Source organism: Raphanus sativus, chromosome 2 (genome assembly GCF_000801105.2).
Source record: "Raphanus sativus cultivar WK10039 chromosome 2, ASM80110v3, whole genome shotgun sequence".
In the NCBI taxonomy this organism is placed as follows: domain Eukaryota; kingdom Viridiplantae; phylum Streptophyta; class Magnoliopsida; order Brassicales; family Brassicaceae; genus Raphanus; species Raphanus sativus.
Window position 1 is genome coordinate 22,742,722 of NC_079512.1, and position 66,728 is coordinate 22,809,449.

Sequence of the window (66,728 nt, forward strand, 5' to 3'; positions counted from 1 at the left end):
TTTATGATTGTGTGGAGCACTCGCAATCATCACCAATCATCTCCATAGTAAAATTAGCCATGGGCGTCCGGGTGTTCGCTTCAGTTTGGGGTAGGAACCATTCGGTTTCGGGTAAAAATCATTCGGTTTCGGGTATATCGGATATATCATTATTTTATCCAGTGGATATTTATGAGATTTCAGTTTCGTCTCGGTTAAGTTCTGCTTAGGTTTCAGATACCTTTTTAATATATAAATCAAATATATATAGATAAGATATTTTAGTTAACATGTTACTGTAAGTGGTCTACTGATTATATACTTGTATAATCTTCAATCCAAATAAAGTTAGAATTACTAAGATGTCAATTTTATAAGTATTTACTCTATTTTAATATAAAAATATCATCTATCTTATTAAAATAGAAGTACAAATAAAAAATACCCCTAAAACTTACAACTTATTTACAAAACAATGCCAAAAATATTAAATAATCTTAACTTTAATTAATTTTTGTCCTTTCCAAATTTAAATCATTTCCTAACGCAATTATAACTAATAAAAAGTTTTTGGCAACAAAAATGAAGTAGTATATTCACTCCGAATCTCTCCTAGCATTTCAGTTACTATACATTTATTATACATAATTAATTTAGTAAGGAGATGAATGTAATTTATAAACTGTTGTTAAACTATAACTTGAATTTTCATTCTATTTAACATCTTGGATCTATCTAAAATTGTGTAATTGATTCTTTTTTTTTATTTGCCTTAGGCCTCTTGGAGGCTAGGCACGGCACTGCTTAAAATATATATTTTTGAATATTTCTAAAATACATTTTAACCTTTTCAGTTACTATTAATTCATTTCAACAATAAAATCTATATATGCTAGGATTTAAATATTTTTGAATTACTTGTACAACAATATGGAATATTTATAACTTAATATTGTTTACATATCTAAATCTCACATTATATATATATATATATATATATCATAAATTCATAAAATATATATTTGACCATTTTTGTTACTATTTACTATTTTTTCTGATGTATCTAAATCTCATCATATCAAATCAAAATATATTCAATATCATTATATTTGAGAAACGATTTTGTGTTAAAAGGAAATATTACTCAAACATATCAATGCGTCAATATTTGTCTAAGGTTTATTATGTGCGCACGGATTAATATTTTTACACAATGTAAAGTATTTAATTATTATGTTTACAATTTTTTTTAAAATATGCTAAATGTTCAAAATATTAACCAATTAACATTAAAATAATAAAATAAAAACAAATACCCGCACAGACGGGTCAAGCTCTAATATATTTATAATATAAAAGAGTAGATGAAAGATTATGCGGTATGTTGGTAAAAATGTTCTCATCCTTCTTATCCAATTCGGGTTTGAATGGTTATATCAGAAGTTTAGACTTAATTTTTTCGGATATTCGGATATCCATTCAGTTCTCGATTCGATTTGATTCGGTTCCGGTTTTTAGATATAAAAATATGGGAACCATTCGGGTATTTCAGGATTTTAGTCCGGTTTCGATTTCAGATACTTTGGTTCGATTTTGGTTCGATTTTTCGGTTCCGGTTTTTTGCCGAGAGCTAAGTAAAATTATTAATTTATTATACTTCGTTTTGAGTCGCGTGAGGCTTGTTACTAAGGAGAATATCTCAGCGCGTGTGGGCGTGCATTTGAATGTGTTTTGTGAATAAGATTTCGTCGACGTACAAAATGATTTTGTTCTTTGTTAAAACTTAAAACTAAAAAGTAAAAACTGTAAAAACATTTAAAAAATTAATAATTTAAAGAGAGTGGAGGAACAACGGCCCCAAGATTTTATTTTATTTTAAGATTGACGTGATTGCGACGTGTCGCTTGCTTGTCTGCTTGCTTGGTGGGTGTAGATCCAAGTTGCTCCTTGTAAAACTCGGATTTTCAATTGATAAATACAGAATATCTGTGGTTCCAGAAAAAAATACAGAATATCTAAACTTTTTATTGGATTTTTATTTATTTGTTGAAGTTGTAGCAAGTTTTCATAGAGTTCCTGCCTTGACGAAATTAAATAATATTCCCTCCGTTTCAAATTATATGTCGTTCTTAGGGGTGTCAAAATGGGTCATGACCCATGAGTTGATCCAACCCAAACTGACCCATTAACCCAAATGAATTGTTTATTTTTGATCCAATGGGTTGATGGGTTAACAAGTTAATGGGTTAACAGGTTAATGGGTTAACAAGTCAATGGGTTAACAAGTTAAATAGGTCTATTGGGTTGGGTCAACTCTAACCCATTTAGTTTTTAATTAAAAAAATAGTCAAAATCACAAAAACACATTTTCCCACAAAAACCGGAAAAAATAATTTCTCGCCAAAACAGAAAATGCAATTTCCCATCAAAATCGTAAAAAACAACAATTTCTCGCTAAAACCGGAAAAACGCAATTTTTAGTCAAATTCGTAAAACGTAATTTCCCGCCAAAACCAGAAAAACGCAATTTCCCGCCAAAATCGGAAAAACGCAATTTCCCGCCAAAACCAGAAAACATAATTTTCCGCAAAAATGGAAAAACAAAATTTTCGCTGAAAACGCAATTTCCCGCCAAAACCGGAAAACGCAATTTCCCGTCAAAATCGGAAAAACGCAATTTCCCGTCAAAACCGTAAAACGCAATTTCCCATCAAAATTGGAAAAACGCAATTTCCCGCCAGAACCGAAAAAACGCAATTTCCCGCCAAAACCGGAAAACGCAATTTGCCGGCAAAACTGGAAAACGCTATTTCCCGCCAAAACCGGAAAATGGAATTTCCCATCAAAATCGGAAAAATGCAATTTCCCGCCAAAACCAAAAAAACGCAATTTTCCCGTCAAAACCGGAAAACGCAATTTCCCATCAAAATCGGGAAAACGCAATTTCCCGCCAAAACCGAAAAAATGCAATTCCCGCCAAAACCGAAAAACCTAATTTTTTTGCCAAAATCGGAAAAAACACAATTTCCCGCCAAAACCAGAAAACGCAATTTCCCGTCAAAATTGAAAAAACGCAATTTCCCGTCAAAAACAGTAAAAACGCAATTTTCCGCCAAAACCGGAAAACGCAATTTCCCGCCAAAACCGGAAAACGCAATTTCCCGGCAAAACCGAAAAACGCAATTTTCCCGTCAAAACCGGAAAACGCAATTTTCCATCAAAATCGGGAAAACGCAATTTCCCGCCAAAACCGGAAAAATGCAATTCCCGCCATAACTGAAAACCTATTTTTTTGCCAAAATCGGAAAAAATGTAATTTTCTGCCGAAATCGGAAAAATGCAATTTTCGCACAAACCGAAAAAATAAAAATTTCATTTCGATCAACTTGGTCTTAATTTAATTTATGTCTCAATTCGATCAACTTGGTCTTAATTTAAAATAATTCATTATAAAGATGTTGGGTTCATGGGTCAACCATTAATCCATCTGACCCAATTAATTTAATGGGTTATGGATCAACCCAACCCATTTAATAAATGGATTGGGTTGACCCATAACCCATTAATAATCAACCCATTTGGGTTATGGGTTGGGTTGACCCATTTGACCCATTTTGACACCCCTAGTCGTTCTAAAGCAAAATTTTTGTTTCAAAATAAGTGTCGTTTTCGGTTTTTCAATACAAAATTTATTGAAAATATTTACTATTCTATTTTTTTATTTTGTTGACTAGGTGTTTTCCTGCACCATGTGCAGTAAAATTATTTTCAAAATTTAATTTATATTTAAAATAAGGTTTATTAAATATTATATATTTTATTATTTTTACCGATATTTAAATATGGATTTTATTTATTTAAATATTAAATTAAGATAAAATGATTTTTTATTTAAAAATATATTGTATAATTATCAAAAATTTGAACTACCAATATTTATAGAATCTGTAGATATATAAGAATCTAATGATTTTACGATTAGAAATCAAAATTTTTAAAAATTGTAGCAATTTTTAAAGATTTAGTAATACAAATTGTATAACTATAGAAAATAAAATATAATATAATTTCGAAATTTTAATGTTATATATGAATATATTTATTTTATAGATGATGTATGTGATATTACCATATTTAAAGAAGTTTACCAGAAATAAATATCAATATTAAATGTAAGGTATGAGTTATTACCTTATTCTAAAAAGTTTACCAAAAATATAAATCAACATTAAATGAAATAATCCATGTCATATTTTTCGGAAACCATGTCATCAATTTTAGTAGCCATGTCATTTTTTTTTGTGAAACTGATTATAGAAGGTTTATTAAATATTATAGATTTTATTATTTTTACCGATATTTAAATATAGATTTTATTTATTTAAATATTAAATTAAGATAAAATGATTTTTTAAAAAAGTATATTGTATAATTATTAAAAGTTTGAACTAAGAATATTTATAAAATCTGTAGTTATATAAGAATCTAATGATTTTACGATTAGAAATCAAATTTTTTTAAAAATTGTAGCAATTTTTTAAAGATTTAGTAATACAAATTGTATAATTATAGAAAATAAATTAAATATAATTTCGAAATTTTAATGTTATATATGAATATATTTATTTTATAGATGATGTATGTGATATTATCATATTTAAAGAAGTTTACCAAAAATAAATATCAATATTAAATGTAAGGTATGAGTTATTACCATATTATAAAAAGTTTACAAAAAATATAAATCAATATTAAATGAAATAATCTATGTCATATTTTTCGGAAGCCAAATCATCAATTTTAGTAGCCATGTCATATTTTTTTTGTGAAACTGATTGTATAGAGGACATGTGGCAAAATCACTTCTCAAATATAGTTTAGAGGATGTGTATTGGTAATAGTATTTTTATTTTGGAAATATGTAAAATTAAATGTTTTTTTAATCTGTGTGCAAAGACTTAGAACGACAAATAATATGAAACGGAAGGAGTATATTATGATATTTAATTTATTTATTAAAAGTCTTAAGACTATCTCTTGAAATTCTACCTCGTTCTAATTTTCGTCAAGTGTAAATTGAAAAAAAATGTTAAAAGCAAAGGAAATAATACATCCCTCTATCAAGATGGCGTAGATTATGCACTACTAAACTATATTATATTTTTCTATCGCACTTTTATTTTCACACAATCACAACCTGTTTTTTTTATCAATCACAACCTGTTTTTTTATCAAACCAATCACAACCTTTGTGATATTTACAATTGATAAGAACTCAATTGTCGAATAAAAATAATAACTCATTTAGCATGGAAAAACCAAATATATCAAAATCTACATTCTGGGGATGAGAGAATGTAGCAATTAAGAGACTTGAAATTTAGCTATACCAAATCTATAGAATAAGAATAATAAAAAATAATAAAACGGAGATGGTGGAGTGTGATAAATAATTGAAGTTAGTATGGACACTTCCGATATTTTCTCCTCTTGCACTCATTTGTTTTTTCTCACTCTTTATTTTATTCACATGTAGTGATAATACATACATATGTGGACTTATATGGAACACTAAACTTCATTAATAGTGTTTGCTTGGTTCATCTCTCTCTCTTTTCCTTTCTTCAGTGCTTTCTTTCTCTCTCTAAGAAACCATTCTCTTTCTCTTGCCAAGAAAACCCATCTAAGGTTTGTCTACTACACTTACTTTCATTCTTGCTTTTCATTTTGGTTTAGAGTTTGTGAATCTTATTTTTTTTTCTTTTTTGATCTTCTATACTTCCATCCGATCGCAAGATCTCAAATCTTGAAATCTTAAAGATGGGTATGTGTGTATAGATTTATAAGTAAATATCACAGTTTCCAAAGTCTTTTCATTTCTTCTTGTATTGACTACCAAATAGTTTAGGTTGGTGGGTTCTGATTTCAAGTTTTCAGATTTTTTTTTCTGTATGTGTATCTAAATCTCATCTTACTGTTGATCTATTTTTTTTTTGTTCTAGTTTCTTTCAGATTAGTTGTCTTACTTCCTTCAAATCCATTTGTAATCACATCCTTTTTATTTAATTAACTGATCAAGAATCTACCCCATGTCTTAAATTTTATTTGGGGTCACATAATTATTGCTCATATAATTTTTCAGTTTGCGAACAACTATATCTTTGTATATAATCCTCTTAACTTTGATCTAACTGATAAAATTTAATTAGTAGCTTCTTCATCTGATGGGAAGACTTAGTTCACTTTTTTTTGTTCCTCATAATTAAGCTCTGAAATCAGATTAACTGGATCTTTTAGGACAATAAAAATCACTGTCTTTTGCATGAGAATAATTGTTTGTCTTTGTGGATTTTCACTTCATCAAATCACACACACATATAGTATCTTCCTATCCTTTCACATGAAATAATGTTACTTTTTCCTCTCTATAAGTTTCATCAAAACTACAAATCTCATGAATATATAGTTTCTAAAATCATGATTACATGTTGTCTTGTTGACAGGAGGAGGAGGAGATCAGATTTGACTTGGTGTTAAATGATAAAGAAGATCTGGTGTTATGTTAAAGTATTTGGGAAGAGAAGAGGCAAATAGTAACAGTGGAAGAATCAAATGTTCTTATCCACTGAGAACCCACCACGTGACCCACTATCATCTTCTTCTTCTTCCTCCGATCTCTTACGTCTCACCACCACTTCTTCTTCCCATGAGTTAGGTCAATCCCATCTCTCCAATTTCTCCATCAGGTAAAAAAGTCTCTGAATTTTCATGATGGGTCAGTCTCAAATGATCTCATCCTCATAAAGTTTTGACCTTTCTTCCTTCTCTGATTGATGGGTTTCATAAAGTTTTCACCTTTTTGAGTTTCTGTATGCATAAAATCTACTTACGGTTTCAATTTATGTTTAGCTTCTTATTGAAAGTAGTTAACTTTGGTTCTTTGTCTGTGTTTGATGCTTTTTGCAGAGATTACGCATACAGTAACAGGAAGAACAACATCAAGAAGAGCTGGCCGTTTTCTACCAAAAGTCTCCATCTTTTCTCATCTCATGGAGTGACTGATCCTTTGCCACCGTTTCAGAAGTTTGAGACCACTTCTAGTAAGCAAATCGTATCGCATGTCCATCATCAGACAATAGCAGAGACTAGTAAAGGAGTTTGCATCAAGAATGGTGTGTTTACTAGCACAAGTGTTTCCAAGTCTAAGTTAGAGATAGTAGTAGCTGCTACAAGTAATTACAAGAGTCATAAAAAGTGTGGACGAGGAGGAATGGTGAAGTCCAAAGAAGAAAGTTGTGGTGTCCTTGTGACGACGGCTTCTGAATCAAAAACATGTCCTATCTGCAAAGCTTTCTCATCAGCTTCCAACACTACTTTGAATGCTCACATCGATCAGTGCCTGTCTGTTGATTCAGAAATGCCACCGGTTAGTAGTAAGGCAAGCAAGACTAGAGTTAAACCTGTTGACTCACCGGTGCCACCGGTTAGTAGTAGTAAGCCAAGCAAGACTAGAGTTAATCAGTGTATGTCTGTTGATTCAGTGGCCCCATTTGCTAGTAGTAAGCTAAGCAGGCCTAGAGCGAAGCCACTGATGAAGATTAAAACGCTGGTTGATATCTACGCTACTGCCAAAAGATGCACATTAGAAGATCTTGACAAGAGAAATGGAACACAATGGGCGTCGGTTTTGAGTCGTACAAACCGGGTTGCTGCTGATGTGTCCAAGAAGCGCAAAGCTTCTCCTGTCGGCGTTGGTCCTGTTTACATTGATGCCAAGGGTCAAAAACTGCGGATACTAACAGAGTTCAGCGACAAGAAGTCTTCTACTCCGTTGAGAGAGCAGCAGCACGAGGATGGTATTAGTAGTAAAGAAAACAGTAAAATAAGCTTGAGGAAGAGACGTTGTGGAAAGAAACATGCTATCAATCACAAAGCCAATGCTTCAGAGGTAATGCTATAAACTTCTTTTTTATATATATATATATATATATTTTGTGTAGCAATTAGGTTCATGAAATAACCGTACACTGCTTTTGTACATACAGAAGGTACCGGAGAATCGAAGAGAAGGTAGCAGCAGCAAGGGTCCTCGTAGAATCTATAATCAGCGTATGTTAGCAAAACGTAGTGGTCTGGTTTCAAAGAAGCTAAATGAGAAAGGACATAAATTTTATGCTTTGAGGGATCAGCCATCTGAGGATGATGATGATGATGAATGGTCAGGAGGAGACCGTCTTGTGTTGAGCGGTGCTGATTCTACTCCTTTAAATAAACAGAAGCTGCGGAGCCAAGTCTCTGGAAAGAATCATAAGACTATGTTTGAGAGTAAAAGAAACAGAGTAGAGTTGAAGAAGAAGAGCTTTGGTTCGATTCAAGAAGATAAGTATCCACCTGGAAAGAATGTCAGAGAGGTTGCAGATGCAACTAACATGAGAAACTTGTCCCCACCGTTTGTAGCAAACGGCTGGAGACTATTATCACCGCCTGTGGAGCTAAAGAGAGCTCGGTTTGATGATTTGTCCGAGGAAGAAGAAGAAGAAACTGGGAAATGGGAATCTGAAATGACACAAGAACGTGAACTATCAGATGATGATTATGTTTCTGGTGATGATAATAATCCTTCATTTAGTAGATACTATGATTATGACAACGATGATGACGAAGAAAGTAGTGAAGAAGAGGAAGACTATACCAAAAGAGCCAATCTGTTGGACAAAACCGATGACACAGGTGATGAAACAGGCACTCCTCCACTTTCTAATGAAACCATACCTAGCGAGAGAGCAATGTATTACTCTGAAGTAGTTGGGGATGTGATGATCGACGAGCAAACCGCATGCGATGAGGAGGAGGATGTGAGGTTGTGTTCTGAGGTAATAAGAGGAAAAGGAAGCTTGTTTGTAGAGGTTGATACCATTCCCATTCCAGGCCCTCCAGGCTCATTCTTACCGAGTCCCCGGGGTATGTGTTTTGATGAGAATCTTGGACAAAACTCTTCTGTTGTTACAAGCCAGTTCCAATCTTCTATGGACCAGCAGCTTGACAGAAACTCATCTGAATCACCTGTTTCTGCGGTTTCAAACTTTCCAGCTGGCAGATTCAACTTTCCCGCAGAGTTTCCTTCAATGAGCTTTTGTGTTCCATCTCATCATGGGACCATCCCTGAGGCTGCTGAGCCGATGAGTGTTGACAAGGAAACACCTTGGAGATTTAGAAACAACGGTCATGAGCCCTGTTGTTGCCAAAGAAAAGACATAATCTCCTTGAATCATGAAGCATCTCATCTACTGCAGCGAAGAGCCATGAACTTAACCAAATCTCCTCCAAATGATGCGTTTGAGCAGTCACCGTACATGATCCAGAAAGAGTTTGATCTTCATAATAGTAAATTCTCCAGCAGTGCTGTTGTGCCTCCGAGTCCTTCAAACTCGGTTTTGAGGTTAATGGGAAAAGACTTGATGGTCATGAACCAAGGAGAAGCAGACAACAAGGATGAAGCATCTCGGATCAGCTTAAAACCAACCCCTCAGTTCCATGATCCTCAGCCTTGCGCTGGAACCGGCTTATACTTCAACACAAGTCTATGTTTAAGGAACAGTTTCGAGTCATCATCACATCAGCAACCGCAGCAACAAACACAAGCTTCACCATTCAGAAACAATTTTGATCACGTGAGGCACTTTTCTCCGAGCTAGCCAACGTAAAAGATTGGACCTTTATGCAGTTTAAGAAGAAACCGAGAAGTGGATTCTCATCGAGCATGGGTGCACTGGGGGGTTTTAAGGTTACATTTGGTATGTTCTACTGCATTTTCCATGCCTTTATCTCTTTCTGCAGAGACTGTGTAGTTACGGTTTACAAAACAAAAAGCAAACACTTGAAAATAACAAACATTCTGTAGAGGAAGATAAGTAACTTACGCCTTTCATTGCCACCAAAGTTGTCTAAAAGCTCAAAAGATTATAATCTTTTAGTTTCGCTTTAAGATTTGGTGGTAAAAGAATACATGATTCTTCCACAAACTTGGTAAATTGCTGAACAATCCCTTGGAGACAGTTCACCAAGAGAAAGTTCAAATCAAGATTAATGTTTGAAATCCATATTATCAAAATAGACATTGCTTTTGCTAATTCGAATTATATAAAATGAGTCTATTTCCGATATTGTATCCATAGCGTATTCATCATAGTTAGAAGTTCCAGCTCCAGCTCTATATCAACATCGTATGTAATCTTGCACAAACTTGGAAAAGCAGAGAGCAAAGATGAGAATCTAAATAGTCAAAGCTCAAGATTTACAAAACCATTATTTAGATATCCAAGAAGTGAAGGGTTTCAAGAAAGAGAGTTGTAAAGACCACATCATCATGTCTTCTTCTACAGTTGGCTTGCTGTTTATGCAGTTCTATTTCCAGTTAATGCCAGATGCAAATACTGTTGTACCCACATGATAAATTTTGTTTCCTGGAATATGTTTTATTTATTAACATATTTTTTCACTCTGTCAACTTTTTCTTTTTATATTGTAATTACGTTACTTAGCTTCAGCAGACCAACTCCTCTTTGATGAAATGGCATGATGTCAGTGTGTATCGATTTAATAAAATCTTAGCTCTTAAGAATGTATAGAAAGACAAATTCAACTTTTAGTTGTGTGAATATTATGTGGTGTTCCTGATGAGTGATGATGCTATTCTGTCTTATGTCATTAGCAGCAAGTGGAGACTTTGACATTTGACTACAAAGAGCCATCTTAACGTTTGTTTTGTTGTATTTGTCCCAACACATAAGTAGAAAATTAATGATGACCACGTCTTGAAGAGTTTAAGACCAAACCATAATTATTAATAAACAGTATACTCTATTTATGTAACTAAATGATTCATGAGACTCATAGGCGTCTTGTTGATGAGCTTTAGATTTGTAAACCTCTAAACCTCCAAAAGTTTTGTAGAAAATAAGATTATCTCGGGTCTTTTCTTAATGTAAGAATATTACATAAATAGATAGATGTGATCTCTCTTATTATCTTGCTTAGCTGTTGGTATGTTTCAAATCTCGAATTTGCCATATGTTAAGATAGCACAAAGAAAACAAAATGATATACCATAGTAAGTGTTGAAAGTTTTCCATTGTGTAACTTTGAACTGTAAATCATAGGCAGCATTTTGTTTTAGTGCAAATGTGTTTATGGCCATACTTTGAGATCCACTGTTCTACAAATATAGATTAGGAAAAAAAAATTGTCTATAAGAAAGTTCTACTATCAAGCATCTAATCATCACCAAAAATATCCAATACATTATATGGAGAAACCTTAAGTTTGAAAACAAGAAAAAGAAAAGAAAGATAAGATGGTGTGATGAATAAGATGGGTTTACTTTCTGAAACTTTGGTCAATTTAAACCATCATGCTTTATGTGAATCCAAAAGCATGAAAAGATAGAAGAAAAGTCAAAGCTTGAGAGAAGAATACAAAGCATTATATATCCTTTGTATAAAAATAACAAAAGACCCCCACCAAATTATAGATTAAAAGCCAAACACCAGGAACCTCAAGAACCAAAGATCAACCAGTATCTTTATCTCTTTTCTCAAACTACCATGTCAACAACTCTTTTTACCATCATTACTCCCTAATTTCAATATCTTTGTCTTTTTGGATTTTTAAATTAAAGCTTATACTTGCCTGCATATATACGTCTCTAAGAGTCATTCTTCATTAGGTGGCAACTCATTCAAGTCAAACTCCAAAAGCTTTCTTTTCTTCACCTCTTGCAGTGTCTCTGTTACTTGACTAGAAGTATCTGCTGCTGGAGAGGCTGATGGAGAGGCTGATGGCGAGGCTGCAGCCGTTGGCACAGCAGTTGCAGCCTCACTAGAAACTGGTCCAGTCCAATGGCGTCTCTTGTGACCCCCAAGAGCTTGACCCGTTGGGAAACTTTTAAGACATTTGTTGCAGACGTGACCGCCATTACTGCTTAATGATGTGTTTGGTCCTTGAGCACTAGCCAAACCGGTTACCATTGCTTCGGTACCAAGGAATAAAGCTTCACCGTTTGACCTTACTTCATGTTTATCCAAAATCTTGACCTTGTTGTGACTTGCTCTGTGACCTCCTAAAGCTTGATAAGAAGTAAAGGACTTGTTGCAAGTGGCACACACGTGCTTCTCACGTGCACCACCACCTTCCTCATCAGCTCCACCAACAACAACCTCAAGCTGAGATGGTTCTTTCTCCATCTCAGACAATCCTTTCTTCTTCTTCTTCTTCTTCGTCTTCTTGGTCATCTCTTGGCCGGAATGAGAATCAGAAGTCTCTGCAATATCGAGATCAACATCCTCTGCAGTAGTAGCTAAGAACAACAGATTCTTAGCATCAATATTATCCTTCAAATCTGATTCGTCAACCTTCAAAGCACTTCTCCTTCCTCTCTTCCTTGTTGTCCACGATCCTTTGACCGATTCCTTTAGGTCAACGACGTTTCCCATTCCCCAATGATTATCATCATCACCGTCATCATCATCATCATCATCATCCCCATCACCGTCATCATCATCATCATCATCATCATCATAATCATCAGTATGAGGAGGCAAAACTCCTTTCCATCCTCTGTCTGGATGAAACCTCATGTGTCCATACAAAGCCTTCATTGATGTAAACTTCTTGTGACAAACACAACAATCAACTTCAAATTCACCTCTTTCATCATATCTGCCAACCATACCAGCAGACACCATCTTTGGTCTCGCCATTGAAAATTTCCGAGTATGGAGCATATGAAGCCTTTTGTGATCACCTAAAGGCTTACTCGACCTAAACCTTTTTTTACCACGTGCACAATAAATATGCTTCTTCTCTTCTTCTTCTTCAACTTCTTCTTCTTCTAGATCTGCACTTTTAGCTCCATCATCATCATCTTCTTCTTCTTCTTTCCTGAGACCGATGCTTTTAGCTTCTTTTTCAACGTTTTCAGCTTGATCTTCTTGTGTAGATCCAAATCTAGGTCTCCCAAGTGAGAATCCACAGTTGGATTTGTTACCATGTAATTGATCCATTTGCTTACAAAGCTTGAGTCCAAACAAAAGTCAAGCTTAGAGAGATAGAAGATGAAACAGATCTCACCAGCTGATAATGACAAATAGGGTTTCTTCGGTATATACCTAACGTACTGAAGAAGATATTCTCCCACACCTCTTATAAACTCAAGAAGATAAATCTCAAATATATGAAAATCAAAGAAAGACAAAATAGAATCGAATAGGAACTTGGGGAGGTGAAGAAGATGTAGACAATAGAGAGAAAATAGTGAAGAAGAGTCTACTCAAGGATGAATAGTCTCTATTTATCTAATTGATATATATATATATATATATTATATTATATATATAGATTTTGTTATTTAAGTTTTAATTAAATGGTCTGTATCATATCTCTTCATTGTAGCACTTACCAAACAATACGAGATATGACTTTTAACATTTAAAGGGCGTGTTTGACTGTTTATACAAAACACAAATTGCTTGTATTTTACTAGTAAACACTGTTTACAGTGTTATATGGTGTAAGTTTTATTTTAATTTTAAATTTTTGATTTTTATAATTTACCATAATTTCTTTTGGATATGCACAAAGAATATATCTGTGATTGATTGAGTATCCTAGTTTACCAAACCTGTTTTTGGGTGGGTTTTAAACATAAAGTTGAGTGATGTCAAAAAAAAAAAACATAAAGTTGAGTTCACGTTTTGTGTTTGGAACCAAACACGTCGTAGTCAATCGTGCATTTAGGATTTACGGAATAGTAATGAGTGATTAATCTCCATTAATCTTTTTCGTGAGCAATGTAATTTATGAAAATTAAATCAAGATTTTATTTGGATTTTCATTCATTTTGATTTTAATTTGGGATATCCATTGAAACAAAAGATAATCTTTACACCAAAAAAAAAATCTTTCTACAACTTTCTTGTAAAAGATATACATCCAATATCAAACTTTGCTCTATGCAAAATATGAAAAATTACTTTAAAAAAATGAAAATTACGTGGTATATTTTTTTTTGTCACAGATATTGACATATATTAGTTATATACATCTTTACACTATCAAAACTTTTCATAAACAGAACCCAAACACTTCCAAATCTCACAGATCTAACATACATATGTTACTAAAGAAAAAAATTCATTTCTTACTTTTTTCTGTTTTCCAACTTTGTACAGTATATTTTAATAAATAAAAGTTATTTTAAACACATGTAAAAAGATTTTACTGTAAGACACGTATTGAAATAAAATATAAATAATTTCATACAACATTAGAAGGTAAAGACTTTTGGTATTCTTATGTAGGAAATGGATCACTCTAAATTCAGAGTTAAGTATTTATCTAGTTCAGCATATATTATAGGGAAATTGGATTCAATATTACATCATTCTTTTCTTTATTTATTGTTTCAATGTGTATATGACAAAAATTAACCCTATATTATATGCATTTACGATTACTTAATTATATATTCCCTCCGTTTCAAATTATATGTCGTTCTAGGGGAATTTTTTTGTTTCAAAATAAGTGTCGTTTTCGATTTTCAATGCAAAATTTATTGACAATATTCTATATTCCATTTTTCTACTGGTTGATACATGGTTAGGTGTATTGGTAATAATGTTTTTATTTTGGAAATATGTAAAATTAAATATTTTCTTAATCTGTGTGCATAAGGTTAGAACGACATGTAATATGAAACGGAGGGAGTATTCTGTAAAAGTTCATATGATATATTTAGATTTTTATGTAAATTCTATTTATCGTTATCCATATTATTTATTAAAATGGGATATATTTCCATTACTTGTGTGAATAAGACTCATATATAATTAAATTATACAGTAAAAAATCTATAAATTAATAATATTGGATTTTAATGTTTTATTAATTAAATTACATAGATATTAATTTAAAAAAACCAGATTTTGTTTGTCATTATTCCTTTCCATATTTATATATTTTAAAGTATACTTTTATATAAAAATATGAAATTACTTGATTTTATGGTATATTTATTGATTAAATTTTATGGATACAAAATTTATATTATTCTTTTCTGACTATATAGTTTATACAGTAAATATAAATGCATTTTAACTGTAAAGTGACAAAATAATATTAATATATCTAAAAATGTTAAGAAAACTTTAAGATAAACTTCATTTTGAATAAAAAAATATACAATATAATTATCACATTTATATAAAATTTTATCTATATTATTTATCAATTTATGTGTATATATATATATATATATATATTGGAACCATATATTTATATTAGTAAAAATTATAATTTTATTAAATTGTGTTATTTTATATTTGATCAAATTTAAAACATAATATTTATTAATTTATCAAATATTTATTAGTTTATCGAATATTAATTTAGAGTTTCAACTGTCTATATTACTAACAATTTGGTAATTGTTTTAAATTCTTCTTTAGTGTTATTTTATGTAAAATAAATATAAAAAAATGTAACTACTTTCCTATTATTGTACTCCCTCTGTTCTTAATTAGATGATGTTTTAGGAATGAAATTTTGTTTCAAATTAGATGAAGTTTTGAGACTTTTAAAGTAAAACTAATAAAATACTATTGATTTATTATGACTCTTTGTATTCACTCTATGAGTAGCATTATTTTTTTCTATCTAATCAAGTGTTTTGAATATAAACAATATTTTTTTTGATCTGTGTGTTTTGTACTAAAACATCATCTAATTAGGAACAGAGGGAGTATAAGATATCGTCCAAATCCAGCATGTCTTCATCTTAAATTTTTGTTTTCGAAAATGTTAATTCTTACAAATTTTGATTTTCTTTACAACTTTTTTCTTTATTTTTTAAATGACATAGTAGTTTTTCCGTTAAAAAAAAATAAAAAGTCACAGATCAAATAGTTTATTAAAATTTATATACTAATTTAAAATTGTATAAGATGTTTGATCATTTTTTAAATCATCGAAATTATCCTAGTTTTACACGGGACAATTGGTGCCAGGTGATGGATTGATAACAGGGTTTTTTGAATTTTTACCAAGTTTTCTCCGATTTAAAATAGTGGTGGTAGTTAAATTAAAACCGAATTATATATGAGTCATCAGATTTCATGATTCAACGGTAGATCTGAATTGAGTCAACACAAGTATAAATATATTAAGTTACAAATTTTAAACACATAATTTTATAATTACCAAATTTTTGTTCATTATAATTTATAAATAAAATTTAAAAAAAGAAATAGATCTCGGTGAAAATCTAGTTTTTATATTTAAAAAAACCCCCAAAAGTTGAATCTAAACACTTCAAACCAAAAATAATACTTTCTCCGTACCACTATAAGTGGTTTTTAAAAATTTCTATTTTGTTTCAAAATAAGTGATGTTTTCTTTTTTTCTAGATAAAACTTAATGCAATTTAAAATTTGTAACCAATTAAAAAATATTATATTTTTTATTGGTTGACAAAATAAATTACATAAAATTTTGTATTTTCGTGAAAATTTTAAAATCCACCTAAAAAGGAGTATGTAAGAAACCATGAAAACATGTTCACCGATTAATCAAACCAAATAATGTAAAATTCAAAGCAAACCAGATACTTTTATCCTTCCATAATTTAGAGAATATTTTTGTAAACTATATACGATTTACTATCGATGCTTAACTTATCCCATAAATATAGCAAACGTTTTTTTGGAAATAAAATCTTCTAAATATCTCTTCAAACCAAATCTAAATATCTTTCTAAGATAATTTTATGATCCCAAGACAATCCCCAACTTTCTGGAAATGTACATTTTAAAAGTACAACAAATAGAGTTACACAACAGAACAGCTTCGAAGTCTCTCTTTTCTTGTCGGTATGAAATCTAACCAATACGGTATATAACAGATTATTTTATGTAAGTTTCTTTTTAATTTTGAAAATTTTATTGTATCAAAGCAATGAATCGAGATAAGAGTAGTCTCTGGTTCGACCATACTCCAAGAGACTTCCATAAGTCCGGTCCCAAACACCGATGAAGAGAGATTCAGTGTCTGGGCTAAACGAGATCCCAGAAATCTCTCCGAAGAAATCAATCTCTTGCTCCTTTCTGTAACCTGTTTTTGTATCATACACATGGACAAAATCTGCTGGCTCTGCCATCGCAATGTACCGTCCGTCTGATGTGAATCTAATTGACCGGATCGCTCCAAGGTTACCTCTTAGCACAGCGACTGACTCCGAGGTCTTCCTTGTGTCCCAAATGCGACAGGTCTTGTCTTGGTTTCCTGTGGCAAATGTCACACCGTTGGATGCCAAGCCGATGCAAATGAATAATCTAAGTGACCTTTTAGCGTCCCGATCGTCTGCAAACAAAAATCAAAACCAGTAAGGCTCCACGCCGGCCTAACCGGAGTAAAATAGACTGTACTGGGAAGAAGAATGTTAAGCACCTGTCCGTTGCTTGAGTCTACCAATAGACCATTTGGGTCATCTCCAACGACTGCTACTAGTTTTCCATCAGGACTTAAGGAGCTATGCTGTTCAAATTTCCCAAAAATCATAAATTTGTAAGGTTGAGTTCTATTAACCCGCACAAGAGCCAAACGAAATGAGAAGTTAAGTGAGCTTACGTTGACGGGCCAAAGATAACGGAAGAGTTGGACAAGCTGATACCTCTCCATGTCAAAGTCCCTGACTCCACAGTCATTATTTGAGGCCATGAAGTGAAGAGCGCCACTAGTAAAAGACCATATAACTAGTTTTAGTTTCTCTTTTGTTCTATTGTCTTAAAATAAGATATGCCACCAAATACGAAAGGGCGAAGACGTACCTGGAGTTTCTATATATATCTACTGCGTTGGTGATAGCGTTTTCCGTGTAAGTTGTGCGTGAGCAGAAACTCACACCAGGTCTATCAAGATGCTGGTTTGCAGGGAAAACAAAAATTAGAACATGGATAAGCAACTTTTTGGACATTTTAAATCAATGAAAAGAGACTTCAAAGCAGTTAATAGAAACACCGTGGGGGGAGGGGGGGGGGGGGGGGGGGGGGGGGGGTTGCTATTAACCTTAATATCCCATTCTAGGACTCTAAACTAACCTTGCAAATGAGCTCTCCTTGAAACCCACCAGCAACTAGCAGCCTTTCTTTTACTGCAAGAGTGCTAACTTGAGTTTCTGTAAATCCTTCCAACAAACTCTCCGGATGTTTCTGAAAAAATAATTATATATCAGATAGACGAAAGGAGAGCTCGCATCAAATTAATTTTACATGGTTTTGATAAGGCTTGAGAGACGAACCTCAGAAGGAGCTACATGACCTTTAACGTTAAGAATTTCATTCCTGGAACCAGTCAAAGAAGACCAGTGGCTGATAGAGTAGTTGGACAAGAGGTAAACATCATGTTTTGATGTAGCCCAGACCAAATTCCTCAACTGCAACAACAAAAAGATGAAAATATTGCAGACTAACTATGATCAGCTTTTCATGAAACTAGGACACATAACACAGAGTGTAACGGTGGTAGTTTTTGACAAACCTGGAAATGAAGAATGGTTGATCTCACTGATCGAGAATTGCTCCTGAACGTATAGAAAGAGCTGCCTTTCTCGGTATCCGTGCAATGCTAGTTCCAAACAAGCAAAAACTAGAATGAGAAAAAGGACATATCTTCTAAAGAGATAAACCTTGGAATCAAGAAGTAAGTCACCTTCCCAGCTTCCTCTCCGGAATGGGGGACGTTCTCATAGTTCTTATACTGTTCAAGCCTAGTTTTTCTGTAGTCTTTTCTAGTAACGCTAAGTCTATCCCACGGTATACCCTGAATGTCCTTCCCGTTCCGAGCTTGAGCTGCAGAAGTATCCGCAGCCTTGTTCTGAAAAACAAATAGCTTTGAGTGTTATTAATCTAAGAAACAACCAAAAAAAAAAAGAAAAAAAGAAAGAGGAAGAAGACAACAAACCAATTGTTCTAAATCTTCGACTTCTGAATCAGATGCGTCGATGTCTCTAGCATCAAACTCCGCATTCATCTCATCCTCCAGGTCATCCATGTCGTACTCATCAGCCATATATTCATCTTCAGGTTTCATTGTAATCAGAGAGAGACATGGTGAGAATTCAATTTGGAAACACAAATTTTAAAAAAAAATTCTCAATCATTCCATTAAATAAGGGAAAACAGAACAAACCAAAGTCAGCCATGTTTGACCTCTCTGATCACGAATCTAACTTCCAGCCTGCAACAATTGTAAATACAAGATCAAACACGACGAATTAGGAAATTTTCAAACTCAGTAGCCATATTAATAATTCGAATTATAATTCTAAATTACGCTTTCTACTTTTTTTTCTTCCAGAAATCTAAATTATTCGAAAATTCAATTGAAATTCACGGAGAAGAATATAAAACCCTAGCAAGTCGGGAACCAAAGATCATCGAATTCATGCTCTCAGACTATATATATATACGGATTGGATTGGGTCGTCATCAACGCAAAAAAAAAAATAGTTTCCAAAAAAGAGGTTTCGTTTCACCAGATACATAATCATAGGATTAAATTAAAAAATAATGAGGAGAGAATCGGATACCCAATCTGAAGGGAAAAACTGGTTGAGAATTAGGTAAATCACCTGCCCCGGATCTGAGCATCCATTTTTGTACACCGCGTCTCCAAATCTATACTCTTCCCAAAAGTTGCTTCATTATTTTGCATCCACATCAGCAAGCTAACATCCAATCATAAAGTGCCACGTGTCCCACATCATCGTAGCTTTGAACAGGTATTTTTTTTCAGTTGGTTCTTATATCAATTTAAATTAACTATTTTCGAAGACATAATAATTAAAAGTTTGTTCCAAAAAATATAATTAAAAAAAGTTAATAATTTCCGCAAATTTTCATAATTTCTTCACAAAATCTGCAAAACATAAAAAAAACATCAATAAATAAAAAACAAACCATATATCTTTCCCTCTAGTATTTTATTGTGTTTCCTTAATTTCTTTAAATAAACTGAAGCACGTGGTCCAGACCACTTCGATACTTTCTTCATTTGGTTCACAAAATATCGTTATGCGATGATTGACATTTGCGTCGGTGAGTGAGACCACCACCACCACTTTTCATCTAATCTAAACTTCGCGCGTGGAGTAACAAAATCCTCGCGCTCGATTATAACACGTGTCACTATCTCAAAACACCCACGTCGGTCAGTCTCATCCAAACTACCGAGAGAGAAGACTCCCGGGCTATCCAAAACTTTCCCTGATTAGTTTTTCTCGGGAAAATTTTCTGGCAGAGGAAGGGAAACTCGGCCATGATTCTGAGGAAAGTATGGGGATCGGTGTGGAGCCGATCGAATAGCGGCAAGGATCCGGCGAGCCAGAGCGCGATTCAGGTTCCTTTGTCGCCATCGTCGTCTTCTTCTCTTGGTGTGTTCGATCATCTACCGATGGATATTCTGATCCAGATTCTGATGCTGCTGGAGCCAAGAGACGCGGTGAGATTGATCTTAGCTTGCAGGGCGTGGAGATGTCTGGCTGGTGGTAACCGTCTCTGGATATTCTATCTCCAGTGTTCGCAGGAGTCTTGGGACTCCATCTTCTTCGCCGAGACAAGTTTGCGTTCTGGTTATCCTCTCCGGTGAGATTACGAATTCGCTATTGGGGGATTGTCATCGTTTAGTAGCTAGTGATGATCTCCTTGTTTTTGATTAGTCAATAGGTGAATCAGTGTGTGTTTGGGGATGATTATAAGATAAATCTAGGTTTAGTATCAATGTATGTGTTTGGAGGTGATTATAAGACAATTCAAGGTTTAATAGATATTTTTTTGCAGAATCAATGTATGTGTTTGGAGATGATTATAAGATAATTCAATGTTTAGTAGCTTTTTTTTTGCAGAATGCTTTCTAGTCAATCAGGAGAGTTATCTTTCATGCGCATTTATGGTCAGAGGGAACAAGTTCCTGGCTCTATAATCATTGATGGTATGCTTTGTTTTTTTTTTGTTGTTCTGTACAATGAAATTGTGAATACCTATTGAATTTGTATAGTAGAGTTTCAAGTTCTTCGTTTATTTCTTTCGTTTAGGTGGTTCTGGATATTGCAAGTTTGGTTGGAGCAAGTATGCTTCACCTTCTGGACGTTCTGCTACTTTTCTGGTGAGATAATCTTTGGTACTGGGGCAGTTTTACTATTTTTTATTAAAAGAAAGTTAGTAAGATTGCCTGTTCTCTCTTGCACACAAGATAGTTCTTACTAGTTTGATCGCCAGGAATTTGGCAACATTGAGTCACCGATTTACGCCAGGCTTCAACAGTTCTTTGCAACCATTTTCACCAGGTTTTGTTTTTGTCCTTTTGTTGAAGTAACATCTGGCTTTGTATTACTTGCCTAAGTAAAATGGGGATATGGTTTCTAATGTGATAATTTTCTTACAGGATGCAGGTTAAGCCCTCTATGCAGCCAATAGTGGTGTCACTACCCCTCTGTCATTTTGATGGTTAGCTACTGATTTTAGGTCTTTATCTTCAAGATTACATCTTTTTGGTTCCGCGTTTTAAGTTTTTCTTTAATTTTGTTTTCAGATACTGAATCAGCCAAGGCATCAAGGCGGCAACTTAAGACTGCTATCCTAAATGTCTTGTTTGACATGAATGTTCCTGCAGTGTGCGCAGTTAACCAGGTGAGCCTTTTTTCACTTTTAAGTTCTCTCTACTGATTCAGAGCAGTGTTTTTCTCAGAGAGATTCATTCACCGTCTTTATAGCCTCATTTTCCACGATTAAACCCAGTAGAAATAATATAATGTGTTTTCTTTTTATATACTTGAATTTGATACATAACCAACTGGAGATAGTACTATGCATTCCTTATAACATGATTGGTTTTATATATTACAGTCGTACGCAAATTATGAATGATCTGTGCTATATTTTCAGGCTGTTTTAGCCCTATATGCTGCACGGCGGACATCAGGAATTGTTGTTAACATTGGTTTTCAAGTCATAACCATTCTTCCAAGTAGGCTGTTTTTCTCCTTTATGATTCATTTTTAATCCTCAGACGACTTTTAGCGACTTAGTACTGAATTTGATTAATTGTGTCAAAAAGATGTATAAGTGAACATTTCAAATTCCTATAAAAAATCCCTTGTGTATCCATCTGATTCTCTCTGCACAATTCACGTGTGTCTAAGCAAATTACTCCTGCTGTGTGGTTTCCAGTTTTGCATGGCAAGGTGATGCGCCAGATAGGTGTAGAAATCATTGGTTTTGGAGCGTTGAAACTCACGGGATTCCTTAAGGAGAAGATGCAAGAGAACAACATTACCTTCCAATCGCTCTACACTGTTCGTACTTTAAAAGAGGTATTTGACTAACATGTTCCTGGTAGCAAATAATTACCTAGGTTTTCCATTGTATATGGCTCTTTTGTAAATCAAAGTAAGGTTCATCCCCGCACGAGGGCTGTACATTATGTACAATGTCCCCTAAATTATTTATTAAAAATTAAACATAAGAAGTAACTGACCATAGTTCTTTCTTGTAAGTTGGTTTACCTGATGCTTTTTGTTATGCGAACGTAGAACCTGTGTTATGTGGCGCTCGACTATAAAGCTGAACTTTCAAGGGACACTCAAGCTTCAATGAAAGTTGCGGGTGAAGGATGGTTTACTCTGTCAAAGGAGCGTTTTCAGACAGGGGAGATATTATTCCAACCACGTCTTGCTGGACTGTAAGGCCTACCCTACTTATTACCCATCAGTGATTAAGAAAGATAAATGCTTGAAGCTTCTCTAGGATATGGCATCTGAAGTTCTGAAACTAGAAATGATGTTATCTGACCATACTGTATACTCAGATTACATCATTGTAGTTGTGTTTTTGTGAAAATCTACAAAGATTGACCATTTTAAAATATATTATTTGATTGGTTTTTGTCATTGTGAAAACAGACGTGCAATGAGTTTACACCAGGCAGTCTCGCTCTGTATGGACCATTGTGATGCAGCTGGAGTTACAGGTGATGATAGCTGGTTCAAGACTGTAGTATTGGCTGGAGGAAGCGCATGTTTGCCAGGACTTGCAGGTACAATAATATATTACCTCTTTTGTAATCCCATGAATTTTGCATACAACTTGAAACATCTTTGATACTCAATCACCCAGAATAGAGTTCCTCCGGGTGGCAATTTAACTGACATGCCTGTGCGGTTTTTGTCTTGTGAGCTGTATCCAGAAAGGCTAGAGAAAGAACTGCACGACCACCTTCCTTCTTATATATGCAACGGAGTCAGAGTAATCCCTCCTCCTTGCGGCGTGGACTCAGCATGGCATGGAGCAAAGCTTATCAGTAACGTAAGTCGATATTACATTGTTGTATTGATGATATTCGTGAGTTTACAGTTAAGCGACGCATCCCTCTCTCTCAACCTCCGTAGCGGTTTTAATACCAACAGATTATTTCTCAAGTACTACTGTACTGTCTGAAACATATCTCAAACGTTATATTGTCACTAAAGATGTGTAGTATATCCCTTTTCTGAGATATTTAACATACCACGTCTGAAGCTCACGCAATTGCATGTTTATTAATTACTATGTGCAGTTAAGCACGTTTCCTGGTCCTTGGTGTATCACAAGGAAGCAGTTCCGTCGCAAATCAAGACTAATGTGGTGAATCTCTCAGAAGTTTTCTTCTCTTCACGACCGAGCTATTCTGTTAGTGAGAGAGAGACAGTTAATAGTTGCCTGCAAATAGTTCCAAGGTACTTTACATGTCTGAATGTATAGTTATAGTGTTCCAATATTGATTGTCCTCCATAGACATACAAAACCATTACGAAGAATTAAGTTTGTTACATTTACTTATACATACTCTGTTCAAAATAAACCATTTTGAAACCCATTGCTGATTTATGTATATTTAATCTTTTCACAATCTTCGTAATAGTATTTACTTCATCGGTCGGTTTATAGAAGAAGAGACACTGATACACAAAAGTCCTACGAATAAATAATCATTATAAGTTTTTGAAGTTCTCTAAATCATAGGATATACAGAGACTCTTCCTCAGGTTATTACAAGCTGCATTACAGACATCTAGCTATATCGGCCTTAAAACAACTTAACAACCACCAGTACAGCTGCTGAAATTGTCATCCAAACATGAGAACAAGCGGTGGGAGTGGCTGCGTTTAGGTCTGAAGCTGAAATGGGAGGCAGAGCGGGGCACTCAAGGCCTTCTTTACCTTCTCGACACTCGTTAGAGAAAATTCCAGGCGGGTATTTTCCATAGATATTGATGTAACTGAACATAGTGTTCGCACAATCTGAGGCCATGTCGTTGATCTGTTCGGCGTAAGGACACGCAAAGTCCTTCAAGGAAGAGCAACATTCCTTTGCCGGGAATTTGGGACCTTTGCATTGGCTTGTTATAATGGTGTAGTTCATAAACTCGAAGTTCACGGGACATTCTGCTACCACGGATAAAAAAAGAAGAAGAGGAAAGCCAAATTATACACTCAGATAGCCAAGAAAGTAAAGAATTTTATAAGCATAAACACACAGAAAACATCCAGGGATAGAGAAAGGAGAATCAAAATTATGCATATGGATCCATATAGATGCAGGAATCGTTATGTAAGGGAACTTTAAATAAGATCTTCATGCATGCAAAGAAAATCAATTTAAATAATAAAAACGAGTTCAGGAAAGCCGAGAAGAACTTGCTTTTCTGGGCCTGAAGTAGATTTCTTCCTGTAAGCAAATTCTGAGATTCGATTTCGAGCACACCATCTGCAATAAAAAAAAATTAAAAGAAAAACAAGAAAACTAACCAAATTGACTGAGAACATTCAAACAGTTATTTGGGGAAGAAAAGAATTAACAAAGTGTTACCGGAGATAAAAGTAGAGGATGAGAAAGGTGAAAGTATTGCGAGTGAAAGAAAGAAGAAAAGAGCTCTACAGAGGAAGTTGAGCTCCATTTGTTCTTTAGTCACACACAGAGTGACTAAGCAGCTATCACGAAGCTAGCCACCAAGTTAGGTACAGAGAAAGAGAAAGAGAGACTGAAAACTAAATAAATAGAGAGAGAGAGGTTGATGACATATTTTTGACATTGGATTACAGCCTTACAAGGACGCGGAAACCTGCGAGCCTTTAATGTAACGTTCTCAAACGATGACGTTGCCTGGTATTCTATTTGTTGCTACTGTATATCAGTATAGTATCAGTATGATGCCAAATTATAGATGATATAATATACTAATATTTAACTTAATTTTCCTATATGTTTCACTTGCACCTGTAGAACATCCCCATTAGGGGTTCCCACCTCCAAACTCTCACATATTCCTAAAAAAAATACTAAAATAATCATGGACTCCACCTAAATTGAATTCATCTCACAGAAGTGTTTCTCAGTGAATCCTTTTTATCACTGTTTCGCGGGTTCCACGTCATGTGGTGGCCCGCAGTTGGTTCGATTATTTTTTTTTATCACTGTTTTGTGGGTTCCACGTCATATGGTGGCCCGCAGTTGGTTCGATTATTATTTAAAAAAAAAAAAATCAGACATAAAAAAAATAATAAAAAATACTTTTGTGAACTCCCCCGTAGAGTTCATTGATGCAGATGCCCTTACAAACTTACAGCAAAAAAAAAACTAATAAATAAATTAATTTTGTATGTTCATCACATTTTTAAGAATGTGTGTAAGATATTTCTCTACCATTCTTTTTTGAACATACAAAATCATTATCAAAGTTTCAAAAAAAAAATCATTACTCTGTCACACTCTTTGAATTTGAAATCCTGTTTTGAGCAAGGATTAAGCCAGAAAAAAATTATTAACTTGGGCTTGCTACTGCTCCTTTCTGTGACATCTAATGTCATATAGTACCCCCTTACCTGTTCTTTCCTCAATATGAGTATTTATTCACATGCGGTGAGAGTTTGCTCTATGTTGAAGTCCATTATTTACAGAAACCTAGTGGAAAGAAATGAACATTTTAGAAGGCAAGAAGAAAAAGCACTCAAATCTACAAATAGCAATTGCAACTTGAGTCCTACATTTACCCTAGCAACTTTTAGGTAAGAAATTTATCTTGACAAGTTGATGACGCAATTTAAAAACAATCTTCTTTAATGAAACCTAGCCAAGCTAACTTTTAGTACACCGTTTTTATTCACCATATTCTCTACTCTCATGACTTCTCTAGTTGGGATAAACCACAAGGGCCAATAAGAATTAAAGACCGTATAAACTTGTTTAGATATCATGTAACTGTGTTGGTCCAAAATTATTTCATTGTTAATTAGTTAAGCCATCAAGCAATGAATACTATTTGCAAACTTTGTATGCTCTTCATTCACACTAGCAAGAGAGTAACACATCTTAATCATAATAGCCAATTATTGGCTCAAAGCATTGCAGTATCTCAACAAGGCATAGTAAAAAAAAGCTCATTTACACACCCCAACACACGATATCAGTATAGTATGATGCCAAATTATAGACGATATAATATAATATTTAACTTAATTTTCCTATAGGTTCCTATAGGTTACACTTACACCGTTACAAACTTACAGCAAAAAAGCTGATAAATAAATTAAAATAGGATATGATGGTGATGAATGGTATATTAATTTTGTATGTTCATTACATTTTTAAGAATGTGGTGTAAGATATTTCTCTACCATTCTTTTTTGAACATACAAAACCATTACTCTGTCAAACTCTTTGAATTTGAAATCCTGTTTTGAGCAAGGATTAAGCCAGAAAAAATTATTAACCTGGGCTTGCTACTGCTCCTTTCTGTGACATCTAATGTCATATAGTACCCCCTTACCTGTTCTTTCCTCAATATGAGTATTTATTCACATGCGGTGAGAGTTTGCTCTATGTTGAAGTCCATTATTTACAGAAACCTAGTGGAAAGAAATGAACATTTTAAAGTCAAGACGAAAAAAGCATTCGAATCTACAAATAGCAATAGGCAACTTGAGTCCTACTTTACCTGAGCAGCTATAGGTAAGAAATCTTTCCTGGCAAGTTGTTGACCCAATTTTTAGAAACAATCTTCTTTAATGGAACATAACCCAACTTAGATTTAGTTGAGTTTGAAAAAAACAAATAAACATCTTAGCTAACTTGTTGAATACTTTAGTACACCATATTCTACATTCATGACTTCTCTAGTTGAACAACCATAAGATAGTAAAATCCACATGTCATTTGATCCCCTTAAAACCTGACTGATATTGGATCCCCTTAAAAAACCTGATTGTCGTCTATCAATTTTTCGAAAATAGTCTCGACATGCAACAGAAAAATGTAATAAAGAGTTGAAAAAGTCGAGAACATAACATTATACAGTGATAACAAACTTTACTTTGACGTTTTTGTATCCCAATCAACAAACTGTTAAGTCGAGAACATAACAAACTGATAAAAGTTTTCTCTCTGGGAAGAAAATAAAAGTCAGCAATTACTTTAAAAGATGGTGATGATGTTTTGTGGAAACATTGGATTTTGTCATGCGATATTATATATCGAAACTGAAGAGATGTAACCATCTTCACCATGAAGATGTAAACATTGGGTAGTTTAGCTAACTTCATGAATGCTTTAGTACACAATTTTTATTCACTTTATTCTACTCTCGTGACTTCTCTAGTTGGACAAACCATAGGGGCAAATAGGAATCAAAAACCGTATAAAATTGTTTGGATCATGTAACTGTGTTGGTCCAAAATCGTTTCACTGTAGTAAAATAGTTAACCCACTAAGCAATGAAATATTATTTGCAAACTTTGTATGCTCTCATTCAAACTAGCAAGAGGAGTGACGCATCTTAATCATAAATAGCCAATTATTGGCTCAAATGGCATTGCAGTATCTCAACAAGGCATAGTAAAAAGCTCGTGCACACATCCCAACACACGGCTTGAGATAATAAAAGTGATAAAGTAAAAGCCACACTCTAGTTTTTTTTACCCTTCTTATTTCTCATCTTCTTAGACAATGTGCAATGCACTCGTGCGGATCCATTATATTCCCCGCTCATCCCATAGCATACTCCTCGGTCCAGGAACGGGCAGTGGTCTCGTACTTGGCTCGGTCTGTCTTGTATATGTGAGCTATTTCTGGAACCAGAGGATCATCAGGGTTTGGATCTGTCAACAATGCGCATATGGACAGAAGAACCTGTGGAAAATGTAACACCAACTCTTTTCTTAGCACTTTAAGCTGAATATGCAAATTTTAAGAATGTAATCATATAACCAACCAGTGTATCTTCAAGCAATTCACTAATGTAAACATATACGATAGTTTTATGTGATCAATATTGATAATGAAGGCCTTGACCAACTAACTCCTAATGAAACAGATGGGCCCTTCGAGATTTACTAGACTAATACCATATCACGAGTACGTACTTAAACGACCTAAATCTAAGCTCAATCCTTAGTCGAAAGTGCATGACCATAACATAAAAAGAGCAAGAAGAAGCAGACTCATGAGTATGGATCAGTGAAACAGACTGATGATCACCTTGGATATAAGTGCACCGCCCCACTGCTCTCTCAGAATGTCAATCCAGATGTTCCCGTCACTGTCGATATTCGGGTGATAAACCTTAGTAAGGAAAGAAACCTGCATCATAAACAACCACTGATGAATGATTACCAAAGAAAAAATGGACCAACACTCGCTCTAAGCACAAAGGTGGACGATAAACAAATTCAATAAGCTCCACGTGCCAAAAAAAAAATTGTTACGTACCTCTGGTGGCCCGTAGGGGTAATTGGGTGGGAACTGAACAGAAAGAAGAAACACACCTCCGGCAAATGGGCTATCAGTTGGACCCATGATAGCTGCTTGCCAGTGAAATATATCATCTCCCACAGGACCTAATAGCATCATTAAATTTCATTAGAATCTAAATAGCAACTGATACCGAGTTCAACTTCTTAGTCTCAGTAAGTAGGTGTGTCTTATAAAGTACAAAAGATCCCAACTTCAAAAGCAATTATACAAAACCAAGTGTTTAAAGTGGCGGTTTAAAGTCTACAAAAGATGGCTCACCGGCACTGCATGAGTCTGGGGGATCCCTCTGCATGTCCATAAGGTCTTTGTTAATCCTTTTCATAGCCATAGCTTGAAGTGTCCTCGCTGCTGTTAGCTACATATAATCAACAGAGGATTATAAATATAATATTAATATAAAACGATTCAAGCAAGTTTGTTAATCAGCCGATGATATGCCACTAGAAGAATTCAAGATAGAACAAACACATGGATCGAAACAAAGATTTGTTGGAGTTTGTGGTTAAGAAAAAGAAACTCGCCTTCAGAAAAAGAGAAGAATATATAAGATCTAAGAATTGATTGAATATATTAGACCTCACGTCTTAGATACATCATGTATATAGTTAAGGCTTTTATCAAATACTCCCTCTGTTTCAAAATACTTGATGTTTTGAACATATGCACAAGAATTAAGATATACTCTCTTTTCTAAAAAGTAATATCTAATCTATTAATTTAGGGATTATCTACTATTTGAAGTTCTCATTTAAATTTTGGACTCTTTCATAGTTGTTGCTAGAATATATCATGCCTCCTATATAATGCAACCTACCAACTTAAATTAAACCAAATATTAACCAACATAGATTAGTTAAACCTAACCAGTAACACTTTTATAATATTTTTGGTTAATCTCTTAATATAATTAGATCATATAAAACTGAACCACTTTTAAATCAACGAGTTTTATATCATTCCAGACATAAGAAAAAAAATATCCGACTCATTTACAACGTAAGTATACAAAGACCGTGTATGCTTATGCTCATTGATCTTCCAAAAACCAAATAATTGTGGCATAGACCAACATAGGCTCATGTTCGTATCACTAACTTTACTTCCATATATTTACTCTTCACCTACATCATATCACAACATACACAGTTCTGCAAGAACATGATTTTTTTTTGTTCAAACAACCAAATAATGGTGGCATATGGTCAGTAGATTTTTTAAATATGTTTTTTATATATTACATTTTACGAGACTATGTGTATAAGTTTTTTTTTTTGAAAAAGGGCATAACTATGTGTATAAGTTAAAAGGTAAAAAGTGTGACAAGGCAAATTATTATACTAAAAATGAAAAAAGATTAAATACAAACTAATAACAAGTACAACACAAATTATAACACTATTAAATTCTATATATATTTAATAAAATATTATATATATGTCTAATATGTATATATATATAAATGTTACACAAAATATATATAATATTATATACACATATTATATATACCATATATTATTAATTGAAATTTGACAAATCAATTTCCGCCCTTTAGGGCGGGTCCTAATCTAGTTATAAATATAATTCAGCCAATCTTTAAAAATAAGTATAAAACATCATTGGTCACACAGTTTTCAATAAAACTAAAATTAATATAAAATATCAAAACATCATTTATTTTGAAACATCACAAACCTTCTAAAACATCATCTATTTTGGAACAGATGGAGTAAATGGAATTTTTCTGTTTTTAAGAAAGCTAATTTAATTATTTTCTATTTTTTATTCTTTGATATGATTTCCAACTCGATCGATTTCCTTTTTATTTCTAGAAAAGGTGACTATCTTTTTTTTTTCCTTTTGATGCAGGTTGTTTCAATCTTCATTTAAATCCCTAGTGACTAATTGTGACCTAACCTTCCTTTCTTCGGGCTTTGAACTGATCTTCGGAAATTTTAAAGGGGTTAGTTTCGAAGATGAAGTTCAACGGTCGATACGCTTTAAATAGATTCTTGAGCGGCGAAGCGAGAGCTAGGTTCCTCATGGGCCAATTATAAGGCCCAGTATTATACCGGCTGATTTATATGATTGCTCAACCGGATTGGATATTGGATCCCTTTAAAACTTATTGTCGACTAATAAACCGACTGATCGCATCAATTTTTGAAAATAACATTATACTGATAACTAACTTCACTTTGACGTTTATGTATCCCGATATGGAAATACATATTATCATTACCAGACACATAATATTTTTTTTTTCTTTAGGTGTTTGCTACTTGTGTAGTTTTGGTGGACCTTTTTGATGCAAATTGAGTTATCATCTCTGTTAATTTTCATTTCGAGTTATATACTCTTTGTATTTTGATTAATTTATGAGTGTGAAGGTTACAAAGTAAGGTTATGAACCTTGAACTCAAGGGCCATGCTGATAGTGTGGATTTGAGACTCAAAAAAACCTGATCTGGCTGCTACTGCTTCTCGTGATAAAAGCTTTCTGTCTCTGGGAAGAAAATAAAAGTTAGCATATGTTAAAAAGATGCTGGTGATCGATGTTTTGTGGAAACATTAGGGTTTCGTCATGCGCAAATGAAAGAGATGCAACCATATTCTACACTATAAAGAGCTAAACACTGGGTTTAGCTAACATTTTGAATACTACTCTCATGACTACTAGTTGGACAAACCTTAAGGGCCAATAGGAATCAAAAACAGTGTAAACTTATTGGTCCAAAAATCATTTCACTGTTACTAAAATAGTTAAATCCACCAAGCAATGAACATGAAATTCATTTCATACTAGCATTCCAATTATTTCACTCAAAGCATTCCAATATCTCAACAAGGCATAGTAAAAAGCTCATGTGCACAGCTTAAGATAATAAAAGTTTTTTTTTCCAGTCTTATTTCTCCTCTTCTTAGACAAAGTGCAATGCACTCGTGAGGATCCATTATTGCTAATCGCTCATCCCATAGCATACTTGTGGGTCCAGACACTGGCAGTGGTCTCGTACTTGGCTCGGTCTGTCTTGTACATGTGAGCAATTTCTGGAACCAGAGGATCATCAGGGTTTGGATCTGTCAACAGTGAGCAGATCGACAGAAGAACCTGCGAAAAAAATGTAACACCCAACTATTATGCAAACTATCAACCGAATATCATCACTAATGTAAACATATAAAAATGGAAATCCAGATGTAATGTCATCAATATTGATAACGAAGGCCTTGATCATTATAACAAAAGGTAATTAACTCCTAAATAAAAGAGATGGCCCTTCCAATTACTGGACAGATACCATATCACGAGTACTTAGACGACCTGACCCAAAATCTAAAGCTTGATTTCTTTACTCAAAAACGAACGTACAAAGGCATAACAGAGACCAAAAAAAAATAAGAAAAAGGGTGGAAGAGAGTGATGATGGAGTACCTTGGATAAGGAAAGTGCAGGGCTCCACTGCTCTTTGAGAATGTCAAGACAGATGCTCCCATTACTGTTGATGTTGGGGTGATAAACCTTAGTGCGGAAAGAAACCTGCATCACCACACACACACACACACACAGAGATGCTACAGGAAAACATTCACAAAGATGAATTATAAAAAACAAAAAAAAAAGCTCGACAATACAAAAACTTGGGTGTTACCTTAGGTGGCTTGAAGGGGTAATCAGTTGGGAAGTGAATGGAAACAAGAAACACACCTCCCGCGAATGGGCTATCACTTGGACCCATTATAGTTGCTTGCCAGTGGAACATATCATCTCCCACAGGACCTTTAAAAAAACAACAATATCATTAGAATCTAGAAAAGAATCATTATCCTAAGAAACTGACACTGATAGCTAAAAGATCATACTAACTCACCAGCACTGCATGAGACTGGAGGATCCTTTTGCATGTCCCTAAGCTCCCTGTTAATCCGATACGAAGCCATACCTTACAAACACTCAAGAGAATCTAAATCAAGCGGATCAGAGAAGATTAGTAACTAAAGATTACACTTTTATGAAGCCAAATCATCGAACAATTCAGAAACTTGTATAAAAAATAGCGCATCAGTGAAACGTTAACAGTACGAGGAAATGAATATGGAGAAAAGATCAACGACGAAGATGATCCAGATCGAACTAACTGTGACCTAACCTTTCTTTCTTTAGGGTTTTGAATTTGTTGATCTTTGGAAATCTCAAAGGGCTCTCTCGGTTGTTTCGAAAGATGAAGAGTGTTGGAGCAGCAGCAGTCGATACCGCTTTAAATAGATTCGGTGAAGCTTTGCCACGTACCGAGTGATAGGTTCCTTCATGGGCCCATTACACGGCCCAAGTTCGATCGGCTGATTATGTAACTGAAAATGTAATTAAACGACTCTACCATTATTATCGTAACGAACATTTTTTTTTTAAACTTAAAAATCGTAACGAATTTTACTCTGACGTTTATGTATCCCCCAATAAATATTATCATTACCACACACATGATATGTTTTTTTTTTCTTCTTCGGTGCAAATTGAGTTATCATCCTTTGTTATTGTCACTTTGAATTATGTACTCTCTTTTTTTTTTTTTTTAAACTCTTTTTTTTTTGCTAAAAGGTAAATATCATTACGAAAATAAAACGTTTGAGTTATGTACTCTTTGTAATTTGATTATTAATTTACGACTGTTATAGATTAAGGTTAAGGACCTTGAACTCAAGGGCCGTGCTGTAGTGTCAGCTTTGTTGGGACCTAGAAGGCTAGAGAACAACACGCCTGATCTGGCTGCTACGGCCTCTCATGATAAACGTGTGGCAAGTAAATAAAAGTCATGCGAAACTCAACAAAGTTTTAAGCTTTGATTTGTGACCACGTTTTATAAAAAAATATTGGTGAAATTACTTATTCCTCATTTTTACACATGAGATTACAGACATATGGGTCTCACCCTATTCATCTTATTTTTTTAAGAATGAAAAAAAAAATTATGAAGAAAAAAATCTTCCAATTTCGATGAGGAATGAATTGAACATAAAATTATTGTTCAAAAAAAGAAAAAAAAAGAATTGAACATAAAATCTCTATTTTTGATTATCCATTTCTTCAACTGAATTTTTATTCATTATTGTTTTTCCTATTCAATTAAGTGGTTACCAGTTGAAATGTTATCCTTTTTTTTGAAATGTTATCCCTTCATTAATTAACGAAAAAGTCTTCTTTTTCTTTTACGAAAAACATCGTCAAATTACTTATTTTGAAACCTATAGCGTATATATCCACTTTGTAAGAAAATAATTTTTTTACCTTTTTATAAAAAGTTAAGCCAATTAATATAAGCTTTGTATACAACATCTTTATTTACATTTATTTGTTGTCACAAAAAGAAGTAAATCTTATTAGCATCTGTAACCAACCAGAAAAAAATCCTATTGACTCGTAACCATAACCATAAGTTAACTACCAATGTGTTCGAAAATGAAAATGACAGTAAATCTATTAAAACAAATCAAACCATATGATTAATGAGATCATCAGCTTGTAAATCCCACAAGTCATTATCATCAACACTGAACGCATGTTGTTGATGTTGATCATGATGTTTCCTCATCATCATCGTTCCATCTCCTCTTCCTCCTTCAGATCCAATCTCCTCTTGATCCATCACTTCTCCCTTCAGCTTCCTCCTCTCTTCCTCCTCCGCTGCCGCCGTTTCAGCCACTGACGTACGTATTCCACCGTGGCCCCTCCACGCCGCAACCGCAGGAGACGCGGATCCCTCATTCCTTTCATCATTCCCAAAGGACGAGGAAGATGATCCATAAGAGAATCCATTACCCATGTCCCATAGCTTCATTATCCCATTCCCATTCTCCAAGCCATCTAGTTTCATCTTACCAGCTTCGTTATCAACAGTTTGGTTAAAGTTGTTGGGGTTATTATGGTTAGGGTTAGGGCTTGAGAAGTTGATTTGGTTCAGGTCAACACGTTTCTTGGTGAGCAAGTGAAGCATCTCGTCCTTGAAACAACCGAGTGCGGCTTCAGCGAGGTGAGAGACCTGTGGAGGATTGAGTGTAGTGGTGATCTCTGCCATTAGGTGCGAGAAAGGCTTGTGAGTAACTGGATCTATTCCCATTCCCGACAACTTCTTCTTCAGCTTCGTGTTCCAATAGTTTTTCACATCGTTGTCTGTTCGACCAGGTAGCTGCGCCGCAATCAAAGACCACCTGAACCATATAGGTCAGAAGAAAATTAAAGCAACGTTTACGTCTTATTCAGTTTCTTGTTCCTCTGAAATTATGTTAACTAAATCATATAATACCATCAGCAAACTCCATACTCTGAAATAATTCCCACTTTTTTCTGAGTCAAACAGATGTTAAAAAGAAGCAAATTCATTTTCAACAAACTTCTCAAAAGATCAAAATTATATAACAAGGCAATTTTCCCGATATAGCTAGATCTTGTATTCAGTTGCTTGTTTTCCAAGAAACATGTAGACAAATTCATTCATTTTTTAAACAGCCTGTCATGCATCAATATTCCATAGATTTTTATAAAACATGCCATTTAGTCCTCAGCTATTTTATGCATCCAAGAAAATGGAACGTACGAAAATATTAAGACCATAAGGAGAGATGGTATATAAAGAAGGTCATGCCTGTTACCAAGAACAGAGTGAAACTTGACAATGATATGTTCTTCAGCGTCAGAGAACTGTCCATGTTTCAGGTCAGGACGCAAATAGTTCGTCCATCGTAGTCTACAACTCTTCCCACATCTCTGCAATCCTAAGAAAACAAGTTTTCACCGGCCCATTATATGTACATTACCAAACCTCATATTTACCTTAACAAACATTTGTTTGTTTTTTAAAAGCTTGTCTTGAAATGTTTCAGCAGTGATAGATTATCATATATTCAATTAGAAGACTAATCCTAATTGATTAAGTGATTTTTTCAAAGAATTGTAAATTAAATTTACCAGCGTTTTTAGGGATGAGACGCCAATTACGAGTACCATGTTGAGCAATGTAAGAAGCCAATTTGTTGTCTTCTTCAGGAGTCCATTGTCCTCTCTTCACATTATCCTTTTCACAACATGGAATCCTACCCATTCTTCTCTTTCTTTCTAGTTTTTTTTTATCTCTCGAACAAATCGATTTGTCTTTAGTTAATTCAGCCACAAGAAACAAAAGAAAATTTGGTTAAGAGATGAAAAAGAGATAAATCAAAGATTGCCCAAAAGAATTAAAACTACCAAACTTTAATTTCTTTGTTTTCTTGTAATCGAGGCTTTTAAATTGAAACTGATGAAAGAAAATGTATGCATATTTATAAAAGAATTAAAACAAAAATTCGAAACGATGAAATTAGCATCAAATTTGCATGAATTGATTAAACTCTTTAAAGAATTCAACGCTACAGAGCGTGTGATTCCCTTTGGCCGGTAGGTCACCCACTCTACACTTGGTCAACTCCTTGTATATCCCATTTTCATCATTCTTTATTTTCTTAATTTCACATCGTATTTATCTAATTTTATAGATCTATATAACTACCACGGATGCCTTACAAACCTTTTTCCTTTTTTGTACGAGAATATCATCGTGATGTACGGAGAACATCTCGAGAGGGCGTACGTGTGCATTAATGAGCATTTGTGGAAACACAGATAATCTCAAGACAAGTACCGTTTCCTTTTTGTCGGCACTTACGAACTGTCCATTGGACAGACGAGGTTCTCAAGTAACATGACTGAAGTAGTCAAATATTATAATTTTAATAAACTTTTTATTTTGAACTTTATTTTAATAAACTTTTGATTAAACGATTAGATTTCAAACTTTTAAGAGACAAAAGTCATTTATGACTGAATAATTTCTGAAGAATAGAAAATCATATCCTGGGGGTTCATATCGTGAATAAAAATGAGATATCCATGTGTTCATTTTTCTTATCTTTCTTCTATTTTCTGTTTTACATTTTGTAGTTATTTTATTAGCTGTGAGCCTCTGATACTCATTACTCAGCTAGAACATATGCATCAAAGCTTTGTGTTTCGGTAGAAATTCTATAAACTAATATTCGTCAAATTAATAAATATCATAAATTAATAAATTTTTCTGGTTCTAAATTTAACTGTTTCAGAATATAATACAAATTGATAAAATAATAAGATAATCATTTTGTAGAAAATCCTATGTAAATATATGGTCCCATTAAGACTATATATTAATAAATTCATACTTATAAATATTTTATATAAGTATAAACCAACCATTATAATGTTTATTTTATATTCACAATAAATATATCTTTATATTTTACTATATTATTATTTTACTTTTTAGTCAATTAGGACCCGAGTTATGTTAGATTTTCGTAAATGTGTATTTTTGTTTGTGTCTTATTCCTCTGCAAGTGCAATGCTAATTATTTTTTGCATTGTTTCAATTTTATCAAACGTCCCCTAAAAGAACTCTTTAATATGTAACAGTACCACATAATACATTACATATAAGCACACAAAAATATTAATCAAAAGTATGATATACAGTAAAAACTTTATAAATTTATCGAGATCAATTCTAATTCTTTTGCATCATTTCAATTTTACTGAACGTCCCCTAAAGAACTAGTAAATATGTAACAGTACAATACAATACATATAAGCATGCAAAAATATTAATCAAATGTCTGATATAAAGTAGAAACTCTATAAATTAATACTCGATAAATTAATAAGTACTATTCTCTCCATTTTATATTAGTTGTCGTTCTGAGTTTATGTACATATATTAGGAAAATATTTAATTTTACATATTTTCAAAATAAAAACTATTACCAATACACCTAAGTACCTAACTCTATTTCAATCAATAGAAAAACAGAATAGAGAATACTATCAATAAATTTTACATTGAAAACCGAAAACGACACTTATTTTGAAAAAAAAAATTTCTCTACAACAACAGATAATTTGAAATAGAAGGAGTATAACTTAATAAATTTCTCCTTCTCAAATTAGATCGGTTCAAAATTTGATACAAATCAATAAAATAATAAGTTAATAATTTTTATTTTAGAAAAATATATTTTAAAATAAAAAAGAATCTAAAAGGGATTTTTTGTAAAATAATCTCTATAAATTAATAAAATATTAACTCTCAACATTATTAATTTATAAAAAAATTACTGTATATATATATAATAAATGTTTAGTGTAATAAATAATATACAACTAAATGTGATATGAAATTGTAGTGTTTGTTGTCAAAAAAAGAAAAAAAGATTGTAGTGTTTGTACTAAAATAGGGTGAATTTTAGTGTTGAATTAAAAAAAATTGAATGTACATTATACAATATACTAAAATAGAGTTTAGCTTTAATGTTGGATTGGAGATTATCTTATTATCGCATTACAATGGCTCAAAGCTGTTGTTATTATATCCGACTGAACCGTTGCAATAAAATTTTATATTGATCTTATTGTCTTTCCGATGCCGTCCTGCTCTGTTTATTTCTCTTCATTCACAACCATATTCTTCAACAAATTCATGAATCATGAGACAGAAAGGAATACATTAATAGTACACATCAAGAAACGTTGAAAAAGGAACAAAAGTAAACCCTGAGAAAAGGAAGCAGAGCCATCATCTCACTTGTATCGCAAGTAACGACTCCGACCGTAACCCAACTCTCTTACCACCGACTCAACCATCCTCTCAGCCACTCCTGTTCCAACACCAATCTCTCGTCCACAACAAACCAAAGCGGCGATCCCTGCTAACCACATGACTGCAGCCACCCCAACACCCACCATAGCCGCCACAAGAATCGCCGCCGTTGCCATCAACACCGGAGCAAATATCACCATCAATGGAGAAACGATAAGAAACACCGTCATAGTCGCGACGAGGCTGAAACTCATCAGACCCACAAGCGGTACGACAACTGCCAGGGCTGCTACGGTTGCAAACACTACCGAAGAACCAGTTGTTTCCTCTCCATCGATTCTGGCTATATCTCTTCTACTTCCTTCACGATTCTCCATAGCTGTAGTGGTCTCAGCAAGAGAACTTCGCAGTTTTTAGCATGGCTCTATAAGAAGAAAGGGGGGGGGTAGGGTATTGACACGTGGATGCTGATAAGCTACAGCTTTGTGACACATCTCATTCTTGAAAACCCAAATCGCCTAAAACGTTATCCACAAGGCTTACGGATTTGAACCGAACTGAAATAACCTGTCTAAACCAAAACCGAATTCAAATGTAGCTTCAAACCGAGTTAGTATGAAAAACACTGGATTAAACTGAATACAGTGGATTAAGTGACACCGTTAACAACAACCCATCAATGATTTTGATTTTAGTTTCATGAGGAAAAGAAAAGAGTGATTCACCTGAACAGCAGTTATTCCCACGGTCAGGGCCATCTCGAATTATTTATAGACCCTGTTCAGAAAAATATTAACGGTATATTTAACAATGCAATCGAGTAATTTAAAAAAATTACAACTTTATTTATATATATTTGATGTATTTTTGAAATTATAAACTCTAAATTCAGTATAATGTATGAAAAATTAAAGTTTTTATCATAATTTATATATTTATTTTTAAAAATTCTTAATTTTTTTTAAAAAAATTGATTTGGACCATGTTCGACCGCAACACTTGCACGTGCTGTTAGACGGCCCTGCCCACGGTGCTCCCAATCAAAGCTTTAAAAGCTGGACCGGGAGGTGAAAGCTGAGGTTAGAAAAGTCCACAATATATGGCGAAAGCTGAGGTCAAGACGATATGGGCATACCTTAACTTGAACAGTTCCTAAAAGCTGACCTCTGCACCACTTTTAACCATTCACCAACCAATGAAACCTTGTCCAGCACTAACTGCAAATAAACCTGAAAATACGAAAAAGGGTAAAAAACAAAGATGATTCCCAATCCTCTGCCCCCACATTCTAAGAGCATACTCCATCCAATATATGAACTTAAAATATTCACACTGAAGATAAAAAAAATCGTCAAAAAACAGGAAATGCAATGGAAGCAACACCCAAACTGTTAGAGGAGGAAACTCGCTGGTGAACTTCCAATCAGTCCATGGATAAACCAGACCGAGTTAGCCGGTGATTCCGCCTAGTACCACCATGCTGAAACCATCTCCAATTGTTTGCACTATTTTAGAGTAGTTTTCACTCTATAATAGTGTTATTCTAAAATAGAGTAGAGTTTTTATCCGATGGTTTACTCTATATTTGACACTAAAAAATACTTTTAAATATATTTTTTTCTAATTTTATGACTAATAACTTTTACTTACAAAACTTACAAATTGATCTCTTGCATTTTATTTTTCACAAAGTTTTCATAAATTATATATTTATATCAAACATTTATTGTATTAATAAGTACATTACAGTATACTAATAGCATAATACATTTTAATTTAAATATCCTCATTAGTGTATCTTTCTCACAAATGATCATTAACGATGCAGATTGTGAAATGAGTTTTCTTAATCATAAAATTATTTTTAATTTTAATGCTTGTTTTCTTTGGCTAATAATAATAAATTTTAAATGTTTATATATATATATATATATATATTAAACATAATTATGAGTTGTTAGCATAATTAAATTAAATAAATAGTTACAAAATAAAAAATTGGAAAATAAAAGGACTAAAGTATAAATAAAAAAATTACACTCTATAATAGAGTAAGAAATAGAGTTACTCCAAATATAGAATAAAAAATAGAGTTACATTGTTTTAGAGTGAAATATAGAGTGGGGTTGGAGAAGATTTTACTCTATAATAGAGTTTAGTGTAGAAAATAGAGTCGAGTTGAAGATGCCCTGAAAACCCTCTTTACTTTCTGAGCTTATGTATACATCTTTTTAGACAAGGAAGCATTAGGACCCTACAAAGAGAGGTTCTTGATCAAATCCAGTACAAGAAAAAATCTTGTCAGGCTAGAAATCGAGTTAGAACGTGAAGAGGGAATGAAAGGTGATTACTTTGAGCGGAGATGGGATGACGTACATGGAGTTTTCAGGTAGATGAGAAGAGGAAGTTAGTGATTGCTTCTTTGTTCCTCTTCAGAACTGATCATATGTGTACAAATCATATGTCAATGCTTCTGACTATGACTCATGAATAAAGTGGGAAAAGAAAAGGAGAAGCTTTACACACGCACACACATTGAACTAAATCGGTCAGCAGATTGAGAAAGAGTCTTAATACCAGAGTAAATAAGCAAACAAGATATATCGAACAAATGTCGATATGCAAAGAGTACACAATACTCTGATTTTTCTATAAAAACAAAGGTTCAAACTTGTATATATACTTCAAGGATGCCCACGGATCGGACCTCCTTCAAACATCAATGAAAATATCTTCGAAAGTTTAAAATTTTACAAATGTAATCAAAGTGAAACAAAAGAAAAACCCAATGCAAAATTTTCAACTTTCAGCTCAATCTATTGCAAATTTCTAAAACACTCATTTCGATCCAATGCAATATGGATTGAGAAAAGTAGTACCTTCAACACCAAAGGAAGGGAGTAACAATTGGCGACTGTAATGGTAAATCTGATCAGAAGATAGCCCAGTGTTCCGTCGGAACAGAGCAACCGTTAGATACGGCGACAGACCGTTCAAGCGCCGCCGTCTCATGGAAACTTTGCTTTGAGAGAAGGGATACGGTGCTCAAGTTCCGCCTTCTGTAGCTTTAATTCCTTCAATTCACGGACGATTGACGATGAATCTCCACTGTTCGCCTCCATACCGGTAATTTTGTTACCAATGTGAGTCAAACACTGACTGTTTTTAATATTTGATGTTTTGAATCTTGGCCCACGTATGTATTGCAACAATGTCTTTTCTCTCTCTCGTTCTCACAAACGAAGGAAGAAGAAAAAAATAAATATTTAAAATAATTGGACTTTGAAAAGTACTCTGAAATTTAAAATCAAATGATCTCAAGTACTCTGAAATTTAAGAAAAAATCACACCCAAATCTTTTTTTCTTTTATTTTTAGCGCTAAACTTCCCATAAAATATTATCATTTTGTCAGTTGAGTAAGATAAAAAAAACTGGAAAATAAAAATTCCCATCATCATTGTTCATTAAATTTGATTCGCATAAGAAAAAAATAACCTAAAAGACGCTGAAGCTAAACTCCCCATGTGAATAGACACATCTCCTCCATCACTAGCTCCAGCTTTCTCCACTTCTTCTCCTCCTCCTTGTCGTCACCGTAGATTTTTGTCTTCTCCTCCTCTTGAGCTTCCTCCTCTTCAGCTTCCTCCGCTTTCTTCTCCTCCTCTTCAGCTTCCGTCGCTTTCTTCTCATCCTCTCCACCATCATTTTTTTGCTGAGAATATCAACAAAAAACCTCTATGTAAATTCATAGAACACCTAATAATCATCAGATAAGAAATACATACATATATTTTCAGATATATGAGTACATCTAGGAGGAAGCATTGAGTTTTGCTTTTCTTCTGACTATAGACATTATTATGCACAATAATTGGACTTTGAAAATAATTGGACTTTGAAAAGTACTCTGAAATTTAAAATCAAATGATCTCAAGTACTCTGAAATTTAAGAAAAAATCACATTTCTTTTATTTTTAACGCTAAACTTCCCATAAAATATTATCATTTTGACAGTTGAGTAAGATAAAAAAACTGGAAAATAAAAATTCCCATCATCATCGTTCATTACATTTGATTCGCATAAGAAAGAAATAACCTTAAATGACGCTGAAGCTAAACTCCCCATGTGAACACATGGATACATCTCCTCCATCACTTGCTCCAGCTTTCTCCACTTCTTCTCCTCCTCCTTGTCGTTACCGTAGATTTCTGTCTTCTCCTCCTCTTAAGCTTCCGTCGCTTTCTTCTCCTCCTCTTCACCATCATTTTTTTTGCTGAGAACATCAACAAGAAACCTCTATGTAAATTCATAGAACACCGAATAATCATCAGGTAAGAAATACATACATATCTTTTCAGATATACGAGTACATCAAGGAGGAAGCATTGAGTTTTGCTTTTCTTCTGATTATAGACATTATTATGCACAATGTCAATAAAATATTTTACATGATACTTTTATTTATTTCAAAAGAACAACTTTATTCTACTCTTACCTCTATATCACAAGTCAAATAAATACAACTGTTACGCATCTACATTAAAAGCGTCTCCTATCTCTAAACACATCATATATTGTTTTACATACACCTTTTTAAATAATAAAATTGATTCATAAACAATTACATAATTAAAATGATGTGTTCCAAATAAAATTTTTAAAAAGAGACTCTCCAAATAATTTGGAACACACACTGGGTGTGTGTTACCTCTTCGAGATCTCTCTCTAGGGCTTAAGCAGCATTCAGGGGAAGAAGAAAGAAGACGGCAAATGGTTCTCCTTCTGCAAATCCGACCGACCCGGCCCGGGTTCTGGTTTTGCTGTTGTGGCTCTTCTAACAATGGCCAGATATGGAAAACGACATAGTATTTGGTGTTACCTAAGAAAACGGGACGTTGTTTACATCGAAAAATGGAAACACTATGATGTGTACATACATGCTCTTCCTGTTTCTAAGTTTTTTTTAGCCAAATCACAAAACTAAGAAAACTGTTAATTTTTAGAAAATTATTATTTAATTTACAAGTTCAAATATTCATAGCAAACAATTCTAGATGATTAATGGTCATAAAATATCCAATAAATAAAAAAATATATGTACTTTAAAAATGGAAAACAACTTGTATTCTGAAATAAAACTTAAATTTATAACTATTAAGTAGCTTTTGTGATTAGCAGTGAACTCATGGAACATTTGTTCTGTAAATTGCAAATCTATGTAAATTGCAAATCTATGTAAATTAGAATTTTGACTTGACAAATTTATATTGCACTTTTTCTTGGAGAAGTGTAGAGTTTTAGATCATTTTCTCTGTATTTAAACTTGTTTAGAGTTGATTATTGATTTCATTTGTTTACTGTTTCAGGTTTGAAACTGAGAGCAAATTAAAAACAATAACAACGCACAAAGATTTTGTTCATCCGGTGTTCGCTGAGTAGAGAATCAGAATCCCTCAACTGCTTCACTATCAGTTTCAAGATTACAAGATCACAACAATGGTGATCCTTAAAAAAACATAATTTTATACAAAACCTCAGCTTGCTTATATTGTATCCTCCGTGAAACCGGAAATTTACAGTCGGAATGGTGTAATCTGACCGTGTACCGCCTCCGCAACTCCGTCGAGCTTCACTCTCACGATCTCAAGCTAACTTGTGTTCTCCTCTCTCGTTCTCCGATCTTGATCATCTCTCTCTCTCTCTCTCTCTCTCTCTCTCTCTCTCTCTCTCTCTCTCTCTCTCTCTCTCTCTCTCTCTCTCTCTCTCTCTCTCTCTCTCTCTCTCTCTCTCTCTCTCTCTCTCTCTCTCTCTCTCTCTCTCTCTCGTGTGTTACCTTTCTCGTTGTTTGAATCTGACCGTTATAACAACTTTATTCATACGAGCTGTGAAACGCAGGGTTTCATTTTCACTGATAGCAACTGAGCTGAGACTTTGGCTTTTTCCTTTTGCAGGTTTAACTAGGCTGAGATGAGCAGAGACTTCTTCTGGGTCAATATCTGACAAGCTAGCTCACTTTTGTTTGGAAGAGACTTGAGCTGATAAAGTGCTTCCAGGGACTTCCACACGCCTAGATCAGTCTGCTCGTGCATGAATTTCCTTAAGATGGAGTCGCTCAAGCAGGTACCAAGTAAGCTTTTCGCTCTTAAGTCCTTTGCGAACTTATTTTGATCAATCACAGGTTTCTCACATTCTTCTTGCTTATATGAGGTATAAACCGTGAAGCCATCAAGAATAACCGCAAGAAGGCCTTGGATCTCGAGCTGCCCCATCATCTTGACCTTCCACATCCCGAAGTCTCCTTTGCCATCAAACTTCTCCATCTAAAATTTTTGTGAGTTGGTTCCATTTTGAAATTTAAAGATCTCGAGATTTACTGCAAAATGGTCGCAACAACCACAACAATACACAAGCAAGAAATCCTCAAACCACAATGATCGCGTCACATCCAATCACAGATGAGAGCTCTCTCCTCCTCTCCTATCAGATCTGATCTAACTCTTACCCTTAGCATCCAACCTGGTTCTCTGATACTACTTGTAGAGTTTTAGATCGATTTCCTCTATGTTTGAACTTGCTTAGATTTAAATATTGATTTCGTTTGTTTATCTGCTCTTAGTTAAAGAAGATTGATGGTAGTGGTGGCAACCCCGGTTTGAATCTGTTTTTTTTTGTGTTCTTGGTAAAGTGGTGGTGGTGATAGAGCTTATGGTCATGACCATAGAAGACTTCATGAGTAATGGAGGCGTTTGTGAGCAAAGTTGGTGGTCATGAGCAGAGGTGGTCGTGAGCAGAGGAGGCAGTGGTGGTCGTGAACGGAGGAGGCGGAGAAGACGCCGGAAACCTAAGAGCTTGATGATGGATGGAGGCAGCTTAGGATTAGTTATTGATTTATAGGTTTTGGTTTAATGTTTTTAATTTGTTTTGGTTTAATGTGTTCTTTAGTTATTTGTATGCTGATTAAAATTAATAAATAAATTTAAATTTTTAATTGTGAATTTATTTTTGATTTAGTTTAATTATTTACTTTTTAATTAATTAAATTTTAATAATTTAATTTAGTTAGTTTATTTTAATTATATCATTATTATATCTATGTCAATATAAAATATTTTACAACAGTAAAAAGCTATAAAAAAGAATATCATAACACAAATTAAAAGCTATAAAAAGCTAATTTATAGTTCACGATTAATACTACAATAGGTCTATTTATCATAACATACGGAAAATTTTATGATATATGAGGGTCTTTTATAATTGCGGCTATCAATTATAAAGATCTTTCACAATTAAACATTGTCAGAGCATTTATAAAAACACTATGAAAACTTTATAGTAATGTTTTTCGTGTGCTACTAATACCGAATTTTTTTGTAGTGCTTTCTAAATAATTACGTCGCACTCAAACTCATCAACAAGACCATGTTCACATTTAATATATTCAGCACAGTCACCATACAAGAAAGCAAATTTACTATAGTATTAGATGGGTTGATTTTGAAATATGAATACAAAATCGCTTCTTTCTTTTAAAGTATCGTGTAACCTATATCGTGGTCTTGTAGACGTTGTGTATATTGGCCACTCATTTAGGGCCCTTCGTTTTATGCAAGAGGCAGTACCATTAATAAATGTATAACAGTATAAGCAACATCAATCAGTTGTAAACCATTTTTTTCGTAAACCCTAATTCCCTGCTACATATATAAAAGATAACTAGATAATGACCCGCCATTCTAAAGAGCAGGTATAATTTTTGTTTTAGTTTCTTTCTGAAAACTTAATTTTTATATTTGTGTTTTTGTAATTATATTTATAATTAATATTAATATTAATTTAATATAATTTTTGGTAACTATATTAAATATGTCATGTTGTATAACTATATACTTGTGTCATATGCATTTTAGAAACTATTTTAAACTTTATTCCTATAATTTGCAACATATTATATTTTTTGGAAATTATCTAACCTAATTAGTCAAGAATGTTCATATCCAAAAAATCCGACTCGGAGTTGATCCAAAAATCAAAGTTTCATACTCAGTATGTTGAAACCCGATTTGGATTGAATCGATAAACTCGGTGATCCAAGATAAATTCGGTTTGAGTTTTGTGAAAAAACAGTATTTAAAAACCATATAAAACCCGCGAAAAATACTAAAACCTAGAACCGGTTACCGGTTGAAGCAATATATAACTTTTATTGTTTTTAATTATGTCTTTTAAAACTGTTTTGTATAATTTTTAATAAAGAAGTTAGTTTTTTTAGTTTTGTTATCGACAATTACCTAATAATTTTTTACTTTTGGCTTTATTTTGGATTTGAAATTTAATTTTATTATTCACACAACATATATAAATATTTATGAATTTTTAAGTCTTGATATTTAAAAGCCCAATAAAACCCGTAATAATCATTAAACCCCAGAGTCCGATTACCGGTTAAACCACTGGTTGAATCAATAGATATGACAGTTACAATAATTTTCAAATATCTAATAAACTTTAGACGATTAAAAATATAGTATATGATGTAGGATTTTAATGGGAATGTTTATATATAATATGATTATTATACTATATAGTAAAGAGGAAGAGGAAATTAGAAATGTACAGATATATGAATCGTTTAACCAGCCCTTACTTGAAATCATATATTAGTATATTATTCATATATGATAAAGTGATAATACAAAACGTTATTTTCAAATGTTATTATGATTAAAATATCAAAATGATAGATATAGTAAGAATTATGATTAGGTGAGATATTTTAGGAAAATAGATAGTTGGTTATAATAATTAACATTTTATTTATTAAAATTAAAAGGTAATGACACTCATGTAAATATTTTAAAGTCTATGGAGATGTCAAAAATCAGTCTGTTGTTTTAATTGTATTGATAGTCATAATTTTTAGCATATGCATTTACATAATTTCAGAACAATTCAGTGTTAAAACATGTTTCGAAATCATATTTTTCTGTTCCGTTAGTTATCCTTATTGGATTTTGTAATTTTACCTGTTTTTAACAATCAAAAAGTTCAACAGAATTACAAAACTGTATATATGTTTTGTCATGACAGAATTGCAAGTTCAATGACAAAAAAGGAAACTGAATTGGTTTTCTTTTTAATTAAAAATTTTGATTGGTAGTGATGGAGAACCATAGAATATTGAAAACTAGATATGGATCCGTACGTTGCACGAGTTTAATTTGATATTTTAATTTCATGAATATATAAAAAGAATAAAAATATTTTTTACATTAGCTCTTAGATTTTTCAGTATATGTTGATGACTTATTTTAGTAATAATAATCTATTTTCTTTCATAAATTTTGATTAATATTTCTATTTCAATAATCACGGTGTTTTAAATAGTATATTAGTTTTTTTAACAAATACTTCAATTTTATTTATTTTTCAAAATAATATTAGTTGTAGTTAATTGAAACATATAGAAGTATGAACTCTCTATATATTTATATTGTTTTAATAAAAACTAAAAATAACATAATTCAAAATATGAATGTTACACAACACCAATCATATTATTGATAGTCAGCTAAATATCAAATATAGCTAGATAAAATATAAAATTTGATTATTTTATCATCTATGGTGTGACTTTAAATTTTTTTCTGTATATCATATATTATTGTAAACTTCTTGATATATATAATATTTTGTAGAACACTATTTCCGTTATATTTTAAAAACCTGAAGTTATGTAGTTGTAGTGATTTTTGACAATGTAGCGTATAATTATGAGATGAATTAACACATGTCACAATCTTGAATATATAATTGACATGTGTCGCGATCATGTTAATTAGTAATTTGAAAAACCAAACTTTATATAATAAGATAAAAAAAAAGTAATAATAGAAAATAATAAACTTAATTACTAAAGTAGAAATTCTATTAGAATGGTACGTAATTCTTTCCTTTCCGAATGACTATTCTTACATTTTTTTTTCATATCAAGTCTGAACCTAACCCTGAGGTTTTAACTAAATGGTATCTGTCTGCTTTGATGTATATTGAATATTAAACATGTATTACTATTTGAATTCACCAGATTCCAGTTCAAGGCAATTTGTTCTTGGAAAAAGTTATGTGTATATGTCACACACTCAGAAAATTTGAATTGGCTGAGTGAACCCCAAAAGGATTGAGATTTATTCCCAAGAAAGCAGATGAGTGAACGGAATCCAATGCTCAGTTGACTGCATAATTCAACGATATATAATATGAAATCCAACTAGATCATATTAGTTTTTATATAATATAGAAACTATATGGTACATATTCGTATCGATTTAACAATGTTACGAGACATGCCTAATTTACCAACTCTAACCATACGACGGACACACTGGCACGCATTAAAAAAGATCGTAGTATTTTCCTTTTGATTCCTTTCATTTTTAACATTGAGATTAAAATATATACGATCGCAAGCATATACGTAAACGCACACATCACTGATGCAATTTGTATACACTTTAGTGCAAGTGTGTAACCCAATTTAATTATTATTAGTATTAACAATTATTTTGCGTTGGGCTTATTCATTTAAATATATCATTTATTGAAAAGCATAGGTTGCTTAGGGTTAGCGCACATTTTCTACAGATTTATGTGCTGACTTAGAAATTTTCTAGTACTACTAACTAGAATGTTATTGAGTATAATGTATATATGTTCATAATTTGGATAGTTAAATTAATCTATTACTATAGCCTTTGTATATTTTAGTAGAGCTGAACTATATTAGTATTTAAGCTTCTCGTATAAAATATGATTTTGAATCGATATTCATATACTTTTAAAGTAAGTATTTACAACGGTTTTTGTCAAAAAAAGAGTATTTACAACGTATAATATGAATCAAATCAAATAAATAAATAACAAAAATTAGCTGAGAATGGACCCTACAAGTGTCAATAAATAACGACCCCTTGTGAGGGTTAAGGCCACAACACCAGCTTTTTCTGAGTCTTGAAAGCATTACTTTACTAAACCTAGCTCTATCTCTCTTCATAGTGTCGACATGGCTTGCGAAAACAACCTCGTTGTGAAGCAAATCATGGACTTATATAGCCAAATCTCAAACCTCGAGAGTCTAAAACCATCCAAGAATGTCGACACTTTGTTCGGACAACTTGTCTCCACGTGCTTGCCAACGGACACAGACATCGATGTCACAAAATTACACGATGAAAAAGTCAAAGACATGAGATCTCATCTCATCAAGCTTTGTGGTGAAGCCGAAGGATACCTGGAGCAACACTTCTCCACAATCATAGGCTCGTTTGAAGACAACCCACTTAACCATTTACACATCTTTCCTTATTACAACAACTACCTCAAACTAAGCAAACTCGAATTCGATCTCCTAGCTCAACACACAAGCCATGTCCCTACAAAAATCGCTTTTATCGGCTCCGGTCCGATGCCACTTACATCCATCGTCTTGGCCAAGTTTCACCTTCCCAACACAACGATCCACAACTTCGACATCGACTCACAGGCTAACACACTCGCTTCAAGCCTCGTTTCTCGCGATCCAGACCTCTCGGAACGCATGATCTTCCACACGACTGATGTGTTAAACGCCAAGGAAGGGTTAGACCAGTACGACGTCGTTTTCTTGGCGGCTCTTGTTGGGATGGATAAAGAGTCAAAAGTCAAAGCTATTGAGCATTTGGAGAAGCATATGGCTCCTGGAGCTGTGCTGATGCTAAGGAGTGCTCATGGTCTTAGAGCTTTCTTGTATCCAATCGTTGACTCTTGTGATCTTAAAGGGTTTGAAGTGTTGACCATTTATCATCCGTCAGATGATGTGGTTAACTCGGTGGTGGTCGCACGTAAGCTTGGTGGTTCGAGTGAAGCTGGTAGCAGCCAGATCGAAAGGTGTGTGATTATGCCTTGTAATTGCTCCAAGATCCACGCCATAATGAACAGTCGAGGCATGAAGAAGAATATGATCGAGGAGTTTAGTGCCATTGAATAAATACATAACACAACTCTTTCTATAGAGGTATGCATTATATTTTTGCTCTTTTAAATTTTGTGTTTATCTGTTTATGATGTGGGTGACATGTTTGTTAAACATAATAATTTTTGTGAGTTCTTTGGTCGTCGTATCAGTGTGAAGTCACAGAACCCTTGTTGTTTTTACTTTTAATTATTTCGATCAATAAAACATGAACTTGAAAATCCCCATATATTGATAAATCATGAAGGTTTTATTTGTAAGAATGAAAAATTAATTGTTATATTCGCTAATCAGACATAAAATACACACTTATAAATGAATTAATGATGGTAGAAGATTCGTTACACTGATCAATATGATTGTCGAGCAACAACAATGTTAAAAAGGTCTACTTTCTAGCCAACCAGATACTTTTTATTTGTATTTGAAAAAACCATTACCAGATTTTGGAAAAATAAGAAAATGTTTGTACGTTGGTTTAGCAATATAAAACATAGTTAGGGCACATCTTGACTTTTGTAACGACTCAAAATCTCACAAGATTTTAAACATTGATTAATGTGTTTTGTATTATTCTTTAGTCCAGATTCTATCGTAACACAAGGACATTACCGAGGATGAATTATGTTATAAATATCCTCTACAGTAATATAATTGGACGCTGGTTTCAAATCTAAGAAACCCTGCAAACTGATGACTCTAATTGGGTGAAAAGAAATAGTACTAAACATGTGGAAAACATAAAAGAGAAAAAGAAAAAAGAAAACATGTGGAAAACATCAAACATCACAAATGCCAATAACGAATAACTACTGATAAGAACTGTTCCTGAAACATGAAAATAGATGATTTTCCAACAAGAGGAGCTGGAGTAACTGTAACCTCCACTTCTCTTTTATTGGGATAGCCAGTAGGATAGTGATTTAAGCAAAACTCCATCTCAATGATTAAATCTAAATCTTCTTTATCACCAGAGTCTTAGCTTCTACTCACTAAACCACATGGATCTCTATTCTCTCCTCTACCGTCTTCGTCTTTCACCAGCACTCTTGCACTCTTCACAAACCCTCTTACAAGTTCTTGGTGTCTCCTTAAATCCGGTATACATTGAATATAACGGATATAATCAAATCCTAAACAAAATTAGTTAATGCCAAATATGCAAGAACATATTTTAAAAGGATTTGTATATATAAAAACGCAAAGTAATTTTTAATTTTAATAATTTTGAATTGAAAATTGAGATAGTTGAATATATATCTTGTATTTTCTTATAAGAATATATAAATTATTGATCCGACCGATTGAACTCGATAACCCACCCTGGCGCAACCTAAAAAGCTTTCCCTTTATACTCCACTTTACAAGAAATTAATAACCAAACAAACAGGAGAGATACAAAGTCGACAAAATAATAAAAAAGAATAGGAGAGATACAATGCAAATGGTATAAATACATAATTCTTTTGATTTCATGCTCCCAGTGACGGCCAAACGGTTCAAACCATTTGAAAATTACCTTTTAGTTGAGATTTTGAGGTTAATTAACCAAAACATACTTTGAGATCTAATAGACTCGCTTAAAATTAAATATGTTGAACATAAGAGTTTTTAGACGGTCATGCAAAAGACCTTGTAATTATCTAATTAACCGTTTCTTAAAAATGAAAGTAGAAGATTTTTCGACGGGGAAGCTTGAGTTACAGCGAGGTCTGTTGTGAATGCAAACAAAGTCACACATTAGAAGTTTAGACCAATAATGTCTAGTATATAAAGGAATGTCCAACTCTGATTAGTACGAGGCAACTAGCCACCTCTTGGCCACGTGGAGTTCGCCCTAGAGTCCCAGCTCTCTCTGGCACGAAGACCAAGACAGCCGCAATTACAGGATGAGCTCCTCCTCCGGTTTCTTCTCCAGTGGTCGCTAGGGTCCGTTTCTCTCCTCTTCTTCCGTGCCGTTCCTAATCTTTCTCCAATGGTCATCTCCCCACCTTCTCTTCCAACAACGATGACTCAACGCTTGGAGTTCAAACCAGGGCTTTCTCTTTGGCGAACCTCCATTCTCACAGAACTCAACCCTCGTCCACCTCTGGAACCTCCAGATCCACCATATCGAACCCCTCCTCCACAATCCAAAAGCCCCTCCACTGCTGCTCCACCGCTTCTCACCCACCTCGAGCTTGCGGTTAAAGTTCTGGAGATCTCTCTCCTCCAACGTCATGGACCTACGCATCATGAGACAGAGCAACCGTCATCTCCACAGTTTGTTGAGCTTCACCAACCAGATCTACGCCTCTCTCACCCCTGTGGATGTATGCTCTCTTTGAGGGTCTCCGTCCCTCACCGGAAAGGCGTATGTCCGATACGAGCCCCTCCGCCAGCTATAGGAGCTCGAGAATCAGATTACCGACTAGGACGTTACTTGCCAAACTCAGCCATAAGGGCCTTGTTTGTTGTTCTGCTAGATATTGGGGTGGACGCGAGTGTATTGTTGAGTATGCTAGTTGGTCTCAAGCCTCCCTCTCTCCAGTACACAGCATTGCGAAGTCTTGAGGACTGGACTTTTGATGTTGATACATTGGTAGTGAAATGGTTTGTGGTTACAGCTTTGCTCAATCATTATAGCTCGAATGCTTTCCACCATCTAGTTTCAGATTACCGGGTTCACCTAGCCCAAAGTTTACTTTCAGTGGCAGTTTACGGGGTTCACCTAGCCCAAAACCGATCTCAATCACAAGGAAAAGCCATGGAAGCAAACAAAGTACCTTCTCTCCACCAAGATCAGGTCAGACAAGCTCTAAGGAGCCATCACGACATCAGTTTCATATCATGTATGACCGGCGCGGCCTGGAACAAAGACACATTGACACCAGATTTGGGATGGGGCTTCTCGGGTCCAAGTTTAGAGACTCCAATCCATGGATCTACAGTCAAAAGCTTCATCAGTTCACCTCTTATTGCAGAGGCCATCACGAGTCGATCAACACTTTGTATGGCGCTAACCTTGGAGTTCTTCACACTCAAGGTTCTCTCCGATAATTCAACGCTCATCCGAGCTATCTCCGGCAACTTCCAGTCTAAAGAAATCATCGGAATTGTCTTCGACATCCGTTCGATCTCCTCTGGTTTTGCATCAATCGGTTTCTCTTATCTCTTCGGATCAAAGAACACGATTGCTGATACCCTAGCCAAAAAGGCTTTTCATCTTTTTCTCTTCTATGTAATGTACTACTGAGTTTGAGCCATGGTTTTAGGTTCATTCTCCTCTTTTTTATTATCAATGAAATTCTGTGACAAAAAAAAAAGATTAGTACGAGGCCTTTTGGGAAGAAGCTCAAAACCAAATCCATGCGGGTTTTGCCTTCGGGCCCAAAGTGGACAATATCGTACTAATCGGACATCAAAGAGTTGGACATGGGCTTGGAAAAGCCCAACAATTGGTATCAAAGCCGGGATGACGAATATCTGCAAGAAGACCAAAATACCCTTCAAGTTCGAAGAGCCTCTACTTCGATGGGAAGGGCGAGGTGCGTAGCAGAGGCCAGTCAGAGATCCTGGAAGCTTCGGTTGTGAGAGGAAAATCCTCAAGGTGACTTCGCGATTAAGTGGTGCCGGAAACTTATATCGAAAGTCTCTCCCTAACGACGATGCAAGATTATGTGGATATTCCTAACAGTGCTGCAAGGATTAGGTGGTGAATGTCCTAATGGTGCAGTAAGGGTTAGGTGGATAAATCCTAATGGTGTAACAAGGGTTAGGTGAAGAGGCCCGTTGGTGATTACGACGGTACAAGAGGTGTGCCAGGTTTCGCTGGAGGTTGAAAAACCAAAGGTTCATGTGGTACTTGGTTTGAGAGAATGTTTGTTGTGAATGCAAACAAAGTCCCACATTGGAAGTTTAGACCAATAATGTCTAGTATATAAAGAGATGTCCAACTCTGATTAGTACGAGGTCTTTTGGGAAGGAGCCCAAAACCAAATCCATGCGGGCTTTACCTTCGGGCCCAAAGTGGACAATATCGTACTAATCGGACATCAAAGAGTTGGACATGGGCTTGGAAAAGCCCAACAAGGTCCAGATCCTTTTTTATTTGAGTAACCAGGAAAATACCATTTGTTAAATTCCACCTCTTGAGTCAAACACAAACCATTTGCTTCAGCCAGAATCTCTATCTTCCACTCGCTAAATGGATGAGCCGTCTTATGAGTAATGTGAATCTCTCCATCTTTGTCTTTCACCATCTTCTTTGCGCTCTTCAAAAACCCTCTCACAAGTTCTTGGTGTAACCTGTGATTACCCACCACATTTTCAATATACATCAAACATAACATCCCCCCAAAAAATCAAAAATGAAGCAGAAGGGATACATTACATGATGTACTGTCTATGGTGCTCACTGCCAAAACCAAACCCTGAATGAGGAAAATTAAAGATTATTCTATCATAACGCTCGGATCTTGGAGCAAGCCTCATGGAGTGCACGTTAAATCCATGGATCACGGTGCAGCCGAGTCTCGTCAATTCTTCTATGTTAGCTTTCCCATTCGCATAGTTAAGCTCTATCTCCTCTGCAATATTTTGTTACAGATATTTATTACTAAAATCATATGACATATATATGGTTCCTTAATAACTATATACAAAGTAATGTGTTGATTGATTTACCTCGAGTATCGAGAGAAGTCGCAGTGAGATTTGTTGCAGAACCAAAGGCTCTAGCTAAAGATAGAGAAAAGGAGAAGTCTACTTCTCCGACCAGAAGTATCCTTTGCTTATTGCTGTATTGTCTTAACCTTTTGGTTTTCATTTCACCTTAATATTTTCTGTTTATCAATTTTCACACATTGACGATATATAGACACACGTATATATTTAAGAGAGTGCCGTTAAATGTTTAGTTATGGAATGTGTCTCTTCGGGCTCTCTGATTATTTATTTGCTTCGAAGAACATTCAATTTTTCTATCCATGCACCATTTTACCGGCCCTCTTTCGTTTTCATTTGGGTTACTATCAATCAATGTACCCAGTCATACCAATTACAAGCCGTTTAGCATTTTTACATTTTTCTTTATTTATTTTTAAATGTAGTATTTTAGTGATATTTTATACCAATAAATTTTGTAGCATACTGTATTACTCAAACTATTTATGTATCTCAAACTTTCAGAATTGGAAGTAGACCCTCTTTTGTTTTCAACTCGCTATAAATGGCTACCAATATGAATATACGTACGTACCATGCCAAATAGCAATTTAGGATAATGGTTGTACTCATTTGTTCTTAAACTGTCTATTTCGTTAAATACAGTAAATTTATAAATTTGAATATAAAAATAATCTTTCATGTTTTAGTTTTCCTTTCATAATTTTCAAGAACAGTTACATAATGTGGTTAATATTAGCTTAAAACTCATAAGTTTCAAAAAAAAATATTAGCTTAAAATTTATATACGATTTAAAATTCATAAATGCATAATAAAATACTAAAATTTTGCAATTTTGTTTTACAAAAATCTATTATGAAATAAACATATATATAGGGATTACTGACTATAAGAAAACTCATCAATTTTTTTTGTTTCGGTTGATAGAAAAATTCTCACGATTAAATAATCAAACAACACCTCGTTAACTTAAAATTATTTTCTGCTGTGGAAGAAAAATGTTTAATTGATAAAGAAATTTATTGATAATGCAGAAAAATTAAAGAGATGCAAAAGCCTTTTTAAGCTCCGCTTCGTTTGTAGGCCGCACTTATAAATAAAACTCAAATGAACCTTCCCATGAACACACTTTCAACAAAGATACCAGTGCTTCCTAAACATGAAAGTAGAAGATAATCCAACAGGGAAGCTAGCGTCCCAGTCAATTCCACTTCCTCTCTTGTTGGAGTAACCTGGATACTGACAGGTTTCAAAATTCATTTCCCTGACATAATACAAACCACTTTCTTCACCAAGAGTCTTGATATTCCAATTGGTAAATGGATGTGCTATCTTATGGGTCACATGAATCTCTCCAATGGCATTAACTAACTCTCTGGCACTTCGTAAAAAGCCTTTCACCACTTCTTGATGTTGCCTAGGACCACACAAACTTGTTTAATAAACCAAAAATATAACAACAACAAACCAAAATATATACCAAAGAAACAAGATTTACATACGAGATGGTGTAGCTATCAGACTCACGCCCAAAATGAAACCCTGCATGAGGAAAATTGAATATGATTCTATCATATACAATCAACCGGACCACGCGATGATCTTTATCCATGGAGTGAACATTAACACCGTGAATCACGGTGCACCCACGTCGCTCCAACTCTTCTACGTTATTCTTGGCATCCTTGTACTTCTGCTCTAATTCCTCTACAACAAGTATATGATTTTTTCAGCGCAATTATACATGCTGATGATACCCCTAATCATAATTTAACATATTGAAAATTGAATTCAAAACAAAAATGCTGGCCTCTAGCATCTAAAGCGAGACGTAAACAATTTGCTATTACTTACCTCGAGTATCAAGCGAAGTTGCAGTGATGTTAGTAGCCGAACCAAAAGCTTTGGCTAGACATAAAGAAAAAGAGAAGTCTCCTTCTCCAACCAGAAGTATTTTCTGCTTATTGTTGTAATGACTACAGGTTATAGTATTTGAAAACTCCATTTCGTCTACATGCTTTATCCCCTCGACACCATGCATATATTTATATGTAGCTATAAACGGATATGAATTGAAAGGATCAAAGAGTTTTCTTTCTTTGTTAATTTGACTCTTCGAATGTTGTGAGTAGTAACTATTTACTGTTGACCAGCATCGATCATTTAATCTCATTCAGCCATACATAGTAGTGCATTTCTAAGAAGACAACGGGACACAAAAATACTACTCCCTACTACTACTATTTGAGTCCAACATAGTGTTATCATTATTAAAAAAAAATATTTCATCCGTTCTCAAAAGTAAGATTTTCTAGAGTTTTCACGTTTATTAAGAATTTAATAAGTATTTATATTTTAGTTTACAATTTATTTTTCTATACACTTTCCAATAACTATCCACCAATCAAATTTAATTAATTCAAATATTCACAATTAATGTTTTCTAAAACTATAAAAAATACCTTAAAATATAGAAAATCTATCTTTGTGAAACAAAAACAAAATTAGAAAATCTTACTTTCGGGAATGGGGGAGTACAAACTAGAATCGCCAGTATTAGTTTTGTTTTTGCCAAATCTGTTTGCTCTCCTTAAATTTATCAACAGTTTTATTATTATTTTTGGTCAACAACAGTTTTACTCAAATAAAGATAGTGTAATGTAATAATTAAAACCGTACTCAGCTGTAGCCATGGGCATTCGGTTATTGATTTCGGTCTGGTTATATTTTTCGGTTTTCGGTTCTTTGATCCTATAGGCTTAGAATCCGTTTAGATATTTAGAAAATTCGGTTCGGCTTCAGTTTTCGATTCAGTACGGGTAGCAAAATTAAAAACCAAATAATATGCAAGATAATTTTGGATATCATTCAGTTTCGGTTCAGTTCAAGTTTTTTGGTTAATTTGGGTTAAAATGTCAAAAATCAGATTTTTGGATTAAATAACAAATTTTCTGAATTTTCGAATAAAAAATTTAGATGATTCAGATACTTTTAAATATTTCATAAAAAGTATTCTACTAATTCTTTCTTTTTGGTATTTCAGTTAATTCATAGTATTTAAAATTATTTGATTATTTAGAATTAAATATAGTTAATACTTATAAGTATATAAATTATATTATATAAATTTAGGTACTCATTTGGTTCTTGGTTCAGTTTTAGCTTGATTCCGGTTCGGTTCCGATTCTTTGAATTTAGAGATATAGGATCCACGAAGGTAATCGGCAGGGAAACGGTTTAGTTCGTTTCGGTTCTTTTGGATAAAGTGCAGGCTTTGACCCAAAAAAAAAAGGATAAAGTGCAAGCTATTCAGATGGTTCAGTTATGGAAAATATTTTAAATAACTTATTTGTAACAAAATCTTTATATATGATTATGGTTTAGTTTGTCAGGATGATTATATGTATTTAAAAATCTTTTTAAGTGGTGACAAATTTGGAACCAAAATAATAGGCACTTACGAATCATGGAAATCATCTTTGAAACAACAAAAGTTTAAATATTGTGTAATACTCTATTTGTTTTGAAATAATATATATTTTAAAGAAAAATATCTTTAGATAGCTTTAAAAAAGTTTTTATCACAAATATAGCCTATAAGAATTAAAATGATTAAAATGCTTCACTAAATAGGTAAATATATACTTAGAATTAACTAATTTAGACTTTAGAGTTTAGAGTTAAAGGAATGAGGGTTTGGGATGGGTTTTAAATTTTTTAAAAAATTAAACATTTAAAAGTAAAAATTGTAAAAATAGTTTCAAAAATATTTTTTGAATTTCAAAAAAAAAATAAAAAAATTTTCAAAGACTTTTTATTATTTAACATCTGTTGTGTTTATTATTTAACATCTGTTGTATTTTATATTTAACCAATCATAAGAGTCCTATAAATACATTAATTTCTAACAATTGTATCAATTATATAAATTTCTAGAAAACACTTAAAATTGTAATCATCGGTATCCACAAACTTCGGTAAATACACACGTAACCTCTGCGATTACACCAGTCATTGCCCTAAATTACATGTGTTTCTTTTCTACTATTTTTTTTTGTTGCTGTTTAGTATCTCTGAGGACGAACCCAAAAAAGTCTAACTGGCTATAGCGACCATAGAACAACATGAGACTGAGAAGACATCCCTCATCATAGCCTGTGAATCCGTTATCAATAATCTAACTGACCAAATCGGTTTCTCTTCTCCATAGATATAGAATACTTTATTTTACAAAATAATGCACATTTAATTTTAGGATTAGTTTTAAAAATAGAAAAATAACAAAACAACTAAGAAGAAATAGTTAATTTCACTATTTAGAATTAGCAAACAAAAGATCTCGGAGAGAGAAAAGTGGAAACAAGAGAAGGATCTAGAAACACACTGTTATTCTCCTAATGAGAGTCGAGTATATATATATTAGCTCCTCTCCTCTAATTGAATCGCATCTAATTTCTTGATAAAAGATATCGCAACGTTTTGAACAAAAAAAAAAAAAAAAAAAAAGATATCGCAACGTTAATCACAGCAAACGAACGATGGCAGACGCAGAGACTTTCGCATTCCAGGCGGAGATCAACCAATTGCTCTCCCTCATCATCAACACCTTCTACAGCAACAAGGAGATCTTCCTCCGTGAACTCATCAGCAACTCCTCCGATGTACGTCTCTCTCTCTTGATCGATCTGTAGATTAGATTCCATTAGCGTTACTGTTTATTCCGAATTGAGAAGATCTGTATGATACTAAAACATTAGGTTGAATGATTTTGTTTTCGATCAATCAATTGTTAGATTAATGTAGCTCCAATCTATACTCATTCAATTGTTTTGTGTACGTTTTATTTATTGATTGGATGTTACTGTGTTGATGATATACTACAGGCGTTGGATAAGATAAGGTTCGAGTCGTTGACGGATAAGAGCAAGCTCGATGGCCAGCCTGAGCTTTTCATCCACATCATTCCCGACAAGACTAACAACACCTTGACCATTATCGATAGTGGTATCGGTATGACCAAGGCTGATTTGGTTAACAACCTTGGAACCATCGCTAGGTCTGGCACCAAGGAGTTTATGGAGGCGTTGGCTGCTGGAGCTGATGTCAGCATGATTGGGCAGTTTGGTGTTGGTTTCTACTCTGCTTACTTGGTTGCTGACAAGGTTATCGTCACCACCAAGCACAATGATGACGAGCAGTACGTGTGGGAGTCTCAGGCTGGTGGTTCTTTCACCGTCACGAGAGATACCTCTGGTGAGAGTCTTGGTAGAGGTACGAAGATGACGCTTCATCTGAAGGAGGATCAGTTGGAGTATCTTGAGGAGAGGAGGCTTAAGGATTTGGTGAAGAAGCACTCTGAGTTTATAAGCTACCCTATCTCCCTGTGGGTTGAGAAGACTGTTGAGAAGGAGATATCTGATGACGAGGATGAAGAGGAGAAGAAGGATGAGGAGGGTAAGGTGGAGGAAGTAGACGAAAAGGAGGAGAAGAAAAAGAAGAAGATTAAGGAGGTTTCTCACGAGTGGGATCTTGTGAACAAGCAGAAGCCTATTTGGATGAGGAAGCCTGAGGAGATCACCAAGGAGGAGTACGCTGCTTTCTACAAGAGTCTCAGCAACGATTGGGAAGAGCATTTGGCTGTGAAGCACTTCTCTGTTGAAGGACAGCTCGAGTTCAAGGCTGTTCTCTTTGTTCCCAAGAGAGCTCCTTTTGATCTCTTTGACGGTAAGAAGAAGCCTAACAACATCAAGCTCTATGTCCGTCGTGTCTTTATCATGGACAACTGTGAGGACATCATCCCCGAGTGGCTGGGCTTTGTCAAGGGTATTGTTGACTCCGAGGATCTTCCTCTCAACATCTCGAGAGAGACATTGCAGCAGAACAAGATCCTCAAGGTCATCCGCAAGAACCTAGTGAAGAAGTGCCTGGAGCTCTTCTTTGAGATTGCTGAGAACAAGGAGGACTACAACAAGTTCTACGAAGCTTTCTCTAAGAATCTGAAGCTCGGTATTCACGAGGACTCTCAGAACAGGACCAAGATTGCTGAGTTGCTCCGTTACCACTCCACCAAGAGCGGTGATGATCTCACCAGTCTCAAGGACTACGTGACAAGGATGAAGGAAGGCCAGAACGATATCTTCTACATCACCGGTGAGAGCAAGAAGGCTGTTGAGAACTCTCCCTTCCTAGAGAAGCTCAAGAAGAAGGGGTATGAAGTTCTGTACATGGTTGATGCGATCGACGAGTATGCTGTTGGCCAGCTCAAGGAGTTCGAAGGGAAGAAACTTGTGTCTGCAACCAAGGAAGGATTGAAACTCGACGAGTCTGAGGACGAGAAGAAGAAGAAGGAAGAGCTAAAGGAGAAGTTTGAAGGACTGTGCAAAGTCATCAAGGACGTCTTGGGAGACAAAGTGGAGAAGGTTATCGTATCTGACCGTGTGGTTGACTCACCCTGCTGTCTTGTGACGGGAGAATACGGGTGGACAGCAAACATGGAGAGGATCATGAAAGCACAGGCTCTGAGAGACAGCAGCATGGCTGGATACATGTCGAGCAAGAAGACGATGGAGATTAATCCGGAGAATGCCATCATGGAGGAGCTGAGGAAAAGAGCTGAAGCTGACAAGAATGACAAGTCTGTGAAGGATCTCGTTCTTCTCCTGTTTGAGACTGCCCTACTCACATCTGGTTTCAGCTTGGACGAGCCCAACACCTTCGGGAGCAGGATCCACAGGATGTTGAAGCTTGGATTGAGCATTGATGAAGACGATTCTGCCGAAGCTGATGCAGAGATGCCTCCTCTTGAGGATGACGCTGATGCTGAGGGAAGCAAGATGGAAGAAGTGGATTAAGAAGTTGACCAAGGGTTGTAGTTAATAATGGGTTTTTCTTGATTTTTCTCGTTTTTTTTTCATTGTTGGAACTATTATGTCAGAGTTTTATCTCTTCTTCTAGAGAGTATTATTAATGGTTTTTGATAACGGGTTGTTATGATTCTCTTTATTGTGCTCAATCTCCATGTCTCTGTGATGTTTCGAATCTGTTGTTATTGTGGAGGTTTGGTGTCATGTGGTCACGTATCTTTCTCTTCTTCTAAGGACACTCATGTTTCCTGCCCCTCAAAGCTCTCTGCCTTCGGAACTGAACGAAGATCCTCTACTCACCTCTCTAACGGCCTTTCATCTTCCTTGCCGCAAACTCCCATCTTCTTTGTACGGGATGACGGTCAGATTCAGAATCAGTTCTGTAAATTGTTGAATCATCGTTTCTTCTTGGGTTTATTCACACCCCAATTCATCCCTATACTTGCTTGGACCAATTAACCTGAAAACTTTACATATCATATACCAAGATGCAAAAGTTGTTACCTACAAACAGGTCTGATCAAAGATGTGGAACCGAAAAGAATTCTGCTTCACAGAAATAGCTCAATGAAAACAAATAAACTTTGTATTTTGCTTCACAAGAAAAGAAAAAAAATCAACGAAACAAATGACCAAAAAAAAACATAAACTCTTGCTGCTTGCTGTTTTTTTTCTTTTTTCCTCATCATCAGGTATCTTCAACTTGAGAGTGGAACACAAAGCTTGGAAACGTAGTCGTGATATCCCTGCAAGCACGGACACAACACGATCACGACCTTTTTTTTTACTACACTTATCATCAATAAAGAAAAAGAAACCAGAGAAGCACTTATGTTATGTTATAGAATTTACATAAAATAGATAGAAACTAACTTGAGATACTGAAGAGTCATGTTCTTGAGAAGGCTGGGATGTCTGAGAACAAGGCTTCTCCACTCCTCCCAGTCAATCTTTCCATCGTGTTTTGTGTCTGCTTCTTCAAACGTCTGCGCAATCAAAAACAAACTTGGGAGAATTACTTCAACTAAAAATGGTATTGTGCGCAGTAACTAAACTTACCTTGTCGATGATATCCTCAATGACAGTATCCATCAAGTTCATTCCAGATTCAGCAAGCGTAGCCACAACCATTTGTTTCAGCTGGTCACACAATGTCCATGTAGTAGTAGTGTCTTACAGAGTTGTTTATATATAAATGCTATTTGAAAATCTATATAAGTTTTTTACCTCTTCCCGTTCGATGAACCCTTGCTGTTTAAGATCATATAGCTGAAATGAAACTGTAAAAAGAAAAAAAAGATTTATAAATACCATTAATCTAAAACCAAATCGATGGTGGGATATGTTTTTTTTTGTTTTTCTCCAAGTTATTACAGTGGATTTTGTCATCTATAGGCGCATTTGGGTGAAAGACAGAGAGAGCACGAGCAAACTCCTCGAACCCTAGTATCCCATTGTGCTTTGTATCAAACAAATCAAAAACCTACAAAACCAAGTCACATATGTCGGAGCATTACTTTTCAACTTGATTTTTAACAAAACACTGATGGTGATGAAGGAAGTAAGAGTACCCGATCTGCAAACAAGCTCTCTTTTTTATTTGTCTTAAATAAAGCCAACTGAAACTCTTCCTGATACAAAATAAGATATGAGTAAACTAGACTCTACAGGGAATGAATGAGTGACGAAAAGGATCATAAAAGCAAGATCTACCTTGTTGATTAGTCCATCGTCAATAACGGCACTGCTGATTTTCTTAAACAGCTCATAAAGAGCTTCTATTTCACTCACACTAACTGCACCATAAAAATGATTTATCGTTATTCCTCTAATGGTACTTCCTAGAATCATATAAAGAAGAATAGAGAAGCTGAAAGCGTACAAACAGTGTCTCTGGCAAGCAATTCAGGGTCACCAAGGCCACCAGGTTGTTTATACAAATCAAGATCAAAACACCCTAAAACAGAGGTGCATAAATGCTTGAAACCGTCTATGCACTGCGCCATAATATAAGCTTATGCAAATCAAAACTCTTCATCCCTGCAAATAAATAAATAAAAATAAAAATAAAAATAAAAAAGAAAATAAGAAGTTTTGCCAAGTGAAAAACATAATCATATGAAGAGATTAGAGATTAGAGATATATATATAAAAGGATAATCACCTTTAAACCATTTCCAGATGTGTCTGAGATTATCTGTAATGTGTAAAAAAAAAGAAGCAAATGAGATGAAATCAGTCTTTTGGCAAAGGAGTAGCATAAAGATGTTTTTATGTAGTTAACACACACAACTTGAAACGTTAAGACAAGGGGATGAGACAAAAGAATGTTGTATAAATCTCGAGTCCAATAATAAAGGGAACAACAGGACATTGCTTACAAACTAGAAATTCAAGTCACTTTTGTCATTATTACCTGATGATTACTTTATGTCCACATAAACAGAAACGAAGCCATCATTGAGAAAGATAAAAACAATATAATAATGCAAGCCTTAAAAAGTTTTAATCTCCTCCACCCACTCAAGCAAAATCATTAAACCAAATTTTTGTTTTATTTTCCTTCCTTAAAACATCACAATTACGGAACAGAGTTCGAGAGTTGTAACTTAAATAGTAGAAAAATAAGAGTAATAATTTTTCTTTTTGGTCAACAATAAGAGTAATAATAATAGTAACTGTAATCACGGGAATCGAGAAACCAATTGCGAATGCTAGAAAGAAATCGAATTATACAATTCAGACGGATTCAACTGATTCAGAGATAGAAATCACGTTATGTAACACTTTATAATCAGTAGATTGAACTGAATTGGTCTTGCAGATTAAGAGATGAAAATTTACTGATTTCGATGCTTTGATTGATTGATTCTCAATCTCAAGACGGCTGGAAGGTGGAGGGAGACGATTCTGTAAGCAAGAGAAAGTTAAAAAAGAGACAAATAAAAACCTGACAAATCTTTTTTTAAGCTATATATAATGAACAAATAGCATAAATAACTTTGTTTTAAAATTTTAAATCATTTAATTATGCTGTTGATTACAGTTGTTAAGCCACGAAGGAGTGTTTATAAACTTAATTTAAGAAGAAGAAGCAATAAACAACATGTCACACGTCGCATTTTGGAGCATCCCATCCTGTTTGTGTCAATGCTGCGCTGTATCCAGCCAGTATATGAATGACTTCGTCTCAGTCGAGGCTAAAATTTTGCAACCGTTTAATTTTTCGTTTGGTTTTTAATTCCGGTTAAGTATAGAATAACCCTTATTAATTTTTACTCCCTCTATTTTTATATAAATGTCACTTTAATATTTTTCGCACAAATTAAAAAAGCTACGGAAATATATATAAGTTGTTATTAATTATATCTATCAGACCAAAATAATTTGAGATAAATAAAATTATTTATAAAATTAATGCAATTTGTAACTAATTTTCAGCTGAAAATAATTATAATTTGCGTTGGAATTGTAAAGTAACACTTTTTATGTAACAAAAAGTGTTAAAATAACACTTATTATGAAAAAGAAGGAATAACAAGTTTGCTAGTGTTGTTCAGGTAACATTCTTTGAAGTGCACGAAGTAACCCAACCATAACAAAAATCTCATAAAATTCAATTCGATTAAGAAAATATCTGATGAAATTGGGTAATCCGGTATAAATTCAGGTCAACCCAGATCCGGTTCCACTGTCACTAAACAAACAAACCAAAAAAAGTCTGATCTCAGAAAGTCACTCTCTCTCGATTACTTTGCGACTACTTGTTCTAATCCCACCTTACTCCAGCGAGCCAGCCCTGAGATTTCGGAAGATATAGACGGTTAACGAAATATTTTATAAATTTGGGGGCTAAAAAATTATTAAATAAATTTGAGAACTTATTTATATATGAATTTTTTTAAAAAAAAAAATTGGAGATTTTAGTCTAATGTTTATCCGGTTTGGCTAAGGGCCGGTCCTGCAAGCGGAAGAGATTTCAAAGGACTGGTATTTCTAATGAGAAAGATATGAGATTTAGATGTTAGTCAATTAAGTAAGGAACATATATTACTCTACACCAGTATAGCTTCTTTGCCATTTGAGAGTATCGTTTACTTGATGAAATTTTTTTTTGATGAAGTTAATAATAGGTCAAATTTTCATTCTATTCGTTTAATGATTCTTCATGTTGTGTTCATATTCTAGCTATGTGTGAAAGATGCTTCCAAGAACTGGAGAGTGGTTGGAGGTAGCAAGTTACTCTTAAAAGAGCCATCCGCCAATGTTGTTTTGTCAGATTACATTTCGTCTGAGAAATGGAAATACGTGATAGATTTTGATGATCATCTTGATGTTGTCACCAAGTAAGTTAAGATACACACTAGCCATATATATAAATAAAACCTACAACCTTTTGGTCATATCTCTCACTCTAAAACTGCAGGGGCTGGCTAAACTCTGGACTTTTCAACTGAAAGACGGATTACGGAATATAGAAATATTCTCAGGTCCTTTGTTTTCAATTTCCCTTAAATCATGTTCAAGTATTATCCAGAGCTTACAGAACAGAGCTCAGTTTACTTTTAATTGGTCACATCTTGAACCAAAATTTTATCATTTGAAAGATATATTTTGGGTCTTGTTCTCGTAATGGATTTTTCTTTGGTTGCATTTTGA

The 66,728-nt window shown here is 34.1% G+C and overlaps 14 protein-coding genes across 20 annotated transcripts; 4 read left to right on the forward strand and 10 right to left on the reverse strand.

The window, feature by feature from the left end:
* Positions 1–5,511: 5,511 nt before the first annotated feature.
* Positions 5,512–9,918, forward strand: LOC108821384 (uncharacterized). Of its 4 annotated transcripts, none has more exons than XM_057002643.1 (4): positions 5,512–5,667; positions 6,483–6,725; positions 6,946–7,927; positions 8,025–9,918. In XM_057002643.1, exons 2-4 carry the CDS (start codon positions 6,592–6,594, stop codon positions 9,672–9,674), a joined length of 2,766 nt encoding a protein of 921 aa, XP_056858623.1. In that variant the 5' UTR covers positions 5,512–5,667; positions 6,483–6,591; the 3' UTR covers positions 9,675–9,918. The 4 variants fall into 4 exon arrangements, with proteins under 4 accessions (XP_056858623.1, XP_056858626.1, XP_018449927.2 ...); XM_057002646.1 differs by having other exon boundaries at positions 8,028–9,918; XM_018594425.2 differs by having other exon boundaries at positions 5,528–5,667; positions 6,486–6,725.
* Positions 9,919–11,446: 1,528 nt separating this feature from the next.
* LOC108840662 (zinc finger protein ZAT9-like) lies at positions 11,447–13,322 on the reverse strand. Its single transcript, XM_018613489.2, has one exon. The coding sequence runs from the start codon at positions 13,038–13,040 to the stop codon at positions 11,691–11,693; it is 1,350 nt and encodes a 449-aa protein (XP_018468991.2). The 5' UTR covers positions 13,041–13,322; the 3' UTR covers positions 11,447–11,690.
* A 3,424-nt stretch (positions 13,323–16,746) lies between these two features.
* LOC108843244 (uncharacterized WD repeat-containing protein C2A9.03) lies at positions 16,747–19,552 on the reverse strand. The gene is given in 12 exon segments (XM_018616389.2): positions 16,747–17,334; positions 17,337–17,391; positions 17,479–17,565; positions 17,659–17,764; positions 17,859–17,950; positions 18,129–18,239; positions 18,329–18,463; positions 18,568–18,654; positions 18,739–18,903; positions 18,991–19,106; positions 19,219–19,266; positions 19,440–19,552. Coding segments are annotated over 11 exon segments (1,323 nt in total). The 5' UTR covers positions 19,232–19,266; positions 19,440–19,552; the 3' UTR covers positions 16,747–16,978.
* Positions 19,553–20,198: 646 nt separating this feature from the next.
* LOC108843565 (actin-related protein 8) lies at positions 20,199–23,973 on the forward strand. Its single transcript, XM_018616793.2, has 12 exons — positions 20,199–20,672; positions 20,933–21,018; positions 21,122–21,192; positions 21,306–21,373; positions 21,472–21,533; positions 21,619–21,716; positions 21,972–22,053; positions 22,257–22,399; positions 22,619–22,767; positions 22,988–23,121; positions 23,272–23,390; positions 23,641–23,973. The coding sequence occupies exons 1-12, from the start codon at positions 20,347–20,349 to the stop codon at positions 23,710–23,712; spliced, it is 1,410 nt and encodes a 469-aa protein (XP_018472295.1). The 5' UTR covers positions 20,199–20,346; the 3' UTR covers positions 23,713–23,973.
* Positions 23,974–24,036: 63 nt separating this feature from the next.
* LOC108843566 (GPI-anchored protein LLG1) lies at positions 24,037–25,164 on the reverse strand. Its single transcript, XM_018616794.2, has 3 exons — positions 24,934–25,164; positions 24,766–24,831; positions 24,037–24,509 (listed from the first exon to the last, which is right to left on the reverse strand). The coding sequence occupies exons 1-3, from the start codon at positions 25,019–25,021 to the stop codon at positions 24,151–24,153; spliced, it is 513 nt and encodes a 170-aa protein (XP_018472296.1). The 5' UTR covers positions 25,022–25,164; the 3' UTR covers positions 24,037–24,150.
* Positions 25,165–27,895: 2,731 nt separating this feature from the next.
* LOC108840282 (ubiquitin-conjugating enzyme E2-17 kDa-like) lies at positions 27,896–29,497 on the reverse strand. Of its 2 annotated transcripts, none has more exons than XM_018613118.2 (5): positions 29,394–29,497; positions 29,131–29,227; positions 28,828–28,955; positions 28,597–28,698; positions 27,896–28,248 (listed from the first exon to the last, which is right to left on the reverse strand). In XM_018613118.2, the coding sequence occupies exons 2-5, from the start codon at positions 29,198–29,200 to the stop codon at positions 28,105–28,107; spliced, it is 444 nt and encodes a 147-aa protein (XP_018468620.1). In that variant the 5' UTR covers positions 29,201–29,227; positions 29,394–29,497; the 3' UTR covers positions 27,896–28,104. The 2 variants fall into 2 exon arrangements, with proteins under 2 accessions (XP_018468620.1, XP_056860423.1); XM_057004443.1 differs by lacking the exon at positions 29,394–29,497 and adding an exon at positions 29,341–29,359.
* Positions 29,498–31,610: 2,113 nt separating this feature from the next.
* Positions 31,611–33,095, reverse strand: LOC108840161 (ubiquitin-conjugating enzyme E2 30-like). 2 transcript variants are annotated; one of them, XM_018612989.2, is made up of 5 exons: positions 33,021–33,095; positions 32,742–32,813; positions 32,523–32,650; positions 32,306–32,410; positions 31,611–31,981 (listed from the first exon to the last, which is right to left on the reverse strand). In XM_018612989.2, exons 2-5 carry the CDS (start codon positions 32,809–32,811, stop codon positions 31,838–31,840), a joined length of 447 nt encoding a protein of 148 aa, XP_018468491.1. In that variant the 5' UTR covers positions 32,812–32,813; positions 33,021–33,095; the 3' UTR covers positions 31,611–31,837. The 2 variants fall into 2 exon arrangements, with proteins under 2 accessions (XP_018468491.1, XP_018468492.1); XM_018612990.2 differs by having other exon boundaries at positions 32,742–32,834; positions 33,021–33,093.
* Positions 33,096–34,218: 1,123 nt separating this feature from the next.
* Positions 34,219–36,137, reverse strand: LOC108841013 (transcription factor MYB80). 2 transcript variants are annotated; one of them, XM_018613804.2, is made up of 3 exons: positions 35,834–36,137; positions 35,511–35,632; positions 34,219–35,076 (listed from the first exon to the last, which is right to left on the reverse strand). In XM_018613804.2, exons 1-3 carry the CDS (start codon positions 35,870–35,872, stop codon positions 34,359–34,361), a joined length of 879 nt encoding a protein of 292 aa, XP_018469306.1. In that variant the 5' UTR covers positions 35,873–36,137; the 3' UTR covers positions 34,219–34,358. The 2 variants fall into 2 exon arrangements, with proteins under 2 accessions (XP_018469306.1, XP_018469305.1); XM_018613803.2 differs by having other exon boundaries at positions 34,222–35,076; positions 35,511–35,640.
* Positions 36,138–38,377: 2,240 nt separating this feature from the next.
* On the reverse strand, positions 38,378–38,970 carry LOC108841067 (major oleosin NAP-II). The gene has a single exon (XM_018613849.2). It carries the CDS (start codon positions 38,903–38,905, stop codon positions 38,510–38,512), a length of 396 nt encoding a protein of 131 aa, XP_018469351.1. The 5' UTR covers positions 38,906–38,970; the 3' UTR covers positions 38,378–38,509.
* Positions 38,971–49,534: 10,564 nt separating this feature from the next.
* On the forward strand, positions 49,535–50,767 carry LOC108840442 (nicotianamine synthase 2). Its single transcript, XM_018613269.2, has one exon. It carries the CDS (start codon positions 49,593–49,595, stop codon positions 50,553–50,555), a length of 963 nt encoding a protein of 320 aa, XP_018468771.1. The 5' UTR covers positions 49,535–49,592; the 3' UTR covers positions 50,556–50,767.
* A 3,807-nt stretch (positions 50,768–54,574) lies between these two features.
* LOC108837822 (uncharacterized protein At4g26485-like) lies at positions 54,575–55,347 on the reverse strand. Its single transcript, XM_018610836.1, has 3 exons — positions 55,206–55,347; positions 54,952–55,108; positions 54,575–54,827 (listed from the first exon to the last, which is right to left on the reverse strand). The coding sequence occupies exons 1-3, from the start codon at positions 55,345–55,347 to the stop codon at positions 54,575–54,577; spliced, it is 552 nt and encodes a 183-aa protein (XP_018466338.1).
* Positions 55,348–56,337: 990 nt separating this feature from the next.
* Positions 56,338–57,211, reverse strand: LOC108837833 (uncharacterized protein At4g26485-like). The gene is made up of 3 exons (XM_057004229.1): positions 57,061–57,211; positions 56,755–56,913; positions 56,338–56,618 (listed from the first exon to the last, which is right to left on the reverse strand). The coding sequence occupies exons 1-3, from the start codon at positions 57,209–57,211 to the stop codon at positions 56,338–56,340; spliced, it is 591 nt and encodes a 196-aa protein (XP_056860209.1).
* A 2,466-nt stretch (positions 57,212–59,677) lies between these two features.
* On the forward strand, positions 59,678–62,273 carry LOC108842278 (heat shock protein 90-2). The gene is made up of 2 exons (XM_018615143.2): positions 59,678–59,867; positions 60,090–62,273. Exons 1-2 carry the CDS (start codon positions 59,745–59,747, stop codon positions 62,055–62,057), a joined length of 2,091 nt encoding a protein of 696 aa, XP_018470645.1. The 5' UTR covers positions 59,678–59,744; the 3' UTR covers positions 62,058–62,273.
* Positions 62,274–62,524: 251 nt separating this feature from the next.
* Positions 62,525–65,038, reverse strand: LOC108842279 (calcineurin B-like protein 2). The gene is made up of 10 exons (XM_018615144.2): positions 64,914–65,038; positions 64,234–64,266; positions 63,952–64,109; positions 63,783–63,865; positions 63,641–63,700; positions 63,444–63,552; positions 63,297–63,349; positions 63,129–63,209; positions 62,943–63,055; positions 62,525–62,815 (listed from the first exon to the last, which is right to left on the reverse strand). Exons 3-10 carry the CDS (start codon positions 64,073–64,075, stop codon positions 62,758–62,760), a joined length of 681 nt encoding a protein of 226 aa, XP_018470646.1. The 5' UTR covers positions 64,076–64,109; positions 64,234–64,266; positions 64,914–65,038; the 3' UTR covers positions 62,525–62,757.
* Between the last annotated feature and the right edge of the window lie 1,690 nt (positions 65,039–66,728).

What these genes read in the sequence shown, in the direction of transcription:
- LOC108841013 (XM_018613803.2), bottom strand. Translation starts at nt 35,966, where the DNA reads ATGGGTAGGATTCCATGTTGTGAAAAGGATAATGTGAAGAGAGGACAA. An exon ending in TCTCATCCCTAAAAACGCTG is followed by an intron (nt 35,641 to 35,833) that starts GTAAATTTAATT and finishes TTGTTTTCTTAG; the next exon opens with GATTGCAGAGATGTGGGAAG. An exon ending in CACTCTGTTCTTGGTAACAG is followed by an intron (nt 35,077 to 35,510) that starts GCATGACCTTCT and finishes TATATGGTTCAG; the next exon opens with GTGGTCTTTGATTGCGGCGC.
- LOC108840161 (XM_018612989.2), bottom strand. Translation starts at nt 32,811, where the DNA reads ATGGCTTCGTATCGGATTAACAGGGAGCTTAGGGACATGCAAAAGGAT. An exon ending in TCCAGTCTCATGCAGTGCTG is followed by an intron (nt 32,651 to 32,741) that starts GTGAGTTAGTAT and finishes GTTTTTTTAAAG; the next exon opens with GTCCTGTGGGAGATGATATG. An exon ending in ACCCCTTCAAGCCACCTAAG is followed by an intron (nt 32,411 to 32,522) that starts GTAACACCCAAG and finishes GTGGTGATGCAG; the next exon opens with GTTTCTTTCCGCACTAAGGT.
- LOC108821384 (XM_057002643.1), top strand. Translation starts at nt 6,592, where the DNA reads ATGTTCTTATCCACTGAGAACCCACCACGTGACCCACTATCATCTTCT. An exon ending in CTCTCCAATTTCTCCATCAG is followed by an intron (nt 6,726 to 6,945) that starts GTAAAAAAGTCT and finishes TGCTTTTTGCAG; the next exon opens with AGATTACGCATACAGTAACA. An exon ending in ACAAAGCCAATGCTTCAGAG is followed by an intron (nt 7,928 to 8,024) that starts GTAATGCTATAA and finishes TTGTACATACAG; the next exon opens with AAGGTACCGGAGAATCGAAG.
- LOC108837822 (XM_018610836.1), bottom strand. Translation starts at nt 55,347, where the DNA reads ATGAAAACCAAAAGGTTAAGACAATACAGCAATAAGCAAAGGATACTT. An exon ending in GACTTCTCTCGATACTCGAG is followed by an intron (nt 55,109 to 55,205) that starts GTAAATCAATCA and finishes AAAATATTGCAG; the next exon opens with AGGAGATAGAGCTTAACTAT. An exon ending in TTTAATTTTCCTCATTCAGG is followed by an intron (nt 54,828 to 54,951) that starts GTTTGGTTTTGG and finishes GGGTAATCACAG; the next exon opens with GTTACACCAAGAACTTGTGA.
- LOC108837833 (XM_057004229.1), bottom strand. Translation starts at nt 57,211, where the DNA reads ATGGAGTTTTCAAATACTATAACCTGTAGTCATTACAACAATAAGCAG. An exon ending in AACTTCGCTTGATACTCGAG is followed by an intron (nt 56,914 to 57,060) that starts GTAAGTAATAGC and finishes TACTTGTTGTAG; the next exon opens with AGGAATTAGAGCAGAAGTAC. An exon ending in AATCATATTCAATTTTCCTC is followed by an intron (nt 56,619 to 56,754) that starts ATGCAGGGTTTC and finishes GTCCTAGGCAAC; the next exon opens with ATCAAGAAGTGGTGAAAGGC.
- LOC108842279 (XM_018615144.2), bottom strand. Translation starts at nt 64,075, where the DNA reads ATGGCGCAGTGCATAGACGGTTTCAAGCATTTATGCACCTCTGTTTTA. An exon ending in GCTTGCCAGAGACACTGTTT is followed by an intron (nt 63,866 to 63,951) that starts GTACGCTTTCAG and finishes TTTATGGTGCAG; the next exon opens with TTAGTGTGAGTGAAATAGAA. An exon ending in ATGACTCTTCAGTATCTCAA is followed by an intron (nt 62,816 to 62,942) that starts GTTAGTTTCTAT and finishes CCGTGCTTGCAG; the next exon opens with GGATATCACGACTACGTTTC.
- LOC108843566 (XM_018616794.2), bottom strand. Translation starts at nt 25,021, where the DNA reads ATGGAGCTCAACTTCCTCTGTAGAGCTCTTTTCTTCTTTCTTTCACTC. An exon ending in ATCCTCTACTTTTATCTCCG is followed by an intron (nt 24,832 to 24,933) that starts GTAACACTTTGT and finishes TTTTTATTGCAG; the next exon opens with ATGGTGTGCTCGAAATCGAA. An exon ending in TCTACTTCAGGCCCAGAAAA is followed by an intron (nt 24,510 to 24,765) that starts GCAAGTTCTTCT and finishes CCGTGGTAGCAG; the next exon opens with AATGTCCCGTGAACTTCGAG.
- LOC108842278 (XM_018615143.2), top strand. Translation starts at nt 59,745, where the DNA reads ATGGCAGACGCAGAGACTTTCGCATTCCAGGCGGAGATCAACCAATTG. An exon ending in TCATCAGCAACTCCTCCGAT is followed by an intron (nt 59,868 to 60,089) that starts GTACGTCTCTCT and finishes GATATACTACAG; the next exon opens with GCGTTGGATAAGATAAGGTT.
- LOC108840662 (XM_018613489.2), bottom strand. Translation starts at nt 13,040, where the DNA reads ATGGATCAATTACATGGTAACAAATCCAACTGTGGATTCTCACTTGGG.
- LOC108840442 (XM_018613269.2), top strand. Translation starts at nt 49,593, where the DNA reads ATGGCTTGCGAAAACAACCTCGTTGTGAAGCAAATCATGGACTTATAT.
- LOC108841067 (XM_018613849.2), bottom strand. Translation starts at nt 38,905, where the DNA reads ATGGAGAATCGTGAAGGAAGTAGAAGAGATATAGCCAGAATCGATGGA.
- LOC108840282 (XM_018613118.2), bottom strand. Translation starts at nt 29,200, where the DNA reads ATGGCTATGAAAAGGATTAACAAAGACCTTATGGACATGCAGAGGGAT. An exon ending in ACCCCTACGGGCCACCAGAG is followed by an intron (nt 28,699 to 28,827) that starts GTACGTAACAAT and finishes TTTATGATGCAG; the next exon opens with GTTTCTTTCCTTACTAAGGT. An exon ending in GCGGTGCACTTATATCCAAG is followed by an intron (nt 28,249 to 28,596) that starts GTGATCATCAGT and finishes CATTTTCCACAG; the next exon opens with GTTCTTCTGTCCATATGCGC.
- LOC108843565 (XM_018616793.2), top strand. Translation starts at nt 20,347, where the DNA reads ATGATTCTGAGGAAAGTATGGGGATCGGTGTGGAGCCGATCGAATAGC. An exon ending in CGTTCTGGTTATCCTCTCCG is followed by an intron (nt 20,673 to 20,932) that starts GTGAGATTACGA and finishes TTTTTTTTGCAG; the next exon opens with AATGCTTTCTAGTCAATCAG. An exon ending in ATGTTTGCCAGGACTTGCAG is followed by an intron (nt 23,122 to 23,271) that starts GTACAATAATAT and finishes AGCTGTATCCAG; the next exon opens with AAAGGCTAGAGAAAGAACTG.